We start from the raw sequence: 72,089 nt of genomic DNA, 5'->3' as shown, positions 1-72,089 counted from the left end.
AGGCAGGTAGCTCAATTTCCTCCAGGTCATCCACTTCTTCTTCAGTGTCCGACTGGTGAGGCATTCTGGATAGGGCAGCAGGGCGCCACACCTGCTGTATAATGTTAGGAACCGAAGAAAGTATTCTTTTTACTGTGGATGACACCTGTATAACATAGGAGATATTCTCCAAACTATTTCAAACTGAGATGTCCCTGCTGTACAGTGTTAGGAACCGAACAAAGTATTTTTTGTACTGTGGATGAGGCCTGTATAACATAGGAGATATTTTCCAAACTATTTCAAACTGAGATGTCTCTGCTGTATAGAGATGAGCGAATGTATCAATATTCGATTCAGATTGCGATCGCCGAATTTGCAACATTGGCAGATTTATTTGTCGAATGGCCGTCGAACTTTACCGAACGCTATAGGATTCAATGAGAGGCCAAAAAAAACGCATATACAACAACTTCAAATTTATTCTGTGGCGTTTACATGTCAAAAGGAGTCACCGTCGGTGACTCACAGACTAATACAAGAGGAGAGAGGACTCTGCTCGCGATGGCGCACAAACAACCTACAAAGGATGGGTGAGGATACAGTAGTTCAGGGTACAGCTAGTCGTGCAGCGGTATGCTGGAGAAAGGTTTTTCACAGAATGTACGCTTGTCACAAGAAGTGGGTCTTCCGCTTCCTTTTCAAGGTTTGCATGGTAATGGAGAGTCTGATGCGTCGGGGTACAGCATTACACAGTAGCGGAGATGCACGGAACAAATCTTGTATGCGATCGTGACAAAAAGAGATAAGAGGGAAGTACAGAAGGAGATCTTGGAAGGATGGGAGGTTGCATGCAGGTAACTAGTACAGGGAGACTACTTCACACATGTATGGAGGAGACAGGTTTTCAATGGTTTGCTATGCCAAAGTTAGGCTTTTCAACTGGAGTCTCTGGGCAATAGGGAGCCAGCGCAGGGATTGACAGAGTGGAGAAGCCTGGGAATAGTGGGGTGACAGGTGGATTAATCGACCAGCACAGTTTAGCATAGATTGGAGTGGAGCAAGAGTGGTAAAAGGGAGGCCAGAGAGCAAGAGCTTGTATGAGTCGAGGCAGGAGATGATGAGGGCGTGCACTGTTGTTTTTCTAGATTCATGGTTGAGGAATGTTCAGATCCCGGAGATACTTTTGAGTTGGAGCCAGCAGCAAGTGGAAAGCGCTTGGATGTGACATTTGAAGAACAGATCAGAGTCAAGCTTGCGGGACTAGGGAGAGTGGGCAGCCATTCACTTTGATGGATAGGTCAGTTGGGGGGGTGAACAAGTTGGTGGAAAGATGATGCATTCTATTTGTCAGGGTCTCACAAGATTGAGTAGGGATTCGCAAGCACATGAACCCGATTGCTCACTATGTTGTTATTAGCAAGCGAGCAGAAAGTGCATGGCGTCACACCTCCGGATTCCAAAACATGGAATATGTGTATACGCCCCCGTACGGTGACTGCCAGCTTCACAATAGCCCAATTATTATTATTCGCTGCCACCACCGACCAAGTTTCAACTTTAATACAGGCCTGGCCAGATGCCTGCTTTCTGGAATCGTATATGGCTTTGGGGGAGGGAACTATTACAGAAAAAAGAAACAGAACTATTACATTTTTTCTTTAATCCAAAAGGGAGGCAGAGTTTAGGAAAAATATACAAAGATTTTACAAAAGGAGACAATACAATACCTATGCAGTTACACAAAATAATAAGGATTAAAGAAGAAACTTACTATATGATTGTAGAGACGATTCAATATAGCTGGAGGGAAGCACTCCAGATTTGACCGTTAGCAAACGGGATCCATTGCTTATAATAAATATATACTCCCCGCAATGAATACTGATCCATCTTCAGTGGATTCTTTTATACTGAAGGGAGAGACCTGCCCCCACCCTCCTGTGCTGACATCATGTGGGCTGGTCTCTAGCCTTCCTAATTTTATTAGAATCTCCACTTCTGGAACACTGTTATTTCTTGCTGGTTGACCGCAGCAGCCCGAAAATGATACCCTATTTTCCGTTATGAATTTACCTTCCTTTAGAGACCACACATGACATAGTTGCGGTCTGCTATTTTGTTACTTTTGCGTCACAGCCCCCGGTGGGGCTTACAGTGACGGGAAAATATATATATTGTTCCTTAGCTTACCCTGTCACTAAAACTATGGGCCCCATTATTATCGGAATTGTGGAACTTTAGTTATCCCATATTTCATGTTGGCTCTGGACCGGCTACAGCCCTTTGTTAAATTCCTTTTGACATCCTGGGAATCAAGCTTCCTCAGCTAGATGTAAATTGTCGCAGGTCTGTGTTAGAGGAAAGCTACACTCGCATTTTAATTGGGTTAGTAGCACCTCTCTTGTGCCAGCATTTGTTTAAGCTACTTCTGCTGTGGGTGATAATTTGCAGAGAGATCGCCCTTCAGATTATCAGCTCCTCTCTTGTAACAAATGGAAGATAAGGGAGGGGTGAGAGGGAAGAGGGGTTTGGGAGAAATTGTTAATATTTTATTAATATTTCCCTGACATCTCCCTCCTCTTTGAGGTAGCATAGGGGCTGATATACATATCGCCCCTTAAGCCCATCTCCTGGCCCACCCTTCCTGCTGATCCGACAAGCTGTGGACCCAACTCGCCCACCACTCTGACCCACTAGGGATCCAGCTTTCCCATCACCCTGACCGGTTCAGGATACATTTTCCCCACACCTCTGACAGGCTATGGGTACCTTCCTCCCATACTCCTGACAGACAGGGGGACACACCATTCTTTTACCTTGCCTGGTTGTGGGGCCTATCCTTCTGTCCCTTATGGCAACGTGGGGGGCCGGTCTAGCTATGGGGCAGCTACGACCGGCCATGTCACAGTCCGTCGTGACATTGGTCGGCGACATGGGACCACTTTCTCTATGATCCCGGTGTTTCTACCCGTCCTTTCCTGTTACCCCTGGAGCCGTAGTAGTCATGGGGCTGCTACCACTGACAATGTCACCATCTGGCGTGACACTAGTTACCTGCACAGGACAACCTGTTTCCCTGGTGTCCATGCCTGCTCCCCTTGCCTATAGCACTTATGCTGGCTCATTTTAGGGGATCCTCAGCAGCATCACCGTGCGGGGTGAGGTGGCTGAGTTCCCCTTTACTGCAACACACATTTTTATTACCATCACATTGACAGTATTGACAGTGGCATTACATGACATATCAGATCTGGGAGGGTTGTCAGGAATGTATTGGGCAACCAACCGTCCCAGATCAGTTCCCAATAGCACATTAGTGGGAAGATTCTCTGACACCACCATTTCACTTAACCCCCTCCCCGCACCCCAGTCCAGGAAAACTTTGAGCCATCGGTAAGGGACAGTGAACACCCCCAAACCCTGTGACAGTTAGGGTCTTCCCAGAAATGAGTTCTTTTGGTAACACTAACTCAAGGCGGATGAGGGTAAGTTCTGCACCAGGATTAAAGAAGAAACTTGCTATACGATCGCAGAGACGATTCAATATAGCTGGAGAGAAGCCCTCCAGATTTGACAGTTACCGAACGGGATCCATTGCTTATAATAAATAGATACTCCACGCAATGAATACTGAACCATCCTCATTGGATTCTTTTATGCTGAAGAGAGAGATCTGCCCCCACCTCCCTGCGCTGACATCACGTGAGCTGGTCTCACATGGTGAGCTGGTCCCATATTTTGTGTCGGCTCCGACCAGGCTACAGTACTCTGTTAAATTCCTTTTGATGTCCTGGGAATCAAGCTTCCTCAGCTAGATGGAAATTGTCACAGGTCTGTGTTAGAGGAAAGCTACACTCACATTTTAATTGGGTTGGTAGCACCTCTCTTGTGCCAGCATTTGTTTAAGCTACTTCTGCTGTGGGTGATAACTTGCTGAGAGATCGCCCTTTAGATTGTCAACTCTTCTCTTGTGACAAATGGTAGATAAGGGAGGGGTGAGAGGGAAGAGGGGTTTCGGAGAAATTGTTAATATTTTCTTAATATTACCCTGACACAATTTTATCCATGTTAATTTTTACAAATCTAGCAGAGAAGAAAGATGAAATACAGGACACACATTGTGGGATTCTGGTTAGTAGGAAGGTGATATCAGGTCCAGAGAGGTAGATCTATGTGTCATCAGCATAGAGGTGATACTGAGAGCGTGAGACCATGAGCTGTCCCAGGCCGAAGGTTTAGATGGAGAAAAGCCTGGGTCCTACAACTGAACCTTAGGGGACACCAACACATAGGGGTTGAGATGAGGAGGTGGTGTGTGAGTGGGAGACACTGAATGTCCTGTCGGTTAGGTATGAAAAGATCCAAGACAGGGCCAAGTCTGTGATGCCGAGAGATGAGAGTCTATAGTAAGATGGTATGGTCTATTGTGTCAAAGGCAGATGACAGATCTAGGAGGAGGAAGACAGAGTAGTCTGGCTTGGATTTGGCAGTTAGTAGGCCATTGGTGACTTTAGTCAGGGCAGTTTCAGTGGAATGGTGAAGTTGTAAGTCTGATTGTAAGTGGTCAAAGAGGGAGCAGGAGGAGAGGTGGGAGGACAGTTCAAAATAGACATGTTGATCCAGTAGTTTGAAGGAATAGGGGAGAAGTGAGATGGAGCGATAGCTAAACATAGGATGGGTCAAGAGAGAGCTTTTGGAGGTTGGGTGTGATCGAGGTATGTTTGAATCATGAGGGGAAGATGCCAGTTGTTAGTGACAGTAGAAGAGGAGAGTTTGGCTTGGGATGAAGACTATGGTACAGTTTGGAATGAAGTGGGATGGTATTAAGTAAAGTTCACAGGTGGTGAGATGTGATTTGGAGAGTAAAGATGATCTTCCGTGATGGTGGAGAAGCTGGTTTTGGAGGAGGAGAGGAGTCGTTATGAGAAGGGACTGTTGGGACTTTAAGCAAAAGCTTTGCTCTATGTTGTCAATCTTCTACTTGAAGAATGAGGCTAAGTCTTCAGCTGAGATGAGAAGAGAGTAGAGGGAGGTGGAGCTGGTGGGCAGAGGAGGGACTTGAAAGTACGATATGTACGTATGATATAAGAGATGAGAAGTAGGTTTGTTTTGCTGCAGTGAGCAATTGTGCAGCATTTTGAAAACTTCTGTTACTGGACTTCATGGACTTCACTCCCTTTTTATGGCAGTCACACAGCGGTACGCTTTGTAGATGAGGGGCAGGAAGAACATGTGCTCCAGTAGATGACAAACGCTGCATCAAGTGGCCTCTGCTCCTCTTCCTCCACATCACAGATAGTACAGTCCTCAGAGGTGGCACCCCAATTATCCTTGTTTTCACCCACGTCACAACTCTCCAACCGGCCAACTGACTATGCGGAAGCACAGATGGGTGAGTCTGCAGAGCTGTTCACACATTCTGTTCCGGGGCATCCGGGGTCTGATCCAAAACTTCACAGACTAAGGAGGGGGATAAGCATGTGTGCATGCCCCAATTTTTTTTTCAATTGATCCGGGCCCAGACGAAGTAGGGTCCGAGAAGAATCTAAACCCTCATCACCAGACGTTAACCCCTGGGGGTGGGCATGGATGGGTTGGAGAAAGAAAGAAATACACACCAGAACATGGAGAACTAAACTAATATACAACAGGGATTGGAGAACTAAACTACTAAACAGCTAAGTTTGGAGAATGAAACAAATACACACCAGAACATGGAGAACTAAACTAATAGAAAACAGCGGTTGGAGAACTAAACTAATAAGACAACAAGGGTTGGAAAACTAACCTACTAAACAGCTAGGGTTGGAGAACGAAACCACTACACACCAGGGGATGGAGAACTAAAGCACTAAACACCAAGGTGTTACTAGACAGCAAGTTTTGGAATCCCCAAGGCTTGCGGGACAAACCTCAGTATCTAACACTTCCTCCAGTGCTTCTGCATCCTCCACCTCCTCTAGGGCCTCCACCTTACTGAGACACATATTCCAACAGGGAAAACAAAAACAGTTGGTGCGACAATGGTGAAGAGCCTGAGGTTTGTGGGGGGAGAAGGGGGAGATGTTGTGACCACTCACCTGGTCCTGTTGTGCCAAGAAGCCCCGCACAACAAGGGAAAACGCTTCCAGGTGGGAGTCTGTATGATGACCGCAGTAAGGAATTTCTTCCTGCTTCAGCGGTCACATGACCGAGACCGTGTGATCGAAGTGGGCGTTCCACAATGACATCATGGCAGGTCTACCTGAGGAAGATAGCTTTTGCTAGCGAAACGCTTCGTGGCGTTAGAGAGCGTATTAAGCAATAAAAGGTTTGTGTGTTATAACCTTAATCCCCTCCCTGTCTAGTTGTTCTAGCGCTTCCCTAACACCGCACAATTCTTTCCTTCTTGACATGTTCCAACAGTACAGAGAGAATCCCCCCCACCTCCGTACTGCGCAGCCAGGGCTCACCGCAATCAGAAAGTGTTAAAATTAATTTGCCTTGGAGATCGCAGTCATACAGCTGGAGTTGTGGACAGCTCTCCAGACCGAGTCTGAGCAATGGCTGTCTCCACTGAACCTGGAGCAAGAGAAGGCCATGTGCGATAACAGTGCAAACCCGATGGTGGCCCTACGTCGGGGCAACCTCAGACACGTGCCTAGCATGGCTCGCATCCGCAATCTGATACAGCAATTTCTCCACCACTCTCCTGGCCTGGATGCGCTGCTGCCGAATCCACGGTCTCTGTGTGCTCACTTAACACTGTAAAAATGAGCAGGAACTTTAGTATAAAAGCCAGACTACCAGACAACAAGCAAATGCCTTCATGATCATAGAGGCCACCATCTCCTTAGCTTGCTGGTACTTTTCTGTGGAAGAATATTCAGTGAATGGCACGCCACAGTTTGGTATTAGCACTCAGTACCAGAAGCAAAGCCATCCATAATTTCCGTACCTCAGGAATTTTATTTGGTAGACTGGCTGAGCAAACATTAGTTTCTCACTAAGGAGCTAAAGACACTGAGTGGCAGTAGGTGCAAGTTTCTCCAGCATAACCTGTTTTTTATTGTTAGATAGCAGAGGGAGAACATAGCTGGGATTTGCCAAGGTGCCATATTGCATCTTAATTCTTATAGTGTTAGAGGGACGGTTGCAAACACTTTATTAAATAGGAACGCAACCGACCCCGGGGTCCGCGATGCAGCCTAGAGGACTGCTGCCGAACACTTTCCGGGTGGAAAGGCAAACGACAACTAAATGATGAACCCTTCCGTGTTAACTTCACACCGGACAGGGTATAGCGGTACGCTCTATCTCCGTTTACTGCACGGAGGAGAGAGCGACCGGCGACGCACCTAACAATTATCTTAGCCCTTCGTGTTAACGCACACGGAAGGGTAAGACGGTTCGCACAATCTCCAAGAACCGCAGGGAGACGTGCGAAAGTGGGAACAGCAGTAGCCCTGTCTTTGATACAGGCACTACGCTATGGGAATTGGCGCTAAAGCGGTTCACACAGTCTCCAAGAACTGCAGGGAGACGTGTGACCGGACTATGAGCAGTAGCCCTGTCTTCGGTACAGGCGCTACGCTATAGGAGACGGCGCTAGTGTGCGGGTGTGATTCCCGCCGGGTATTCGAGCATTCAGCCGGCGTGCTACCGGACTGAGCAAACCCGCTCAATTTAGCTCACAGGCAGCTCGGGGTGTAAGGCGAACCCCCTGGTTAGAGCCAGTCAGCGATGCGAAGCTACCTGCCTACTTTTTCTACCTGCCTAGCTAAATCTATGGCTCTTGAGGAGCCCAGAGTAAGTGTGCACACCACAAACAGCTAGCACAAATGATCTGAGCGCGCCGCCATGTTTGTGGGCGGGACTTTTAAAGATTAAGCCCTGCCCCACTGTCGCACCATTGGTGACGACACCCGTGACCAAACAGGCGGTGCCAGGTCACCGGATCAGCTGGTTCCTAAACCACCAATCACGGTCCGCCATGTCACGGACATGCTCAGTGCGGCGCATCTCGAACTTAGGCTGCTGGAGCCCCGACTCCCTCCGCAACCTATACTTCATAGAGCTAGGCACAAACACCCAAGATACAACCCGAGTATCTCGTGCACTAACTAGGCGTTGGGACTGAAGGAAATGCTGTGCAACATCAGCCCTGGCTGGACCTGAATGGGAGACCACAGAATCCTCAGACGGCTCGGAACCCATTTCAGATCCAGCAAACGCCTGATACCTAATGTTATCCCCTCCTCTACTTGACGCTCTACTCAGGCCAAAATTTTAAAAGGACCAGTAGAGCGGGGGGCAAATTTAGCAGATTCACTGAGTACTTTATTTTTGCGAGCCGTGAGCCACACTCTGTCGCCCGGATAGAACACGGGGGGCGGTACGACAAAAAGTGTCAACCGACTCACTATCTGTGGAGTCCGTCACGGATAACGAGTGGCAACGTCCAGCCGGACTTCGACAGAAAGATCTATCTCTCGCACAGATGGCACACGCTAGAATATGTTCCTTAACGTCCTGGCGCCACCGGGGCCACCAATACGACCGTTGAAGGAACTCAGTGGTACGTTTAACCCCAAAATGACCTCCGATCTTAGGGGCATGAGCCAAGGAGAGCACCTCTTTTTGTAAATTAGGAGGAATGAACATCCTCCCAGGGGGAAGAGTAAGACTGGGCCCGTCATCGTCCCTAGCCATATTTATGGACTGGGACAAAAGGTCTATCCGGGGATTCTTTTCGACATAAACTAACGAGACCTGAATCTCGGGGACAGACAAAGAATCTGTGCCAGGGGTCAAATTAGTAGAAGGCTCAGAGGCTACCCTCTGAGAGACTGGTACCATACATTGGGACACACAATTCTTTCCCCAGGAAGAAATCCTCCCCGTACTCCAATCAATGTGTGGAGCATGAGTACGTAGCCATGGAAGACCCAATAGCACCTCATCTAATCCCCTGGGGATAATAAGGAAGGAGATAACCTCCCGGTGACCATGAGGGAACGACATGGTGAGGAGAACTGATTTATGAGTAATCTGTGTGTCCAGCCGAGAACCGTTGACCACCCTGATGTTCATGGGCTTTGGCAGAGACTCCATAGGGATGGCATGCTTCTGGGCAAATGTGAGTGACAAAAAATTGTCGTTGGCACCAGAATCCACCCCGGCTTTGGCAGCAACCGTGGCTGTGCTGAAGGACAATGTCACCTTGCATAATAATTTAGAGGAAAGCGCCCCAGAATCTAACGCACCAACGGTGGTTAAACCCACTTGTTCTCCCTACTGCTTTGAACCATTATTAATGGGGCACTTCAAGAGATGTACAGGTCGGGGACGAGAGGAGCTAGAGACAGTCCGGGATATGTCCATAGCCTCAGGCTCCGAGTCGGAATCAGCGGGTTTGGAAATGGGTCTGAAAAACGATGGTGCCAACCGATACTGAGGTCCAGGGACCTCCAGCTCTAACTTATGTTCTGCATGACGCAAATCTATTCGGTTAGCTAGGGAGATTAACTCCTCCAGGGAGGTTGGAATCTCCCTGGTAGATAGAGCATTTTTGAGGTGATTGTGTGAGGAACAAATAAGTGTGGAAAGAAGGAGTTCTAGGGAGGATCAGAGATTACGGAAGAGAATATATCGGGAGATTAGTTCAGAGATGTATGGAGAAGAAAGGTTAGGGATGGCTTTCTACGTCAGTGTTAGTAGTTTGAACTGGATACGCTGGGCAATTGGGAGCCAGTGAAAGGACCTTATAGATACAATCTTATGGATTGCTGGAGCCAGTCCACAGTAAAAAAGCAGCCATAGAGTGTCTGGGAACCTTCCCACACATTTTTCTTAGCCAGGGATGCTTCTTGGTAGGGTTGGACTGGCCCACCAGAGAACCGGAGAATCCTCCAGTGGGCCCTGGCTTCTCCTTCAGGAGAGTTCATAGTGCCAAGGTTGTGATGATGATAGAGGCCATCATCTCCTTAGGTTGCTGCTGGTACTTTTCTATGGGAATCAGCTCCAACCAGACTGAAATATTTCCAGTGAACTATGGCACAGCCATCCCCAATTTCCTTCTCAGGAACTTTATTTGGTAGACTGAGTGGCTGCCCAAATACATTCATTTCTCACAAAGGAGCTGAAGACTGAGTGGCAGCAGGTGCAAGTTTCTCAAGCATGTTAGATATCAGGGAGAACAAAGAGAGTAGCACAGTGGTTCAGTGGTTAGCTCTGAAGCCTTGCAGCACTGGGGTCCAGGGTTCAAATCCCACCAAGAACAACATCTGCTAGGATTTTGTATGTTCTCCTTGTGTTTGCGCGGGTTTCCCCCTCAATAAAAGCAGCCATAAAGTGTCCAGGAACCTTCCCACACACTTTTCTTAGCCAGGGCTGCCTCTCGGCAGGGTTGGACGAGCCCACCAGAGAACCGGAGAATCCTCCAGTGGGCCCTGGCTTCTCCATCAGGAGAGTTCATTGCACAAACCTTGCAGGTTGTGATGATGATGACAACCTCCTTAGTTTTCTGTTACTTGTAATGCAAGCGCAAGTATACTGCCAGCCACCCACCCACAGGTCGCAATACTAAACTGCCACATTTCTAGACAGCTGCTTGCACTTGAAATGTGGCCTTTTAGGCTCGTGGAGGTGGAAGCTTTTCACAACCTCATGGCAGCAGTGGCCAGGTCTCCATACTCAGTCCCCAGCCGCCACTATTTCTCCCGGTGTCGTCCCCGCCTTCCACAAGCATGGGTGCCAGAACATTACCCGTACCCTCCCCAATGTACTTAGTGAGAAGGACCACCTAACCACAAACACATGGACAAGTGAATGTGGCCAGGGACGGTTCGGAGCCAGTGCTCAAATGGCATGGGAACAGCATGGGGAAGACCCCTGGAAGCATCTCTGACTCCCAGGTCACTGCTGTCAACAACTTTGTCAGAGGCATTATGCCACTTTTAGAGACTCACAATAAAACATACAAAAACTAAATCAAAATGGATTTTCCTGGGAAATATTTTAAGGAACATCCTTTCCAGGGTAATGACTTGTATATAAGGCAAAATAAATATATAAAAACAAAAATACTCCTCCACACCTTGGGCTATGTTCACACGTAGCGTTTTTGATGCTTTTTTGCACTTTTGCATTGCTTTCAACCAAGACGAATGCATTCACCGGGAAATGTCATTTTACCATTAGTGTTGAGCGATACCTTCCGATATCGGGAAATATCGGATCGGATTGGATCGGACCGATACCGAAAAAGTATCGGATATCGCCGATTCCGATACCGGAAACCAATGCAAGTCAATGGGACAGAAATATCGGAATGAAAATAAACCCTTTCTTTCCTTGTAGGTTAATTCTACATGAAGGAAAACAACTAAGAATAATGTAGAATGTATTGGGGGAGGTGGGGGAGACAATAAAGGCATAGAGGTTTAGCCCAATCAAATGGAATAGCAGGAATTAATATTTTTTTTAAGACGTTCTGAGTTACGGAAATATTGACTATGTTAAGTATTTTTATATTTTGTCAGATATTTATGTTTCACTACTTCCATGCTCTTCACCTTCTTTTTTACTTCTCCCACACTTTCTCCTTCACCATCTTCAGCATCTTTTTCATCCACTTCTTCTTCACCTTCTTCATCTTCTTCTTCTTCACCTTCTTCGTATTATTCTTTTTTTTTACATTCTTCATATTCTACTTCTTCATCTTCTTCATCTTCTTCTTCTTCATCATATTCTTATTTGTGGCAGGCATTCCTGTAGTTGTTATCTATAAAAGGTTGGACATTACACCTTTCGTTCTGCCCGTCACAAAAGATTTACAACAGGATTTGTCCGCGTTCAGTTTGGCCTGCAGCAGCAGGTCTTTTCCAGGGGCACCATGAGGAGGAACGGACTCACCCCCATACACTGCTTAGTCATCTTCTGCTTATAATTTAGATATTATCTTTTGCTCTGATTTTTAGTCTTATGCTTAATGTTCTTCCGCTTTTTGTTCTGCAGCTTCTTGTATTTCTGCTTCTTGGTTTTCTGTCTCTTGTTCTTTTGTATCTTGGTGCTTGTCTTCTCTTCTTTGTCCTCTTGGTCAACTTCTTCAGAGTCATCTTCTTGGTCTTCTTCAGGGTGGTCTTCAGGGTCGTCGTCTTCGGGGGTCCTCGTCTTCGGGGTCCTCGTCTTCTTCGGGTTGGTGTTCTGGGTCCTCGTCTTCGAGGTCCTCGTCTTCTTCGGGGTGGTCTTCAGGGTCCTCGTCTTCTTCGGGGTGGTCTTCAGGGTCCTCGTATTCAGGGTCGTCGTCTTCGGGGTCATCGTCTTCTTAGGGTTGGTCTTCAGGGTCCTCGTCTTCAGGTTCCTCGTCAGGGAGATCTAGAGTGATTACCAAGAACCATTTCAAAAAGCTTGAACTTGGAAATGTAGCAGAAGGTACAAGAAAGCTGAGGAACTACCGAGGACCAGCTGACGGTACTGGAACCCAGATGGGTAGCAGAAGGTACAAGAGCCAATGGAACTGCCGAAGACCAGCTGACGGTACTGGAACTCGGTTACTAAGCAGGAGGTACCTGTGCCAGAAAGCACTACCAAGGACCAGCAGACGTTGGTAGAACTTGGATACCGAGAAGGAGGCACCTAATCCAAAGGCACTGCCGAGAACCAGCTGACGGTACTGGAACCCGGATGGGTAGCAGAAGGTACCCATGTAAAAAAAAGTTCAAGGCCGCGAGCCGGCCGCAGTTACCAAAACCCACAGTCCTACAGGGTGTGCTTGTCCTATTGGCACTATGGAACCAGCCTTCATTGCCAGATCCCGCAGCCCACATAGGAGTCACCTAAACTGCAGGCACCATAGAGTCGGCTAACCCGACCGCAACACGACAGGACAACGCATTGGAGGCAAAGTGACGTTGACACTACCCGGAAACAGCTGGCGTGCTGCAACCAGGCTGGGCAGGAGGGAGTACCCGTGCCAAAGTCACTGCCGAGGACCAGCTGACGGTACTGGAACACGGATGGGTAGCAGAAGGTACAAGAGCCAATGGAACTGCCGAAGACCAGCTGACGGTACTGGAACTCGGTTACTAAGCAGGAGGTACCTGTGCCAGAAAGCACTACCAAGGACCAGCAGACGTTGGTGGAACTTGGATACCGAGAAGGAGGCACCTAATCCAAAGGCACTGCCGAGAACCAGCTGACGGTACTGGAACCTGGATGGGTAGCAGAAGGTACCCATGTAAAAAAAAGTTCAAGGCCGCGAGCCGGCCGCAGTTACCAAAACCCACAGTCCTACAGGGGGTGCTTGTCCTATTGGCACTATGGAACCAGCCTTCATTGCCAGATCCCGCAGCCCACATAGGAGTCACCTAAACTGCAGGCACCATAGAGGTGGCTAACCCGACCGCAACACGACAAGACAACACATTGGAGGCAAAGTGACGTTGACACTACCCGGAAACAGCTGGCGTGCTGGAACCAGGCTGGGCAGGAGGGAGTACCCGTGCCAAAGTCACTGCCGAGGACCAGCTGACGGTACTGGAACCCGGATGGGTAGCAGAAGGTACAAGAGCCAATGGAACTGCCGAAGACCAGCTGACGGTACTGGAACTCGGTTACTAAGCAGGAGGTACCTGTGCCAGAAAGCACTACCAAGGACCATCAGACGTTGGTGGAACTTGGATACCGAGAAGGAGGCACCTAATCCAAAGGCACTGCCGAGAACCAGCTGACGGTACTGGAACCCGGATGGGTAGCAGAAGGTACCCATGTAAAAAAAGTTCAAGGCCGTGAGCCGGCCGCAGTTACCAAAACCCACAGTCCTACAGGGGGTGCTTGTCCTATTGGCACTATGGAACCAGCCTTCATTGCCAGATCCCACAGCCCGCATAGGAGTCACCTAAACTGCAGGCACCATAGAGTCGGCTAACCCGACCGCAATACGACAGGACAACGCATTGGAGGCAAAGTGACGTTGACACTATCCGGAAACAGCTGGCGTGCTGGAACCAGGCTGGGCAGGAGGGAGTACCCATGCCAAAGTCACTGCCGAGGACCAGCTGACGGTACTGGAACCCGGATGGGTAGTAGAAGGTACAAGAGCAAATGGAACTACCGAGAACCAGCTGGCGGTGCTGGAACCCAGGGTAAATACTAAAAACAGAGTGGAGCCAGAGGTGTAATTGGAGCAAGTTTTAAATCCGTAGTACAGTGGATGTGGACAAAGCAGGAGAATTTGCCGGACACACAGCTGGGGATCAGTTGACGTTACTGAACCCCAATAACACTGGAGCAAGCGTTGACTGTGCAGACGGCACTTCTGAGCAGCAACTAGCGGTATTGGAGCTCAGGGTAAATACTAAAAACGGAGGAGCCAGAGGTGTATTTGGAGGAGGTTTTAAATCCGTAGTACAGTGGATGTGGACAAAGCAGGAGAATTTGCCGGACACACAGCTGGGGATCAGCTGACGTTACTGAACCCCAATAACACTGGAGCAAGCGTTGACTGTGCAGACGGCACTTCTGAGCAGCAACTAGCGGTATTGGAGCCCAGGGTAAATTCTAAAAACGGAGGAGCCAGAGGTGTATTTGGAGGAGGTTTAAAATCAGTAGTACAGTGGATGTGGACAAAGCAGGAGAATTTGCCGGACACACAGCTGGGGATCAGCTGACGTTACTGAACCCCAATAACACTGGAGCAAGCGTTGACTGTGCAGACGGCACTTTTGAGCAGCAACTAGCGGTATTGGAGCCCAGGGTAAATACTAAAAACGGAGGAGCCAGAGGTGTATTTGGAGGAGGTTTTAAATCCGTAGTACAGTGGATGTGGACAAAGCAGGAGAATTTGCCGGACACACAGCTGGGGATCAGCTGACGTTACTGAACCCCAATAACACTGGAGCAAGCGTTGACTGTGCAGACGGCGAGCGCCAACTGGCGGTGTTGGAGCTCAGGGATAATACTGAAAACAGAGGAGCCAGAGGTGTAATTGGAGCAACTTTAAAATCTGTAGTAGTGAGAATGTGGACAGAGCAGGAGAAATTGCCGTCTGCACAGCAGGGGAACAGCTGACGTTACTGAACCCCAATGACACGGCAGCAAGTGTTGACTGTGCAGACGGCACTTCCGAGCGCCAACTGGCGGTGTTGGAGCTCAGGGATAATACTGAAAACAGAGGAGCCAGAGGTGTAATTGGAGCAACTTTAAAATCTGTAGTAGTGAGAATGTGGACAGAGCAGGAGAAATTGCCGTCCGCACAGCAGGGGAACAGCTGACGTTACTGAACCCCAATAACATGGCAGCAAGTCTTGACTGTGCAGACGGCACTTCCAAGCGCCAACTGGCGGTGTTGGAGCTCAGGGATTACAGTTCAGGTGGTAGAAACATGAACACAACAGGAGACCTGGATACTGTTGCCAACCAATTATTTATTCTGGAAGAGGACTGGCAAATTCATGAGAGATCCAGGCCTTGTTCATTTTGAGAAAAGTAAGCCGGTCAACGTTATCGGAGGATAGTCGCATGCGACGGTCTGTTAGTACACCACCTGCGGCACTAAAGACGCGTTCCGATAATACACTAGCAGCAGGGCAAGCTAGTGACGCGCCCCTGGGCCTGAGTCGCGCAGCGTTGCGCACGCGGGAGCCTACCCGGAGCCGGATCAGATGGGGGTAGTAGTCTCGTGGCGGTGACCCGGTCCGTGCCCAGGGAGTCAGACTAAGTGGCAGTCTATTAGCAGTAGATGGTGGATGACTACGCCACCCATTGAATGCAGCTATGGAGCTGCCGCTGCAGGGCAGACCGCTGAGGCCGGTGGAAGGATGGTGCAGCATGGATGGTATAACCCCCAACGGGAGGGGTATGGCCTCAGGGCAGCCGACGTGGATGATGGGGGTAGCAGGAACCACTCAGAGACGATGCGGTGTAGTTCAGGGTCTTTACTGGTGACAAAGATAGACCCTCCCGGAGTACTTGCTAGCAATCGGGGCCTGGTCAGTCCTTGAGCAGATGGGATCTCCCCTGGCCAGGCGGAGTTGTAGGCCTTCCCAACTAACTGTACTCTTCTGGCTACCTTGCTAGAGGCGGGTAAAAGTAGCCCACGTCCCTGAGTGTACCGTGTGGTGCTCACCCGTATGGCCGGTGACTCGGGGCCTTCTAATGGCTTCCGCTCCACGATGGCGGTGCTGGTCCCACGCGTGTGACCGTGCCTTCGGGTTTCTGGGCCAGAGGACCTGCAATCCCCTGCCGGTCAGTTTCTGCTGCTGGGTAGAGATTAGTCCCCACAGCCTCGGACTCCGGGTCCGGTGATACTTCTCAGTCAGGGCGAGCTCTGCAGCTGCCAGCCCCTGACTCCTTGTAACACTGCTCCCACAGAGCTCCTGATGTTCTGTTCCTATATTTGCTTCTTTTCTCTGTCTCTACTTCTTCTCTACTCCCTAACCCTGCCTCAGCCCTAGGTTTATATAGGGGAAGTTCTTCCCCTCCCAGGACTGGGCAGGAGGTGTGGCATGCATAGGATCCCTGACCAAGAGACCTCCCACCTGCTCTCAGACGTAATATCTCTATCACTGTGGCAACCAGACCCCTGGGGTGTCACATTCCCCCCTAGTGAAATTTAGTACTCCGGGACTAAACATATTTTTGGAAAAACATAACAAGGTATAACAATAACAATACAATAAAGAAACACATAAAGGTGGTCACGGCATGTCCGTAACCGGGTGCAGTCTTTGAAGAAAGCAAGGTGTCCATTTCACCAAAACAGGGAGACGTAACCAGGTAGGGGTCTGTCCTGCCCCGAGTCCTTAACAGTCTTTAGTCCGTCCTGGGTTACGCTCCAACTATGTACAAAGGATTCCCGGTAAATCCACCAAAGACTCCTATAAACAACTAGAAACACATAATTATACACAAGCAACAAGAAAAACAGGTAACCACAAATAAAACAATTTATACATTTCAAATCCTCCAACGTGCGGGTAACTGGCCTCTAGTGGCCCTAGTGGACCTACGGAGCTGACTGTCTAGCCCTGAACTACAGGGTGTAGGAGCTATCAAGGGTAAACTGGGCAGCTGTCTACCGGCTCCTTGGCTCACTAGGGGTATGGCAGGCTCACTATAAGCAGAGGGTTGATCCTCCTGTTCTGCTTGTGTGGAGTCTTCTGCCTCCTGGACCGGCTGCTCTTCCAGCTCTACCTGTCGCTCCGTAGGTGCTTGGGATGCTGGTTGGAGGAAGGTGAGTACGGGTACCACAACTGCGCCATTGACTTGAGTCCAAGACCGAGGGAAGTCTCCGAGCACAGTACTAACCATGTCTTCCCTTTCCTCTACGGGTCGAGGGTCTTCTTGTTCCTCTTCAGGGTTCCGTAGCTGTTCGGGACACTTCTTCAGGTGATCCCGGGATACAATGGTTGTGGTTTCCCCTCCGTCTTTACTGATGGTACAGACCTTTGGGTTGTCGTGGCTTGAGGGCAGTACGGTGTACGGGTCCTTCTCCCACTGGTCGTCCAACTTGTGGAGCCGTCTTTTTCTCTTCAAGACCTGCTCTCCGGGTACCAGGGGAACAGCGGGAGCATACTGGTTGTAAGTTTTCTCTTGTCTTTCCCTAGCCTGACAGAGACTTCGCTCCACGCTCTCCTGTACTCTCCGGTACTGCTGCTGCCTCTCTGTGTCCCAGTCTGCTTCTGGTGAAGTGTCCTCGGGTGTCAGGACTCCCATTTCCAGGTCAACAGGTAACTTACCAGGTCTCGCCCTCATTAGGTAAGCCGGGGTACAGTTGGTGGAACCTACCGGGATGTGGTTGTATAGGTCCACCAGATCGGGCAGCTTCTCAGGCCACAGACCGCGTTCTTCCAGGGGCAACGTTTTCAGAAGATCCATTACCACCTGGTTCATTTTCTCACAAAGTCCATTAGTTTGCGGATGATAGGGTGTCGTCCTTATCTTCCGGCAGCCATACAGAGTGCAGAATTCTTGGAAGACCTCCGCTTCAAAGGCAGGTCCCTGGTCTGTCAACACTTGGTCCGGGTACCCGTGTGGACGGCAGAAATGCTGCTGGAAGGCTCTAGCTGCTGTTCGAGCTGTTAAGTCCTTGACAGGGACGACAACCAAGAACCGGGAGTAGTGATCCACGATGGTTAGTGCGTAGACGTAGCCACTTCTGCTTGGGGTCAGTTTTACATGATCCAAGGCTACCAGTTCCAACGGCTGCCGGGTGACGATGGACTGCAGGGGAGTCTTCTGGCTGGCACGGTCCTTCCTTCTTAGGTTGCACGGGCCACAGTCTCTGCACCACCTCTCGATGGTTCCCCTCAAGCCTACCCAGTGGAACCGCTCGCGCAGCAGGAACTCCAGCTTCTTCCATCCGAAGTGTCCAGCCCCGTCGTGGTATGCCTCCATCACCATGGCTGCGTCTCTTCGTGGCACCACTACTTGCCAGATTAGTTCATGCGTCCGGGAGTTAACCATTCTGCGGCACAACTTCCCCTTGTAAAGGAACAGTCTACTCTTTTCTGCCCACAGTTGCTTGGCTTCCTCCGGAGCGTCTGGGTCAAGGCGAGCCTCTGGCCGAGTCAGCATCTCCTTCACCAGCCGGACGGCAGGGTCACTGTCCTGCGTTTCCGCCCAGTTGTAGTGAGGTAAGGGGTTAAGCGTAGCGCCTTGCTTACTCCTTACCCGATGGGAATACTGGATAGTCCCATGACGGTGAAACGCGGGGAGTTCGACTTCTTCCAGTCCCTCTGGATCTTCTCCTACGTCCGGTAGGTTTGGCATCCTGGATAGGGCGTCCGCGTTGGTATTGGAGCGTCCTGCCCGGTATTTGATGGTGAACTCGTAGTTGGACAGGCGGGCCATCCATCTCTGCTCTAGGGCACCGAGTCTTGCCGTGTCCAGGTGTGTCAACGGGTTGTTATCCGTGTACACGACGAACCGGGAAGAAGCGAGGTAGTGCTTAAAGCGTTCGGTGACTGCCCACACCACTGCCAGGAACTCTAGCTTAAATGAGCTGTAATTCTCAGGGTTTCTTTCGGTGGGTCGCAGTTTTCGGCTGGCGTAAGCGATTACTTGCTCTTTCCCCTGCTGGATCTGGGACAGCACGGCTCCCAGTCCGATGTTACTTGCGTCGGTGTAGAGGATAAAGGGCTGGCTGTAATCCGGGTACGCCAGGATTTCATCCCCCGTGAGGGCCATCTTCAGCTGGCGGAAGGACTCTTCTTCCAACTTCTCCCAGTTGAAGGGCGGCTTCTGGTTCTTGGCCTTCCGGGACTGGCCTATCAGGAGGTCTTGCATAGGCGCTGCCTTTTTGGTGAAACCGGGGATGAACCTGCGGTAGTAGCCTACCAACCCGAGGAACTGCCGCACTTCCTTTACACTGGAGGGACTTGGCCATTCCTTAATTGCAGTGATCTTATCAGGGTCGGGAGCCACTCCGTCAGCGCTCACCACGTGTCCCAGGTACTGCACCTTTGGTTTCAGGAGGTGACACTTGGAGGGTTTCACCTTTAGGCCGTAGCTTGCCAGAGCTTCGAACACTTCCGCCAGGTGTTTCAGGTGGTCCTCATAAGTCTTAGAATATACGATGACATCGTCCAGGTACAACAGGACCGTCTCGAAGTTTCTGTGGCCCAGACAGCACTCCATTAATCGTTGGAAGGTTCCTGGTGCGTTGCAGAGTCCGAACGGCATACAGGTAAACTCGCTAAGTCCCATCGGGGTGGTGAATGCGGTCTTCTCCCGGTCCGCCTCTGCTACAGGAACCTGCCAGTACCCACTAGTGAGATCCAAGGTAGAGAAGAAGTTAGCAGATCTTAAAGCAGCCAAAGACTCCTCTATCCTTGGTAAGGGGTACGCATCCTTGTGTGTGATACGGTTGATTTTCCGGTAATCTACACACATCCTCATGGTGTTGTCTTTCTTTTTGACTAAGACTAGTGGAGCTGCCCAGGGGCTACAGCTATCCCTGATCACCCCAGCCTCCTTCATGTCTCTAAGCATCCCCTTGGCGTGTTGGTAGTGTGCAGGGGGTACGGGTCGATACCTCTCTTTTATGGGAGGATGGTCTCCCGTGGGGATGTGGTGTTCTACCCCCTTGACTCGCCCGAAGTCTAACGGGTGTTTACTAAACACTCTCTCGTACTCTTGAACCACCCGATAGACTCCCTGTTTCTGGTGTGAGGGAGTGGAGTCAGTACCCAAATGTAGTTGCTGACACCAGTCCTCCATTGTTTTCTTAGAGCCGTTACCTTCCTCCGGGTGAGATGGAGGCAAGGGTTCCACAGATTGTATAGCATTTTGGTTGATGGTATATAATTTGGCTAGCGTGGCATACCGGGGCAGGTACACTTCCCTCTTCCCGATATTGATTATGCGAACGGGCACCCTCCCATGGCGTACATTAACCACCCCCCGTGCTGTCAAGATGGTGGGCCTACTGTCTGAGTAAACTGGCTCTACCATTGCCTGGTAATCTCTACCTCTCAGACCAATAGCTGCCCGGCACCAAATCATCATTTCACTTTTTGGGGGCATGGCAATAGGGAAAGGGTCACACATTCTCACGCTACCAATCTCACCGCCGGAGAGTTCCACCTGTTGCCGTCGCATCAGTGCCCGGATCTCTTTTTGGAGCACTCGCTGCTCGCCGGAGCTGGCGTTCTTGGCAACCTGCTGTAAAAGGAAAATCACCTCTGCAAGACAATTTTCAATTACATTAGTTCCTAGAGTTATCTTTGGGTGACTCTCGTGTTTGTCAATGTCTACAATGATCAGTCCCTGTGCTGCCAGTTCAACTCTACCAATTTTAATGGTCACCTCTTTAAATCCGATCTGTGGCACGGGCTGACCATTGCTGGCGATGATACTCAAATCGTCGTCAGGGTAGCGGGTAATATCCGAGTCATTCCAGTACTGCTTGAAGAGCACGTACGTCATGGTGGTGACCTGTGATCTGGTGTCCAGTAGGGCACTCATAGGAATGCCATCCAGTACCACAGGCAAGACTGGACGTCCGCCCACATATTTGTCGCGCCAGTTCGATGGGCCTGATGATCTTTTTCCTAGGGGTTGGCCCTCTACCCTAGGTTGTGCCCGTTTAAAGGACAGTACCTTGCCATATGTCCGGGTTGATTGCAGCGGCGGCAGATGGGTTGTCCGTCCTCGTTGTATCGGTCGCTGGGTCTTCCTCTGGCCGGTGGGGTCCTCCTTGGTCGACGCCACGGGATGTCCTCCGGTCCGGATGCCAGCTGGATCTTCCCTGGAGTGGAAACCTGTAAAGACTGCACAGTTCGGGTTAGCGCAGCAACGCTTTTAGCTAGCTCTTGGACCTGATAGTGCAGGTCTGGAGCCGAGTCATTGTTCAAAGCCTGCGCATCAGCTCCCACAGGCCCTGCCGACAAGGGCGCCGCCTCCTGGTGGTAAGTGGTAGTGGGGCGTCTGTGGGTCACAACGCCACCTGGTGCCGGTTCTCGGAGCACCCGGATGGCTCTGTCCTTGAACTGTGCAAATCCCAGATGAGGGTCCTGTAAGGCCATTGCCCGCAACTGGGTTCGGTGGGCATTGCAATATAAACCCAATTGTTCAGTTAACAGCCTGTCCTCGTCTCCCACGCCGTCAGGGTCGGTCTGCTTAATGGCCCTCAGGGCCTCTTGTAGGTTCAGGGCATAGTCCCTTATACTCTCATGTGCCCGCTGTTTGCACCCGTAGAATCTAAGTTTGATCTCGGCTGAGGTGCGGGTATCAAAGGTGTCCCTCAGCCGGGTTAGTATCCCTGCGACAGTCCTCCCCCCAGGTGGCCAGGACTTTACCTCCCTTTGGGCTGCCCCGGTTAATTGGGCCACCAGGATGCTCACTTTTTGCTCTTCTGTGAGGGGGTACACCTGGAAGAGGCTATCCAGTTTTTCTCTAAAGTCCTGCAGGGTATGTGACTCCCCTGAGTACTGGGGTAGCCAGGCTGCCCCCGGGATATAGGGCATGGTGAAAGGCATGACCACCACAGCGGTGGCGCTGGCGGGGGTTGGAGCCGTGAAGCTCTCCTCCGTATCCGACATCCTTCTCCCCCCTAGTGGACCGTGGCCTACCTTGCGATGATCTTCTTCCGTAGGCCGCGGCTCCACAGTGGATCGTCAGGGTTGAGGACCTTCCGTCGCGCTCCTGTGACGTCGGCGTCTGCTGGGCTCCTTCCAGGACCTTACGCAACGTCCGGACGTGAGGCGGGGCTTCAGTTCTCGCGCGCTTTCGGAGTCCACGCCCCTCTTCTTCCCGCGCGGCGTCTTCAAGATGGCGGCCAACGGCGGGAAAACTCCACGGATGGCGGGAAGAAGGCTGAAGATGGCGCCGGATGGCGGGAAAACCTCACGGATGGCGGGAAGAAGGCTGAAGATGGCGCCGGATGGCGGGAATCTTCACGGATGGCGGGAAGAAGGCTGAAGATGGCGCCGGATGGCGGGAAAACTTCACGGATGGTAAGTTTTAAAAGTCTCTTTTTCAGGCACGCAGTACCCGGTGGTTGCGGGCACGAAATCCTGCCGACTACGCCAAAAGTTGACGCGCCCCTGGGCCTGAGTCGCGCAGCGTTGCGCACGCGGGAGCCTACCCGGAGCCGGATCAGATGGGGGTAGTAGTCTCGTGGCGGTGACCCAGTCCGTGCCCAGGGAGTCAGACTAAGTGGCAGTCTATTAGCAGTAGATGGTGGATGACTACGCCACCCGTTGAATGCAGCTATGGAGCTGCCGCTGCAGGGCAGACCGCTGAGGCCGGTGGAAGGATGGTGCAGCGTGGATGGTATAACCCCCAACGGGAGGGGTATGGCCTCAGGGCAGCCGACGTGGATGATGGGGGTAGCAGGAACCACTCAGAGACGATGCGGTGTAGTTCAGGGTCTTTACTGGTGACAAAGATAGACCCTCCCGGAGTACTTGCTAGCAATCGGGGCCTGGTCAGTCCTTGAGCAGATGGGATCTCCCCTGGCCAGGCGGAGTTGTAGGCCTTCCCAACTAACTGTACTCTTCTGGCTACCTTGCTAGAGGCGGGTAAAAGTAGCCCACGTCCCTGAGTGTACCGTGTGGTGCTCACCCGTATGGCCGGTGACTCGGGGCCTTCTAATGGCTTCCGCTCCACGATGGCGGTGCTGGTCCCACGCGTGTGACCGTGCCTTCGGGTTTCTGGGCCAGAGGACCTGCAATCCCCTGCCGGTCGGTTTCTGCTGCTGGGTAGAGATTAGTCCCCACAGCCTCGGACTCCGGGTCCGGTGATACTTCTCAGTCAGGGCGAGCTCTGCAGCTGCCAGCCCCTGACTCCTTGTAACACTGCTCCCACAGAGCTCCTGATGTTCTGTTCCTATATTTGCTTCTTTTCTCTGTCTCTACTTCTTCTCTAATCCCTAACCCTGCCTCAGCCCTAGGTTTATATAGGGGAAGTTCTTCCCCTCCCAGGACTGGGCAGGAGGTGTGGCATGCATAGGATCCCTGACCAAGAGACCTCCCACCTGCTCTCAGACGTAATATCTCTATCACTGTGGCAACCAGACCCCTGGGGTGTCACACTAGCACCTCCAATGCATACTGACTAAGCTCTGGCCATGTATCCAGCTTACAGACCCAAAGTTTGTAAAGCACTAGCAGCACTGCTCTCGGTTGGAATGGAGAACATGATGGAATGCACCAGTGCGTCTTGGTACTCCCGCATTTTACACTCCCGATTCAACGGTGTTATGAGGCTTTGTAAGTTGTCCCGGTAGCGAGGATCTAGGAGGGTGGACACCCAATAATCAGCCGTGTTGAGAATGTGGGCGATGCGGCGGTCGTTTCTTAGGCACTGCAGCATGAAATCAACCATGTGCTGCAGACTGCCAACTGGCCAAGAAACGCTGTCCCCTGCTTGAGGCGTGATCCCTGCCTGCTCTGCATCACCCCACCCTCGCTCTAGATACTGACTACTAGAGCATTGTGTACCTCCCTCCTCTGGACAGATGTCTTCCTCATCCATTGACTCCTCCTCATCCTCCTCACAAAGTGTCCCCTGCCTAGGCCTTTGTGAGTAACCACGTTGCGCAGACTGTAGAGAAGCAGATGGCATTTGTGACTCCTCATCCTCCACCTCTTCCAAAACCTCGTCCCTTAGTGCTTGCAGTGTTTTTTCAAGCAGGCAGATAAGGGGGATAGTCATGCTGACTAGTGCATCATCTGCACTCGCCATCCGCGTGGAATAATCGAAGGCACACAAAACGTGGCAAATGTCCTTCATAGAGGCCCACTCAGTGGTGGTGAAGTGTGAACGGCGTGCACTGCGACTTGTTTGCGCCTGCTGCAGCTGGTACTCCATTACTGCTGCCTGCTGCTCACACAACCTCTCCAACATATGTAACGTTGAATTCCACCTGGTGGGTAGGTCACATATGATGCGATGTTCCGGAAGACGTAATCGGCGCTGCAGAGCTGCAATGTGTGATCTTGCATTGCTGGAACGCCGCAAGTGAGCGCACTCTATGCGGACCTTGTGAAGCAGTGCATCAAGATCCAGATAGTCCCTCAAAAAACTCTGCACGACCAAGTTGAGCACATGTGCCAGACATGGGATGTGAGTGAGGTTGCCTAGGCCCAGAGCTGCCACCAGATTTCGGCCATTGTCACACACTACCATGCCTGGCTGGAGATTCGCTGGCACAAACCACACGTCGCTCTGCTGCTTGATGGCATTCCAGAGCTCCTGCGCTGTGTGGCTTCGATTCCCCAAAGAAATTAATTTTAATACGGTCTGTTGACGTTTGGCCACGGCTGTGCTCATATCGGTCATCATAACAGGTAATCGTTCACGGGTCGATGTGGAGGTAGACCGTGACGGCTCCTGCAGCGCTGATTCAGAGGAACTGGAGTATGAGGAGGAGTCAATGTGTACAGACTGGATTCCTGCAATCCTTGGAGTTGGCAGAACACGTACAGCGCCACTCTCAAGATTTGTACCCGGCTCCACAACATTTACCCAATGGGCAATGAGGGAAAGGTATCGTCCCTGTCCATGCTTACTGGTCCACGCATCGGTGGTCAGGTGGACCTTGCTACTGACGGCGTTTTGTAGCGCATGTTTAATTTTTCCCTCCACATGATGTTGCAGGGCAGGGACGGCTTGGCTGCTGAAATAAAAGCGGCTGGGCACGTTGTATTGTGGGACTGACAATGTCATAAAGTTACGGAATGTGTCAGTCTCCACCAGCCTGAATGATAGCATTTCAAGGGCCAGTAGTTTAGCAATGCCAGCATTCAGAGCCTGTGCTCGGGGGTGGTTTGCCGAGTATGGGCGCCTTTTCTCCCATGCCTGTGCTAACAATGGCTGTAGACTGGCCTGGGAGTGTGAGGATGACTGGGAAAGTGGTGCTGTGGGTGGAATTACACTGTGTCTCTGTACAACAGTGCCAGAGATTCTTCCATGGCGATCCTGTGAGGAAGCCGAACCAGCAGTGTGTGAGCTGGAGGAAGAGGCTACAACACGAGCTGAAGAGGTGGTAGGTGGCGCTGTAGGTTGGCCTAGGTCTTCAGTGTGTTTTTGTAACTCCACCACGTGCTTGGTCCGCACATGTTTCCACATATTTGTGGTATTGAGGTTGCTGACACTTTTCCCTCTTTTCACCTTCTGATTACACAGCTTGCATTTGACAAAGCAAATGTCATCTGCAACTGTGTCAAAAAAGGACCAGGCACTGCAAGTCTTGGGAGCGCCCGCTTTGGATTTTGGAAGAGCCATGCTCCTAATGGGTGCCGAAGTGGAGGCTACAGGCAACCAAGTCTGCCCCCTCCCTCTCCCTCCTTTTTGGGCCGTTCGGGGAATCTCTTCCTCAGATCTGCTCCCACCACCTTCCTGTCCCTCACGCCATGATGGGTCAAGGACCTCATCATCTACACCACCCTCTTCAAACAACTGCTTCTCCTGGGTAGTCTCGACAGCACAGTACGCACCAGAAAGTGGCACCTGAGTCTCATCATCAGATGCGTACTGAGGTGTGCTGCTGGCCATAGGCACTGGCCCACCCGCCTCTTCAGATTCAGAGAGACAAAACGGTTGCGCATCACTGCATACTACCTCTTCTTCAAATTCTCGAATTCTGCTTGGCTGGCCCCCTCTTTCCAAGCCAAGAGATTCAGAGAACAGAAGTAGAGATGGCTCCTGTCCAGGGCTCTCTGACTGCCTGGGCAATTTGGCAGGTGGTGAAGAGACAGATGGGTGCTCTTCAGTGCTCAGGACCTGAGAGGATCTGGAACTAATTGAAGTCGATGCGTTAGCTGCCATCCATCCGACAACGGCTTCAATTTGGTCCTCGCGCAGCAGTGGGGTACGGCTAGCTCCTACAAAGCTGCACATAAAGGACTGTTCCCTGGTAAAACTGGGGGATGCTGAGTCACTGGTGCCCGCAGCAGGCACAGAATCCCCACGTCCTCTCCCTGCAGGCACAGAATCCTCACATCCTCTCCCTGCAGAAACTCCACGCCCACGCCCACGCCCACGACCACATGCCTTACTCCCTGCCTTCTTCATCTTGGTAGACTGATAAAGATAGGCAGAAAAGTACTAAGGGCTTAGTGTGCTTATTCCTGAACAGCTGCTAACAGGTATAAGAAACACTAATTTTATAAAGTGTGGACTAGACTTTAATATGAGCTAATGTGGCCTACACAACTGTAAAGTGGAGTGTTTGGTGAACTTTATTTAGGTTTTTTTTGTCACAAAAAGACACTGGATGTGCCTAAAGATGTAATAACGATAGTATCACAAACTTTTTGTAGCTATTACAATGTAGGAAGGTAACCTACAATGCAATAGATGAGGCTGCAAAAAATAGGCTAATACTAATCTGGCTGGGGCTGCAGGGCCCAATGCTGCAGAAAGGCTCCTCTAACTACTCCTATATAGTGTGTTTGGAACCAATTTAGCTGAATACGGATGGAACCACCACACTAATAGGAGAAATCAGGAAAAATTATGAATTGGCAAAAAAGGACAATGTATGAGGCAGTGACACACACTGAGTGCACTACAACCAGACGTGGTTGAAGCACACACCACAGGGTGAGCTGCACTCACACACCAGACCTTGCAGACAGCGGTGAACAGTACAGATGCAGAGCACTGTGCACTAGCGCTGCAAGACCAAAAAAATTTCTCTATCTACTCCTATATAGTGTGTTTGGAACCAATTTAGCTGAATACGGATGGAACCACCACACTAATAGGAGAAATCAGGAAAAATTATGAATTGGCAAAAAAGGACAATGTATGAGGCAGTGACACACACTGAGTGCACTACAACCAGACGTGGCTGAAGCATACACTACAGGGTGAGCTGCACTCACACACACAGACCTTGCAGACAGCGGTGAACAGTACAGATGCAGAGCACTGTGCACTAGTACTGCAAGACCAAAAAAGTTTCTCTATCTACTCCTATATAGTGTGTTTGGAACCAATTTAGCTGAATACGGATGGAACCACCACACTAATAGGAGATATCAGGAAAAATTGTGAATTGGCAAAAAAGGACAATGTATGAGGCAGTGACACACACTGAGTGCACTACAACCAGACGTGGTTGAAGCACACACTACAGGGTGAGCTGCACTCACACACAGAGACCTTGCAGAAAGCGGTGAACAGCAGAGAACTGTGCACTAGCACTGCAAGGCACAGCGATTTATAAAGTAGCTTGGGTAAAGCAGAATAGACCAAATAGGTAGCTAAAACTGTCCCTCAGATCAACAGCGTCCTATCCCTAACTGAATTCACAGCAGAGTGAGCTCAAAATGGCGGCGGCTTTTATAGTGCATCATGACATCATTTCAGCAGCCAATCACAGCCATGCCATTAGTTAAGATGCCTACATGCCTAACAGGATGTGCCCACACTTCTTAGGATCCTCATTGGCTGAATAAAATGAAAATGGCTCATTGCATTATGGGAACTTCCGATTCCGGTATACGATATTGCAAAAGTATCAGAATTAAGTATCGGAATTCCGATACCGCGAATATCGGCCGATACCCGATATTTCAGTATCGGAATGCTCAACACTATTTACCAATTTACAACCTTATCTGGCCATGTGGTGTGTAATCTGGGAACAGCATGGGGTAGACCCCTGGAAGCATCTCTTGACTCCCAAGGACACTGCCTAAAACTGTGGTCATCTCATCAGACATGATCCTATATTACTGCGGTAATAATACAGACATTTTTGTCAACGTGACAAATCTTAAACTCCATTTAAAATGGGTGAGGTGTGTGTCAAGGGACGTGGAAGTGGACGTTATGGTGATGGTGATAGTACACGCAGAGGCCGTGGGCAAGATGATACTGTGCTTGCTGAGGGAGCAAAACAAACACCCACATCATGTCTAACTACCTTCCTGTGGCAATTTCTAGGGGGCCGCGGAACACGACTATTGAAGCCAGAGCAGTGTGAAAAGGTTGCTGTTTGGATAGCAGATAAGGTTTCCAGCCAGTTTGCCACCACCATCACCCTGTGTTCCACATGGTCCAGTTGTGGCGCCCCTGAGAGTTCAATCACCACAGAGGTACTGCACCTCACCCAGAGGTGTGGTGTCTCCTTCTCTCAGGTAAGGAGGGAGTGCTGTCCGGAACCCCAACACCTGCATCCAACACTACACTGCTCCAGGCCAGCTGGAAGGGCAAGACGCAATGTATGTTTCCTGCTGAGCCCTGACCCTGGCTGGAGTGGGGGGAACCCAAAGGTAGGGGGAACCAGTAGTGGGTGTGGGTGGAGGAAGTCGTTAGGGGGAGCACCATAGTAGTAGGTATATAAATAGGGAAGCCATCTTAGGGTGGCAGTCGAGTAATAGGGAGAAGTCAGTCAGGGAGCAGAGTCTCTGTGGGAGCTCTGCTCCACAAGCAGGGCCTAGTGTCAGAGGCCCAGGAGGGGAGCAGGGAATAGGCTCTGTTCTAAGAAGGGATCCTAGATGGTACGGCGAGTGCAGGAAGGCACCCGTATGCCCCGCATCTGTCAGAAGACAGAGGGATCGTCGGCCGCAAGAAGGGGACCGGCCCCTGACCCAGTCGTGTACTTCAAGTCCCGGCTGGAAAAACCGGAGGCTTCTGGCTTATATAGTCAGTTGCCGAAGCCTCATTCTAATCCCAGTGAGGGTCAAGCAGGTCTGTGAACTCCGACGGACAGGAGGGACTTCAGAGTACCCGAGCAGGATTGAGAGTGGGAAGCGCAGGGCAGAAGGGAGAAAGACCCAGTGTGAAGATGGTCTAAATAGGAACACGTGAAAGTGGGGTTCTGCCAGGTACCCCTGATCTACCAGAGGAAGTGCTGAACCCCTGCCTGGTGAACGCAGCGCGACGTGGGAGGCTAGCACCTGTACAGTGCACCAGTGGAATCGTCATAAGAACTGTGAGTAAAAGCTCGGATGACTGCACCGCACTTTCTCCGTCCATTCTTTAATCTGCGCCATCGTTCCCTCCCTGCACTACAAATTCTACACCGACCTGGAGTTAGCTCTACCTGTGGAGAGCCACACCATCCCTGCTGCCGTAACACCAGCTCCAGAGGGCTGCTCCTTTTGGCCGCAATGCCCCTTGGAAGAGACGTGGAGGTCGCAGTGGAATAAAAAGACAATATCAATGTCCCTGGGAAAAGTAGTGGAGGTCACAGTAGCTTAACAAGACGGTTTTAATGATCCTTGGTAAAGTGGTGGAGGATGCAGTAGCTTAACAAGACGGTTTTAATGCCCATTGGAAGAGACGTGGAGGTCACAGTGGAATAAAAAGACAATATCAATGCCCCTTGGAAAAGTGGTGGAGGTCGCAGTAGCTTAACAAGATGGTTTTAATGCCCCTTGGAAGAGATGTGGAGGTCGCAGTGGAATAAAAAGACAATATCAATGCCCCTGGGAAAAGTGGTGGAGGTCGCAGGAGCTTAACAAGATGGTTTTAATGCCCCTTGGAAAAGTGGTGGAGGTCGCAGTAGCTTAACAAGATGGTTTTAATGCCCCTTGGAAGAGACGTGGAGGTTGCAGTGGAATAAAAAGACAATATCAATGCCCCTGGGAAAAGTGGTGGAGGTTGCAGTAGCTTAGCAAGACGGTTTTAATGCCCCTTGGAAGAACGGTGGAGGTCGCAGTGGAATAAAAAGACAATATAAATGCCCCTTGGAAAAGTGGTGGAGGTCACAGTAGCTTAACAAGACGGTTTTAATGACCCTTGGAAAAGTGGTGGAGGTTGCAGTAGCTTAACAAGACGGTTTAATGCCCCTTGGAAGAGACGTGGAGGTCGCAGTGGAATAAAAAGACAATATCAATGCCCCTTGGAAAAGTGGTGGAGGTCGCAGTAGCTTAACAAGATGGTTTTAATGCCCATTGGAAGAGACGTGGAGGTCGCAGTGGAATAAAAAGACAATATCAATGCCCCTGGGAAAAGTGGTGGAGGTCGCAGGAGCTTAACAAGATGGTTTTAATGCCCCTTGGAAAAGTGGTGGAGGTCGCAGTAGCTTAACAAGATGGTTTTATTGCCCCTTGGAAGAGACGTGGAGGTCGCAGTGGAATAAAAAGACAATATCAATGCCCCTGGGAAAAGTGGTGGAGGTCGCAGGAGCTTAACAAGATGGTTTTAATGCCCCTTGGAAAAGTGGTGGAGGTCGCAGTAGCTTAACAAGATGGTTTTAATGCCCCTTGGAAGAGACGTGGAGGTTGCAGTGGAATAAAAAGACAATATCAATGCCCCTGGGAAAAGTGGTGGAGGTTGCAGTAGCTTAGCAAGATGGTTTTAATGCCCCTTGGAAGAACGGTGGAGGTCGCAGTGGAATAAAAAGACAATATCAATGCCCCTTGGAAAAGTGGTGGAGGTCACAGTAGCTTAACAAGACGGTTTTAATGACCCTTGGAAAAGTGGTGGAGGTTGCAGTAGCTTAACAAGACGGTTTAATGCCCCTTGGAAGAGACGTGGAGGTCGCAGTGGAATAAAAAGACAATATCAATGCCCCTTGGAAAAGTGGTGGATGTCGCAGTAGCTTAACAAGATGGTTTTAATGCCCATTGGAAGAGACGTGGAGGTCGCAGTGGAATAAAAAGACAATATCAATGCCCCTGGGAAAAGTGGTGGAGGTCGCAGGAGCTTAACAAGATGGTTTTAATGCCCCTTGGAAAAGTGGTGGAGGTCGCAGTAGCTTAACAATACGGTTTTAATGCCCCTTGGAAGAGACGTGGAGGTTGCAGTGGAATAAAAAGTCAATATCAATGCCCCTGGGAAAAGTGGTGGAGGTTGCAGTAGCTTAGCAAGACGGTTTTAATGCCCCTTGGAAGAGACGTGGAGGTTGCAGTGGAATAAAAAGACAATATCAATGCCCCTGGGAAAAGTGGTGGAGGTCGCAGTAGCTTAACAAGACGGTTTTAATGCCCCTTGGATGAGACGTGGAGGTTGCAGTGGAATAAAAAAACAATATCAATGCCCCTGGGAAAAGTGGTAGAGGTTGCAATAGCTTAGCAAGACGGTTTTAATGCCCCTTGGAAGAACGGTGGAGGTCGCAGTGGAATAAAAAGACAATATCAATGCCCCTTGGAAAAGTGGTGGAGGTCGCAGTAGCTTAACAAGATGGTTTTATTTGCCCCTTGGAAAAGACGTGGAGGTTGCAGTGGAATAAAAAGACAATATCAATGCCCCTGGGAAAAGTGGTGGAGGTCGCAGGAGCTTAACAAGATGGTTTTAATGCCCCTTGGAAAAGTGGTGGAGGTTGCAGTAGCTTAACAAGATGGTTTTAATGCCCCTTGGAAGAGACGTGGAGGTTGCAGTGGAATAAAAAGACAATATTAATGCCCCTGGGAAAAGTGGAGAAGGTTGCAGTAGCTTAGCAAGACGGTTTTAATGCCCCTTGGAAGAATGGTGGAGGTCATAGTAGCTTAACAAGACGGTTTTAATGCCCCTTGGAAGAATGGTGGAGGTCGCAGTTGAATAAAAAGACAATATCAATGCCCCTTGAAAAAGTGGTGGAGGTCGCAGTAGCTTAACAAGACGGTTTTAATGCCCCTTGGAAGAATGGTGGAGGTCGCAGTGGAATAAAAAGACAATATCAATGCCCCTTGAAAAAGTGGTGGAGTTAGCAGTAGCTTAACAAGATGGTTTTAAAGCCCTTTGGAAGAATGGTGGAGGTCGCAGTAGCTTAACAAGACTGTTTTAATGCCCGTTGGAAAAGTGGTGGAGTTTGCAGTATCTTAACAAGATGGTTTTAATGCCCCTTGGAAGTGACGTGGAGGTCGCAGTAGCTTAACAAGAAGGTTTTAATGCCCCTTGGAAGAGACGTGGACGTCGTAGTGGAATAAAAAGACAATATCAGTGCCCCTGGAAAAAGTGGTGGAGGACGCAGTAGCTTAACAAGACGGTTTTAATGCCCCTGGGAAAAGTGGTGGAGGTTGCCGTAGGTTAACAAGACAGTTTTAATGCCCCTGGGAAAAGTGGTGGAGGTCGTAGTAGCTTAACAAGACGGTTTTGCTGCCCCTTGGAAGGATGGTGGAGGTCGCAGTGGAATAAAAAGACAATATCAATGCCCCTTGAAAAAGTGGTGGAGGTCGCAATAGCTTAACAAGACAGTTTTAATGCCCCTTGGAAGAATGGTGGAGGTCTCAGTAGCTTAACAAGACGGTTTTAATGCCCCTTGGAAAAGTGGTGGAGGTCTCAGTAGTTTAACAAGACGGTTTTAATGACACTTGGAAGAGACGTGGAGGTCGCAGAAGCTTAACAAGACGGTTTTAATGCCCCTTGGAAGAGACGTGGAGGTTGCAGTGGAATAAAAAGACAATATCAATGCCCCTGGGAAAAGTGGTGGAGGTTGCAGTAGCTTAACAAAACGGTTTTAATGCCCCTTGGAAGAACGGTGGAGGTCGCAGTGGAATAAAAAGAAAAAATCAATGCCCCTTGAAAAAGTGGTGGAGGTCGCAGTAGCTTAACAAGACGGTTTTAATGCCCCTTGGAAGAATGGTGGAGGTCGCAGTTGAATAAAAAGACAATATCAATGCCCCTTGAAAAAGTGGTGGAGGTCGCAGTAGCTTAACAAGAAAGTTTTATTGCTCCTTGGAAGAGACGTGGAGGTCGCAGTGGAATAAAAAGACAATATCAATGCCCCTTGGAAAAGTGGTGGAGGTCGCATTAGCTTAACAAGACGGTTTTAATGCCCCTTGGAAGAATGGTGGAGGTCGCAGTGGAATAAAAAGACAATATCAATGCCCTTTGAAAAAGTGGTGGAGGTCGCAGTAGCTTAACAAGACGGTTTTAATGCCCTTTGGAAGAATGGTGGAGATCGCAGTAGCTTAACAAGACTGTTTTAATGCCCGTTGGAAAAGTGGTGGAGGTTGCAGTAGCTTAACAAGACGGTTTTAATGCCCCTTGGAAGAGACGTGGAGGTCGCAGTAGCTTAACAGGATGCTTTTAATGCCCCTTGGAAGAGACGTGGAGGTCGCAGTGGAATAAAAAGACAATATCAGTGCCCCTGGAAAAAGTGGTGGAGGTCGCCGTAGCTTAACAAGACAGTTTTGGTGCCCCTGGGAAAAGTGGTGGAGGTCGCAGTAGCTTAACAAGACGGTTTTAATGCCCTTTGGAAGAATGGTGGAGGTCGCAGTAGCTTAACAAGACTGTTTTATTGCCCGTTGGAAAAGTGGTGGAGGTTGCAGTAGCTTAACAAGATGGTTTTAATGCCCCTTGAAAGAGACGTGGAGGTCGCAGTAGCTTAACAAGATGGTTTTAATGCCCCTTGGAAGATACGTGGAGGTCGTAGTGGAATAAAAAGACAATATCAGTGCCCCTGGAAAAAGTGGTGGAGGACGCAGTAGCTTAACAAGACGGTTTTAATGCCCCTGGGAAAAGTGGTGGAGGTCGCAGTAGCTTAACAAGACAGTTTTAATGCCCCTGGGAAAAGTGGTAGAGGTCGTAGTAGCTTAACAAGACGGTTTTAATGCCCCTTGGAAGGATGGTGGAGGTCGCAGTGGAATAAAAAGATAATATCAATGCCCCTTGAAAAAGTGGTGGAGGTCGCAATAGCTTAACAAGACGGTTTTAATGCCCCTTGGAAGAATGGTGGAGGTCTCAGTAGCTTAACAAGACGGTTTTAATGCCCCTTCGAAAAGTGGTGGAGGTCGCAGTAGCTTAACAAGACGGTTTTAATGCCATTTGGAAAAGACGTGGATGGCTCAGTAGTTTAACAAGACGGTTTTAATACCACTTGGAAGAGACGTGGAGGTCGCAGTAGCTTAACAAGACGGTTTTAATGCCCCTTGGAAGAGACGTGGAGGTTGCAGTGGAACAAAAAGACAATATCAATGCCCCTGGGAAAAGTGGTGGAGGTTGCAGTAGCTTAACAAGACAGTTTTAATGCCCCTTGGAAGAACGGTGGAGATCGCAGTGGAATAAAAAGAAAAAATCAATGCCCCTTGAAAAAGTGGTGGAGGTCGCAGGAGCTTAACAAGACGGTTTTAATGCCCCTTGAAAGAATGGTGGAGGTCATAGTAGCTTAACAAGACGGTTTTAATGCCCCTTGGAAGGATGGTGGAGGTCGCAGTTGAATAAAAAGACAATATCAATGCCCCTTGAAAAAGTGGTGGAGGTCGCAGTAGCTTAACAAGAAAGTTTTATTGCCCCTTGGAAGAGACGTGGAGGTCGCAGTGGAATAAAAAGACAATATCAATGCCCCTTGGAAAAGTGGTGGAGGTCGCATTAGCTTAACAAGACGGTTTTAATGCCCTTTGGAAGAATGGTGGAGGTCGCAGTGGAATAAAAAGACAATATCAATGCCCTTTAAAAAAGTGGTGGAGGTCGCAGAAGCTTAACAAGACGGTTTTAATGCCCTTTGGAAGAATGGTGGAGGTCGCAGTAGCTTAACAAGACTGTTTTAATGTCCGTTGGAAAAGTGGTGGAGGTTGCAGTAGCTTAACAAGACGGTTTTAATGCCCCTTGGAAGAGACGTGGAGGTCGCAGTAGCTTAACAAGATGGTTTTAATGCCCCTTGGAAGAGACGTGGAAGTCGCAGTGGAATAAAAAGACAATATCAGTGCCCCTGGAAAAAGTGGTGGAGGTCGCAGTAGCTTAACAAGACGGTTTTAGTGCCCCTGGGAAAAGTGGTGGAGGTCACAGTAGCTTAACAAGACAGTTTTAATGCCACTGGGAAAAGTGGTGGAGGTCGTAGTAGCTTAACAAGACGGTTTTAATGCCCCTTGGAAGGATGGTGGAGGTCGCAGTGGAATAAAAAGACAATATCAATGCCCCTTGAAAACGTGGTGGAGGTCGCAATAGCTTAACAAGACAGTTTCAATGCCCTTTGGAAGAATGGTGGAGGTCTCAGTAGCTTAACAAGACGGTTTTAATGCCCCTTGGAAAAGTGGTGGAGGTCGCAGTAGCTTAACAAGACGGTTTTAATGCCGTTTGGAAAAGACGTGGAGGTCTCAGTAGTTTAACAAGATGGTTTTAATGCCCCTTGGAAGAGACGTGGAGGTCGCAGTGGAATAAAAAGACAATATCAGTGCCCCTGGAAAAAGTGGTGGAGGTTGCAGTAGCTTAACAAGACGGTTTTAGTGCCCCTGGGAAAAGTGGTGGAGGTCGCAGTAGCTTAACAAGACAGTTTTAATGCCCCTGGGAAAAGTGGTGGAGGTCGTAGTAGCTTAACAAGACGGTTTTAATGCCCCTTGGAAGGATGGTGGAGGTCGCAGTGGAATAAAAAGACAATATCAATGCCCCTTGAAAAAGTGGTGGAGGTCGCAATAGCTTAACAAGACGGTTTCAATGCCCCTTGGAAGAATGGTGGAGGTCTCAGTAGCTTAACAAGATGGTTTTAATGCCCCTTGGAAAAGTGGTGGAGGTCGCAGTAGCTTAACAAGACGGTTTTAATGCCATTTGGAAAAGACGTGGAGGTCTCAGTAGTTTAACAAGATGGTTTTAATGCCCCTTGGAAGAGACGTGGAGGTCGCAGTAGCTTAACAAGACGGTTTTAATGCCCCTTGGAAGAGACGTGGAGGTTGCAGTGGAATAAAAAGACAATTTCAATGCCCTTTGAAAAGTGGTGGATGTCGCAGTAGCTTAACAAGATGGTTTTAATGCCTCTTGGAAGAGACGTGGAGGTTGCAGTAGCTTTTCAAGACGGTTTTAATGCCCCTTGGAAAAGTGTTGGAGGTTGCAGTAGCTTAACAAGACGGTTTTAATGCCCCTTGGAAGAGACGTGGAGGTCGCAGTAGCTTAACAAGAAGGTTTTAATGCCCCTTGGAAGAGACGTGGAGGTTGCAGTGGAATAAAAAGACAATATCAATGCCTCTGGGAAAAGTGGTGGAGGTCGCAGTAGCTTAACAAAACAGTTTTCATGCCCCTTACAAGAGCCATGCAGTACAGCATATTAAAAACATTATTCCCATTATTGGGAAGTAGGTCTCCCATAGTCTTTGCCTATGACTTCCAAGCAAAAGCTGCCAAAAATTAGGACGGAGGAACTTGCAATGTTGGCAACACGGACCACGGTCACCCTGGTGGAGGCAGAGGATAAGGAGATGAAAAAAATACTGCCGAAATGAGAAAGCGTATACCCATGTGTGGGTGTGAAGCGGTGCATGGGAATACACCTCCCGAAATAACACAGTGGATCTGACTTTATGTTACTCTGCTGTCATTTGGTGGTGATGAGAAGTCTGGCCCAATCCAGCCCTTGTTCATTTTGATAAGGGTCATCTTGTCAGCATTGTCAGTTGACAGGCGAGTGCGCTTATCAGTTATAATTCCCTCAGCGGCACTAAAAACACGCTCCGAAACACGCTAGCGGCAGGGCAGGCCAGGACCTCCAAGGCGTACAGAGCGAGTTCATTCCAAGTGTCCTGCTTGGATACCCAATAATTAAAAGGCAAAGCGGAATCACGGAGGATGCTGGTACGGTCGGCAAGGTACTCCCTCAACATATTTTGAAACTTTCCACTCCTTGGGAGAGTACCCCACGCCTCAGGGCCTGTAAGCTGGGCGGGTCTCAGAAAAATGTCCCAGAATGTTGACAGTGTTCCCCTGCCTCTGCTGGATTTGAGTTGCGTCTCTCTTGCCTGCAAGCCTTGGTTGGTCAACGAACTGTGACCTCTGCCGCTAGCGTGTCCAGATGGGAATTTTTTTAACAGTTCTGCAGCAAGGGCCTTCTTGTCCTGCCCCATTTTTGCAGACCTCTCCACCCCAGGAATAAGAGAGTGAAAGTTCTCCTTGTAGCGGAGGTCTAAAAGTGTCACCAACCAGTAATTACTGTCACCCAACATTTTGACAATGCGAGGGTCACATTTAAGGCAGCGTAACATAAAGTCAGCCATGCGTGCCAGACTGGCAAGACTTCCGTGTCCTCACCAAGATGACGACTGACCATGCTCTCTCCTCCTCCTTCTCCTCCTCCCCCCTGTCCTCAGGCAACTCACGCTGAACCGACTGTATGACAGTTGTACAGGTACTACCGTCTGCAGCGCATGATACCAGCTCCTGTTCTTTCTCCTCTCCCTCATTTTCCCCCAATGCACGTTGGGATGAGATGAGGCTGGGCTGTGTGTAATCGCCCATTATGGGTTCTTGATCCATCTGATCATACTGTGGCTGCAATGCCTCCACTTTAATTCTCTGCAAAGAGCATTGCAAAAGACAGACAAGTGGGATGCTGATGCTAATGATGGCGTCATCACCAATCACCATCTTGGTAGACTCCTCAAAGTTTGTCAGGATGGTACATATGTCAGACATCCAGGTCCACTCCTGAGGTCTTATGTGTGGAGTCTGACCTGAATATCGAAGGCCTTGTTGCAGCTAGTACTCCACAACTGCTCTCTTCTGCTCACAAATTCTTTGCAACATGTGGAGGGTAGAGTTCCAACGTGTGGGGACATCACACACCAATTGGTGTGCTGGAAGCTGCAAATGCTGCTGCAACACAGCAAGGGCGGTGGAAGCTGTAGCCGACTTGCGAAAATGATCTGACAGGCGGCGTACTTTGACGAACAGATCTGGCAACTTGGGGTACGATTTAAGAAACCGCTGAACCACAAGGTTAAGCACATGAGCCAGGCATGGTATGTGTGTGATCTCGCCTTGCCTCAGAGCTGCCACCAGATTACGGCCATTGTCACACATGACCATGCCTGGATGTAGGTTCAGTGGTCTCAGCCACAGATCTGCCTGCTCTTTCACAGCTGTCCACAACTCACAAGCAGTGTGAGGTTTATCACCTAAGCTTATGAGTTTCAGCACAGCATGTTGCCGCTTGGCTGAGGCAGTACTGCAGTGCTTCCAGCTTGTAACTGATGTGGTGATATCTGAGATGGAGGCTTAACATGAGGAAGAGGAGGAGGATGATGCGCAGGAGCTGTACACTGTGGGGGCAACTCTGACTGACATAGGGCCCACAATCCTGTGGGGAGGATGTGTTCCATGCCAAGGTCCGACTGGGTCCCGGCTTCCGCTATGTTTACCCAGTGTGCCGTCAGGGAGATGTACCGTCCCTGGCCACAAGCACTTGTCGACGTGTCCGTTGTCAGGTGGACTCTCCCAGTAACTACGTTGTTGAGGGCACGGCAGATGTTTTGGGACAAGTGCTTGTGTAGTGCGGGGATGGCACACCGGCCAAAATAGTGTCAGCTGGGGACCGAGTACCGAGGGATGGCCACCGCCATAACGTTGTGGAAGGATTCCGTCTCCACCAGCCTAAAAAGCTGCATTTCCAACGCTAGCAGTCGTGAAATGTGCCAATTTAGGACTGTGGCCTGTGGGGCGTTGGCTACAAATTTGCGCTTTCGTTCAAAGCTCTGGGATATGGACAATTGAACGCTGCGGTGGGACGTCGACGTGAACGTTGATGCTGTTTCTTGAGAAACTGCCATAACAAGTGAAGACTGAGAGGAGGGGGCATCTTTGCATGCAGTATGGACAGGGGATTGCCTTGCACGCACAACAGGGGTTTCTATTACATGCACAACAGCGGAAGAAGCAGTGGTGACACCCGCTGACGCTGGTCGTGGACTCTGGGGTCCACCCCACAAAGTCGGGTGCTTTGCTGCCATGTGTCTGATCATGCTGGTGGTGGTTAGGCTGGTAGTTTTGTCACCCCTGCTGATGCTGGCATAGCAGGTGGTACAAATGGCCTTTTCGGGGTTATCAGCAGAGTCTTTAAAAAAATTCCAGACTTTGGAAGTCCTACCGGTTGTACTGGCAGCGTCCCTCGTGTTGGTGTTACGGGGAACTGTTGCCCGCCTTCTGTGTGCGGCCACCACACTGCTTCTTCCTGCCTGTTGGGGTACTCTGCCTCCCTCCCCCTGTCTGTTGCTGGCCTTGCTCTGCGTGTCCTCCTGCCACGTTGGGTCAGTTTTTAGATCATCCACCACCTCCTCCTCTTCCACTTGCGCACCACAATCCTCCTCCTCACTTCATGGCAATTGTGTCTCGTCATCGTCCACCTCTTGTGACAAATTTCCAGCGTCGACTTCCTCTGGCCGTGGCTGTTCAAATATTTGGACATCGCTACATGGAATCTCCTCTTCCACCACTTCAAGCGGAGCAGGCGAGGGGCACAAATCTGGAAATGGACCAGTGAACAGCTCTTCAGAGTGTCCAAGTGTGGTATCAGTTGCTGTCTGACGACACTCGGCATGGTGGGGATAGAGCATCAGGGTGAGGAGGAGTATGCGGTCGAGACTCACGGCTACTAAACCTTGACTGTGTGGAAGACAGTCCGGAGGTGGTGGTGCCCAGGTAACTGGAAGTATTATCTGCTATCCAATTAATAACCTGTTCACACTGATCAGTTCGCAATACTGGTGTTGTAGTGTGCTTCCCTAGTAATTCGGTCAAGAAGTGGAAGTGAGAAGATGTGGCTGTTGGTTGTGGCACATTTTCACCTTGGCCATGGCCCCGTCCTCTGCACGCACCATCACCAGAATGTCCAGTTCCACGTTCCTTGCCACGCGCCTTGCCCATTGGAGATGAAGTAAAATAGCTTACACTCGCACTATCAATGGAAAAAGGGTAATAAAAAGGAGATTAGAACCGTGGAAGAGGAAAACCACAGTTCTATTTTTCTGGCCTACACCAGAATCTTTTAAACAGATATATTTGTGACTGAACAGTCAGGGAGATGCTATTACTGTTATTTTTTAAGTAAAACAGGCCAAAAGCAGGATAATACAGAGATTTGACCAGTGGAACTGCAAAACCACAGTTATAGTTATGTGGCGTACACCAGAATCTTTTAAACAGATATATTGGTGTCTGACCAGTCAGGGAGACACTATTACAGTTTTTTTTACGGCAAAAAATGCAAAAAGCAGGATAATACAGATATTTGACCCGTGGAACTGCAAAACCACAGTTATAGTTATGTTGCGTACACCAGACTCTTTTAAACAGATATATTGGTGTCTGACCAGTCAGGGAGACACTATTACTGTTTTTTTTACGGCAAAAAATGCCAAAAACAGGATAATACAGAGATTTGACCCGTGGAACTGCAAAACCACAGTTCTATTTCTCTAACCTACACCAGACTCTTTTAAACAGATATATTGGTGTCTGACCAGTCAGTGAGACACTATTACAGTTTTTTTTACGGCAAAAAATGCTAAAAGCATGATAATACAGAGATTTGACCCGTGGAACTGCAAAACCACAGTTATAGTTATGTGGCATACACCAGATTCTTTTAAACAGATATATTGGTGTCTGACCAGTCAGGCAGACACTATTACAGTTTTTTTTTTTACGGCAAAAAATGCTAAAAGCATGATAATACAGAGATTTGACCCGTGGAACTGCAAAACCACAGTTATAGTTATGTGGCGTACACCAGAATCTTTTAAACAGATATATTGGTGTCTGACCAGTCAGGGAGACACTATTACAGTTTTTTTTTACGGCAAAAATTGCCTTTGGAAGTTCCTTGAGCTGTAGAGTGCATTGCTGGAAAAGGGTAAAAAAAAAAACTCTTTAAATCTCTTAGTTTGCGAGTGTGAACGAGCTGAGTGTGTCCGGAGTGTAAGTGCGAACGAAAGTAAGTGTGTGACTTGTTTTTCAGTAACTTTGGATTCAGGGAGTTTGGAAGGGAGGACTTTGGACTGAATTGCTGTCTGTATTTTATTAATTCTTTACTTTTTACTTAACATTCTGTCTATTGCAATCCCCATTAGGAAATGAGCTCCATTATTGACAATGCTATCCAGTGTACATCTTGCCACATGTATGCATTCTTTGAACAGCCAGTCGGGGTTGCTTACTGCTGCGCGTGATGTGTGCACGTTGTGCGTTTGGAAGCCCAGGTACTGGATATAAATGAGCAGCTGGCAACACTGAGATCCATTGACAATATGGAAAGGAGTCTGCTCCTCACTCAGCAGCAACTCACTGGGGTAGATGTGGGGGAGGGTGGTAGTCGGGAGTTGCAGGACAGTGAGGCCGCTAGTTGGGTGACAGTTAGAAGGGGGGGTAGAGGGAAGAGTGCCAGGGAGGCTAGTCCTGATCTGACACACACCAATAAGTTTGCAAAGTTGGCAGATGAGGGGAGTGACGGTAGAGAGGTAGCATTGCTGCAGCAAGGCATGTCCCCTGAAAGCCGGAGGAGTGTCAGCTCCAGTAAAGAGGGAAATAGGAGAGCAGGGCAGGTCAGGCAGGTGCTGGTAGTGGGGGACTCAATTATTAGGGGAACAGATAGGGCAATCTGTCACCAAGACAGGGATCGTCGAACAGTGTGCTGCCTACCTGGCGCTCGAGTCCGGAACATCGCTGATCGGGTTGACAGATTACTGGGAGAGGCTGGTGAGGACCCAGCGGTCATGGTGCACATTGGCACAAATTACAAAGTTAGAGGTAGGTGGAAGGTCCTTAAAGATGATTTCAGGGAATTAGGCTGCAAGCTGAAAGCAAGGACCTCCAAGGTGGTATTCTCTGAAATACTACCGGTGCCACGTGCCACGCCAGAGAGGCAACGGGAGATGAGGGAGATAAATAAGTGGCTCAAGAACTGGTGTAGGAAGGAGGGATTTGGGTTCCTGGAGAACTGGGCCGACTTCTGAATTGGCTACAGACTCTATGCTGGGGACCAGCTGCACTTCAATGGGGAGGATGCAGCTGTGCTGGTGGAGAAAATGGCTAGAAGGTTGGAGGAGTGTTTAAACTAGGGATTGGGGGGGTATTCATTTTATAGGTGGGGAATATAGTGCAGATAGTGACCTGGGCACAAATAAAGAAATTGGGGGTGGGGCTAGAACAGTCAATAAAGTAAGAAGGAATAGAGGTACAGAGAGATACATAAAATGCATGTACACTAATGCCAGAAGCCTCACCAACAAAATGGAGGAATTAGAATTAATTTTGTTGGAAAATAATTATGACATGGTAGGGATATCTGAGACATGGCTGGATGAGAGCCATGACTGGGCAGTTAATTTACAGGGCTATAGTCTGTTTAGAAATGACTGTACAAACAAGCGAGGGGGGGGTGTTTATATGTAAAATCATCCTTAAAACCTGTCTTGCGGGAGGATATATGTGAATCTAATGAAAATGTAGAGTCCCTGTGGGTGGAGATAAGGGGAGGGGGAAAAAATAATAAATTACTGATAGGGGTTTGTTTCCAAAAATAATGGAAGTAGCAGAGAATATCCTCGTAAAGCAAATAGATTAAGCAGCGACTCAAGGAGAAGTCATTATTATGGGGGACTTCAACTACCCTGAAATACATTGGGGGACAGAAACATGTAGTTCAAGCAAAAGTAATAGGTTTTTGACAACTATGAGAGACAATTACCTTTCACAACTGGTTCAGGACCCAACAAGAAGGCGGGCACTGCTAGACCTAATATTAACCAACAGGCCAGACCGCATATCAAATATACGAGTTGGGGGTCACTTGGGTAATAGTGATCACAAAATAATACGTTTTCATGTATCCTTTAATAAGATGTGTAGTAGCGGGGTTACAAGGACACTAAACTTCAGGAAGGCAAATTTCCAACGGTTGAGAGATGATCTTAGTGCAATAAACTGGGACGATATCCTGAGACAGAAAACTACACAAAGCAAATGGGAGACATTTATTAACATCATGAATAGGACCTGTGCACAATATATACCCTAGAAATAGGAGGAAACCACTATGGCTAAATAGAGCTGTAAGGGGCGCAATAAGTGACAAAAAGAAAGCATTTAGAGAACTAAAGCTAGTAGGTAGTGATGAGGCATTAAATAAATATAGAAAATTAAATAAATTATGTAAAAAACAAATCAAGGCTGCGAAGATTGAGACAGAGACTCATTGCCAGAGAAAGTAAAAATAATCCCAAAATATTCTTTAACTACATAAATAGTAAAAAACTAAAAAATGATAGTGTTGGCCCCCTTAAAAATAGTCTGGGTGAAATGGTGGATGAGGATGAGGAAAAAGCCAATATGCTAAATGATTTTTTTCAACCGTATTTACACAAGAAAATCGCATGACAGAAAACATGATTAGTGATAACAAAAATTCTTCATTAAATGTCACTTGCTTAACCCAGCAGGAAGTACGGCGGTGTCTAAAAATCACTAAAGGTGACAAATCCCCAGGCCCGTATGGAATACACCCGCGAGTACTGCAGGAATTAAGTAACGTCATAAATAGTGTTGAGCAATACCTTCCGATATCGGGAAATATCGGATCGGATTGGATCGGACCGATACCCAAAAAATATCGGATATCGCCGATTCCGATACCGGAAACTAATGCAAGTCAATGGAACACAAATATCGGAATGAAAATAAACCCTTTCTTTCCTTGTAGATTAATTCTACATGAAGGAAAACAGCTAAGAATAATGTAGAATGTATTACATGAAAAGCCGGCAATTCAGCAGCGGCATACACAGGTACCCGACAATTTATAACAGAAAGAATAGAGCATCACACATAGATTAAATAGATAGAAACATGTCAGTCACATATATAAGAAGTACAGTGACAGTGTTGGTTACTGTACTTGTCATTTAGTGTTAAAGGATTTATTAAAAAAAATATTAGTGTTTTCATGCACCGTCTCTTTAAAAAAGCCGGCCGGCAATTCTGCATCGGTACCCGACAATTTAGAATAGAAAGAATAGAGCATCACACATAGATTAGATACATAGAAACATGTCAGTCAGTCACATATATAAGAAGTACAGTGACAGTGTTGATTACTGTACTTGTCATTTAGTGTTAAAATAAAGGATTTATTAAAAAAAATTGGCGTGGGGTTCCCTGTAATTTTAGTCTATAGCGGAGGTTAAGCAGACGGCTGGGGCTGATGTTTGAAGCCTGGGAAGGGGGTAATACCCACAGAGCTTTCCAGGCTACTAATATAAGCCCACAGCTGAATACCTAGCCTTTACTAGCTATTAAAATGGGGGACCCCAAAAAAAATGACGTGGGGTCCCCCCTATTTTAATAGCTAGCAAAGGCTAGGCAGACAGCTGGGGGCTGATATTAATAGCCCAGGAAGGGTGCCATGAATATTGGCCCCCTCCCAGGCTAGAAACACCAGCTGTCAGCCGTGCCAGAAATGGCACCGGTGGCAGTGGGGTAATAGGGCTGGGGTTGATGTCAGCTTATAATGCCAGCTGACATCAAGCCCAGGTTAGCAATGGAGAGGCGTCTATCAGACACCCCCATTACTAACCCCATAGTCAAAGTTAAAAAAAAAAAAACACAAACACCCAGAATAAAGTCCTTTAATTGAAATAAACACACAATTCTTTATTGTTCTAAATTAAACCATACTTACCATCACGCCCATTCCAGCTGAAGCCAACGATCTCCTGCAATAAAAATAAAATAATAAACCAACCTCATCCTTACCTTTCCATGGTTCCCAGGACGGCTCCAGCTCTGCTACATTCACATGACAGGCTGGATCACAGCCGAAAGCAGCCATCCAGCTTGCCATGCCGCAGGTACTGAGAAGCACAGGCATGCTTGCGCTCCTCAGTGTCTGGCTGTGACGGCATCCAGATGAGCCGAGTTCATGTCCAATGAACTCAGCTCACCTCATGCACGTCACTGACAGCGTGGGAAAATGCTCCTGCGCTTGCAGTGAGTGTGAGAGAATTCTCCTGCTGAAGCGCTGAGCGCAGGAGAATTCTCCCACACTGTCAGCGACGTGCATGAGGTGAGCTGAGTTCATTGGACATGAACTCGGCTCATCTGGATGCCGTCACAGCCAGACACTGAGGAGCGCAAGCAAGCCTGTGCTTCTCAGTGTCTGCGGGATGACAGGCTGGATGGCAGCTTTCAGCTGCGATCCAGCCTGTCATGTGAATGTAGCAGAGCTGGAGCCGTACTGGGAACCATGGAAAGGTAAGGATGAGGTTGCTTTATTATTTTACTTTTATTGCAGGAGATCGTTGGCTTCAGCTGGAATTCGCGTAATGGTAAGTATGGTTTAATTTAGAACATTAAAAAATTGTGTGTTTACTTCAATTAAAGGACTTTATTCTGGGTGTTGTGTTTTTTTAAATACTTTACTAGAAATTCATGGCGGTCATGTCTAATATTGGCGTGACCCCATGAATTTCGAGCTTAGGGCCAACTGATAATGCCAATGTGGCCCTAACCCCTTTATTACCCAGTGAGCCACCGCACCAGGGCCCTGGATGAGTTGGGTACAGCGCCAGAACATGGCGCTTCTAGGAACGCGCCATTTTCTGGGGTTGCTGCGGATTGCAATTTGCAACGGGGGGGGGGGGCAGAAAGCTTGGGCCTCCCTGCGCTGCGGATTCCAGCCCCCAGCTGCCTAGTTGTACCTGGCTGGACACAAAAATAGGACGAAGCCCCATGTATTTTTTTTTAAATTATTTCATGAAATTCATGAAATAATAATAAAAAAAAGGGTTACCTATATTGTTGATTCCTCCCAGGTACAAATAGGCAGCTGGTGGTTGGGGGTAGCCCGTTCCTGGATGCTGTACCTGGCGGGCATACAAAAATATGGCGAAGCCCATGTCAAAATTTTTGGGAAAAATTAATTAAAAAATAATTAAAAAAATAATAATTTAGGGACTGCATCTTTATTAACCCCTCACGTGGAGGGGTTAATAAAGATGCAGTCCCTAAATGTGTTTTTTTTTTTTTTATTTTTATTGAATTTTTCACCAAAAATTTGACGTGGCCTTCGCCATATTTTTGTGTCCAGCCAGGTACAGCAGACAGGAACGGGCTGCCCCCAACCCCCAGATGCTAGAGACTAAAATTACGGGGAACCCCACGCCAATTTTTTTTTTAATAAATCCTTTATTTTAACACTAAATGACAAGTACAGTAATCAACACTGTCACTGTACTTCATATATATGTGATTGACATGTTTCTATCTATATAATCTATGTGTGATTCTCTATTCTGTCTGTTATAAATTGTCGGGTACCGCTGCTGAATTGCCAGCTGGCTTTTTTAAAGAGACGGGTGCATGAAAACACTATTATTTTTTTTAATAAATCCTTTAACACTAAATGACAAGTACAGTAAGCTGAGCGCTGCCATCCAGCTTGTCATCCTTCAGAGACACTGCAGAGCGCAGGCATTATGGGAACTTCCGATTCCGGTATTCGATATTCTAAAAGTATCGGAACTCAGTATCGGAACTCCAATACCGCGAATATCGGTCGATACCCAATATTTCAGTATCGGAATGCTCAACACTAGTCATAAACCATTATTTTTAATCTTTAAAGATTCCATAATAAGGGGGTCTGTACCCCAAGACTGGCAAATGTCCTGCCAATATTCAAAAAGGGGACAAAAACCGAACTTGGAAATTCTAGGCCAGTAAGCTTAACCTCTACTGTGGGTAAAATACTGGAGGGTTTCCTAAGAGATGCTATACTAGAGTATCTGAAGAAGAAGAACCTCATGACCCAATATCTACATGGGTTTACGAGGGACCGTTCCTGTCAGACTAATCTGATCAGCTTTTATGAGGAGGCAAGCTCCAGACTGGACCAAAGAAATGCAGTGGATGTTGTGTATATGGACTTTTCAAAAGCTTTTGATACGGTTCCACACAAAAGGTTGATACATAAAATGAGAACAATGGGGATAGGGGAAAATATGCAAGGGTCAGTCAATAAGTAATGCCTCCTACTTTTTTTCTCCTTAACCGGTTCCCGATGGCCCCTGTAGATAAACGTCGGCGCTTGCTGGGCTCTGTGCAGCGCCGACGTTTAAAAACGGTCGGTGGTCTCGCAGCGCTCAGGACCCCCAGGGTCCAGCAAGCGCTGCGATTCCGGTGCAGAGCGTTAGCTCTGACAGGGAACATCATCGGGACCTGATTGGATCAGGTCCCAGTGATGTTAACCCTCTGCTATGTTCTATATGCCGCGAGAAGGTAGAAGGAGGAGAGGGGGTCGTTTTACTTACCTCTCCGACGACCCCAGGACCTGGGGTTGCTATGGCAGCTGGAGGTCACATGACCGCCTCCAGATCTGCCATATATGGTGTCCTGCCTGGCTCAGCCTGCAGCTGAAGCCAGGCAGGAGACTGACTGTGACTGTTAAACAGTCAGCGAAGATCTCATGTAATGTAATGTAATATATGTCTATTACATTACATGAGATCAGTGATCAGAAAAATAAAAATTAATGTCCCATACAGGGACTAAGTAAAAATGTAAAAAAAAACGTAAAAAAAGAGTTTTTAAACTGTTAAAAAAAAAATCACAAAATAAATAAAAATAAATAAATAAAATATTAAACCAATAAATCCGTATATTTTTACAAAACCAAAAAAAGTACACATATTTGGTATCATCGTGTTCGAAACAACCCGAGCTATAAAACTGTCACACTAATTAACTCCTTCTGTGCACACCGTAATAAAAATAAATAAAAAATGGAGCAAAAAACTATGCTTTTTCATCATATCACCAAACAAAAAGTGGAAAAAAATGCGATCAAAAAACAAAATAGAAATAAAAATGGTACCGCTGAAAACATCATCTTGTTCCGCAAAAAAACAGCCGCCATACAGCTCCATCAGCCGACAAATAAAAAAGTTATAGCGCTCAGAATAAAGCAATGCAAAAAAAATATTTTTTCTATAAAATTGTTTTATTGTGTAAAAGCGGCAAAACATAAAAAAAAATACAGTAAGTGTAGTATCGCTGTAAACGTACTGACCCGAAGAATAAAGCTGCCTTATCACTTTTACCACACGCAGAACGGCATAAAAAAAATCCTCAAAAAACAATTCCTGAATTGTTTGTTTTTGTTAATTTTACCTCCCAAAAAACGGAATAGAAAGCGATCAAAAATGTCACGTACCCAAAAATGGTACCAATAAAAATGTCAACTCGTCCCGCAAAAAACAAGCCATCACATGACTCTGTCGGACGAAATATGGAAAAATTATAGCTCTCAAAATATGGTGATGCAAAAACTAGATTTTGAAAAAAAAAGCGTCTCTTAGTGTGTGACAGCTGTCAGTCATAAAAACCCGATATAAATCTGGTATCTCTGTAATCGCACCGACCCGAAGAATAAAGTAATCTCATCACTTATACCGCACGAGGAGCGGCGTAAAAAATAAATAAAACCAATTCTTCACCTGCTACTGATTTTATGTCTCCCAAAGATCCCAGTAAGGCGCTGCCCACATTTATCCTGCGCTCTGCGCTGAGCACTTACCCCAGAGTTTCCGTGTAAATCTCTGAAATACGTGATTCAGATGGAACCCATGACGGAAGATTCCCTGTAATGAGGCAGATATAGGCCACTGTGGATGCCGTCTGGCCTGGGATCCCACGGTGTCATTTGTTTTAGGCGTGCATAAAAGTGCGGTTGGCCACAGTTTTGTGCACTTCTGAAAAAAAGGACACCGCTAAACAGAGGCCAGATGGAGTCCAGAGTAACTCTGCTGCCTCATTATAGTGAATGGATCCCGCAGGGGTTTCATCTGAATTACATCACTTGGAAATTTAGATGGAAACCCCGATGTAAGTGCTCAGCCTAGAGCGCCGGATAAATGTTACGTAAAATGTTCCCAATAAAAGCTTCAACTCAGTCCTCAAAAAAAGCTAGTCCCCACTCAGGTCCGTCATCTGTTAAAAATATAAGGGACTTCCAAGTTACTGGTAGCAGAAAGGCTCTGGAAAAGCGAAATGGCCCTTGCCCCCCAAAAGAAATTCAGAAAATTTTGTGCTCCCAAATCCAAATGCCTATTCTACAATAATTTGTTCTCCAATTGTCAAATAGCGCTCCTTCCCCCTCAAATCTCACCGTATGGCTAAGTGGTACGATACAGCCACATATGGGGTATTGCCACTTTTAGAAGAAATTGTGTGACACATTTCGGCACCGTTTTTACCCATTGCCCTGTGTGAAAATGTAAAATCTGAGGGTAAAACATTTTTTTGTGGTAAAAATATAATTATGCTTTTTTCACTGTCCAATGGTATAAATTAAAAAATTTAAAAATACTAACTACTTCCCTAGATGAATTCCTTGAGAGGTGTAGTTTACAAAATGGGGTCACTTGTGGGGGTTTCTGCTGTTTCGGCATGTCAGCGACTCTTCAAATGTGACATGGTGTCTGCAACCTATCCCAGCCAACATAGCGCTCCTTTCTCTTCCGAACCCTGCCGTACACCAAAGCAGTGGTTTTCCCCCACATATGGGGTATCGGTGTACTCAGGAGAAATTGTACAACAAATTTCATGGTGCAATTTATCCTGTTACCCTTATGATACTACAAAATTAGGGAATGAAAAACATTTTTTTGTGGGAAAAATGTGAAAATTTTATTTTTACGGCTCAATATTATAAACTTCTGTGAAGCAGCTGGGGGTGCAAGGTGCTCACCACACATCTAGATAAGTTCCCTAAGGGGTCTAGTTTCCAAAATGGTGGCACTTGTGGGGGGTTTCCACTGTTTAGGCACATTAGGGGCTCCCCAAATGCGACATGCCGTCTGCTAATTATTCAAACACATTTTACATTCAAAAAGTCAAATGGCGATCCTTCCATTTCAAACCCTGCCATGCGCCCAAACAGTAATTTGCCTCCACATATAGGGTATCGACATGTTCAGGAGAAATTGCACAACAAATTTCATGGTGCAATTTATCCTATTATCCTTATGATAATGCAAAATTAAGGGATGAAAAACGGTTTTGTGGGAAAAATGTGAAAATTTTATTTTTACAGCTCAATATTATAAACTTCTGTGAAGCACCTTGGGGTTCAAGGTGCTCACCACACATCTAGATAAGTTCCCTAAGGGGTCTAGTTTCCAAAATGGTGTCACTTGTGGGGGGTTTCCACTGTTTAGGCACATCAGGGGCTCCCCAAATGCGACATGGTGTCCGCTAATTATTCAAACAAATTTTACATTCAAAAAGTCAAATGGCGCTCCTTCCCTTTCAAACCCTGCCGTGCGCCCAAACAGTGGTTTGCCTCCACATATGGGGTATCAGCGTGTTCTGGAGAAATTTCAACAAATTTCATGGTGCAACTTTTCCTATTACCCTTATGATAATGCAAAATTAAGGGATGAAAAACGTTTTTGTGGGAAAAATGTGAAAATTTTATTTTTACAGCTCAATATTATAAACTTCTGTGAAGCACCTTGGGGTTCAAGGTGCTCACCACACATCTAGATAAGTTCCCTAAGGGGTCTAGTTTCCAAAATGGTGTCACTTGTGGGGAGATTCCACTGTTTAGGCACATCAGGAGCTCTCCAAACGCAACATGGTGTCTGCTAATTATTCAGACAAATTTTACATTCAAAAAGTCTAATGGCGCTCCTTCCCTTCCGAACCCTGCAGTGCGCCCAAACAGTGGTTTTCCCTCACATATGGGGTATCAGCACGCTCAAGAGAAATTGCACAAAAAAATTTGCGGTCCATTTTTTCCTGTTACCCCTGTGAAAATAAAAAAATATGGGTCTAAAATAACATTTTTGTGAAAAAAATTAAATGTTAATATTTTTCTTCCACATTCCAAAAATTCCTGTGAAGCACCTGAAGGGTTAATAAAGTTCTTGAATGTGGTTTTAAGCACCTTGAGGGGTGCAGTTTTTAGAATGATGTCACTTTTGGGTATTTTCTGTCATAAAGACCCCTCAAAGTGACTTCAAATATGATGTGGTCCCTAAAAAAATGTTTTTGTAAATTTTGTTGGAAAAATGAGAAATTGCTGGTCAACTTTTAACCCTTATAGCTTCCTAACAAAAAAAAATTTTGGTTCCAAAATTGTGCTGATGTAAAGTAGACATGTGGGAAATGTTATTTATTAACTATTTTCTGTGACATATCTCTCTGATGTAAGGGCATGAAAATTCAAAGTTTGAAAATTGCAAAATTTTCAAAATTTTTGCCAAATTTCCAATTTTTTCACAAATAAACGCAAGTGATATCGAAGAAATTTTACCACAATCATGAAGTACAATACGTCATGGAAAAACAATCTCAGAATCAGGGGAATACGTTGAAGCGTTTCAGAGTAATTACTTCATAAAATGACACTGGTCAGAATTGGAAAAATTGGCCCGGTCACGAAGGCAAAAACAGGCTCTGGTGCGAAGTGGTTAAATAAGGTAGTTATGTTAAATATTGGAATTTGGCACAATTCCTCAAACTTTCTTCTCCAATCCACAGCAATTGCAGCTTCCTGCACCCACAGGTGGCAGGACTGTATCCGTCTGCAGAATGGCTGACATCGATGTTGGTATTAGACAGCGTTCTGTGATTGAATTCTTGCAGAAGGTGAAACGTTCATTCAAATTCATGAGAGACTGAACAATGTGTCTGGTGATGCAACAATGGATGTCAGTACTGTTAGATGATGGGTTCGTCGCTGTAACACAGCTGAAGGGCCATCACCGTTGGCTGACAAAATGCGGAGTGGCAGGCCAGTAACCGCAGTGACTCCAAGCAACATACAGCGAGTCGATGGTGACCGCCGGGTGACTGCAGGTGAATTGTCTGCCATTATCTGCCTCAGTAAAGGCAGTGAGATGAAAATTATTGGACAACTGGGATACAGAAAAGTTTGTGCACGGTGGGTCCCAAGAATGCTTTTTACCATGCTGGAATACATGCCCTTGTTAAACGGTGGACCAAGACTGTGGTAATGGATGGAGATTATATTGAAAAGTGACAAATTAATCGTTAATGTTGTGGTTTTCAACCTATGTAATTGCATTTGAATTTCTTGCCAATTAAAAGGAGAAAAAAATAGGAGGCTTTACTTATTGACTGACCCTCGTATGTACAGTATGTGGGTTAAGAATTTGCTCAGTGATAGGAAACAAAGGGTGGTTATTAATGGAAAACACTCAGACTGGGTCTCAGTTAACAGTGGGGTACCACAGGGGTCAGTATTGGGCCCGCTTCTTTTTAACATATTTATTAATGACCTTGTAGGGGGCATACAGAGTAGTATTTCAATATTTGCAGATGACACTAAACTCTGCAGGGTAATCAAGACAGAGGAGGACAATTTTATATTACAGGAGGATCTATGTAAACTAGAAGCTTGGGCTAATAAATGGCAAATGAGCTTTAATGGGGATAAATGTAAGGTAATGCACTTGGGCAGAGGAAATAAAATGTATAATTATATGCTTAATTGGAAAACACTGGGCAAAACTGTCACTGAAAAAGATCTCGGTGTATTGGTGAACGACAAGATCACGTTTAGTGGCCAGTGTCAGGCTGCTGCTGCAAAGGCAAATAAAATAATGGGATGCATTAAAAGAGGCATAGATGCTCATGAGGAGAAGATAATTTTACCTCTATACAAGTCATTAGTGCGACCACACTTAGAATACTGTGTACAGTTCTGGTCTCCGGTGTATAAGAAAGACATAGCTGAACTAGAGCGGGTGCAGCGAAGAGCGACCAAGGTTATTAGAGGACTGGGGGGTCTGCAATATCAAGACAGGTTATTAGAGGACTGGGGGGTCTGCAATACCAAGACAGGTTATTATGTAGCACCCTGAGGATTCGGCTGCTACAGGGGTATTGCACCTCAAGCCAGGGGTGTGATATTCCACTCCCGGGTAAGGATGGAGTGTGGAACTGAGCTCAGTTAGCTGCATACACTACATACATCCCATTTCCGAGGGACAGACCGATGGTACTCCCACTAGGTATATGTGCAGGTACGACAGTGTCTGTCCCTGGCTGGAGTGGGAGGGGGGTGGAACATCCCAGTAGTGTAGGGGCAGATAGGGGGAGCAGTCTGGGTAATGCTAGGAGCTCATTGGGTGCTGGTCACCTGATCTCACACATAGAGGGAGTATATAAGGTGGGAACCATCTTAGATCAGGGTCAGTCTTCTGTAGAGAGTCGGTCGGTCAGTCTTCTGTAGAGAGTCAGTCTTCTGTAGAGAGTCAGTCAGTCCTGAGAGAGGTCCAGGAGCGCCTGCAGAGAGAAGAGAGAGAGGAGAAGAGAAGGACCCAGAGGGGGAGAAGAAGGAACCCCAAGAACCCAGAATTAGACCAGAAGGGTGAAGGGTTGGCACGCAAGGGAACCAGATCCCAAATTAGTGGAGGAGAGAAACAACCCTCGGCTAAGAACCGGAGGCTGCGACATTGCACGTGGAGCAGCCCCTCACCAAGTCCACAAGGAAGGCACACCAGGTATAGGGTCAGGGAACCCCGAAGAGGTGCACCCAATAGGAGACCCGAGGGAGCCGGACATGAGTGGACCCCTGGTGGGAAAGGCCGGTAGAGAGGACAGTCAGAAAGGGAGCTCAGGACCACGCTCCAGAATTGCTTGGGGGTTGGCCGAGTCCAGGACCTGGTGGACGCAGCGCGGCTCGGGCGGTCACTCAAGGCCAGAGTGACCAACAGAACAGCAGTAAGTAAAAACCCTGAACTGCACAGCCCGACTCTGAGTCTTCTTACCATCCACACTGCACCACCACTACCACCATCCTCTACACCTGACCCCCTGAGGCTATACCCCTCCCGTTGGGGGTTATACTATCACAGAAGCTGCACACACACCACCAGCCTCAGCGGACCCTGCTGCAGCGGCGGCCGTATTGACCGCAAATCAACGGGTGGCGTAGTCGACACTAAGAACACTAACAACATCTGTAAAGACTGCCACACACGGAGTTTGACACCCTGGGCACGGACCGGGTCACCGCCACTCGGAGACTACAACCCCCATCTGATCCGGCTCCGGGTATCCCCCAAACAACACTGGCCCAGGGGGCGCGTCAACTTTGGCGTAGTCGGCAGGATAACGTGCCCGCAACAACCGGGTACTGCGTGCCTGAAGAAAAGTTCACCGTTACCTCAAAAAGAAGTCTCCCGCCGGTTCCGGAGGGTCCCCGCCAACGGACCCCATCACAGGTCGTTTCCCGCCGGTTGTCCGCCATTTGCAGCTTTTTCCCGCCATCCATGGAGTTTCCCGCCACTGGGAGACGATTCCCGCCATTTCCAAAGATTTCCCGCCTTGGAAGAGCGGACGCCATTATGGGCGTGCCAGAGGGTGGCAAAAGGCCACCTCCCATCGTGGGCCAGGTCGAAGAATGGCGCCAAAAGCGGAAACCGCGCCCACCAACAGAGACTGTGATGCTGGAAGTGTCCATCAGCGTGAGAGAACTGCCCCTGGAACTGACAATCACTAAGTTGCCCCGGGACCACCCTCAGTGTGGGCGGAGACAGAACAAAAGAACGAAGATGGGTGCAGCCTGGAGGAGTCTGGAGAGAGCGCACCCGGAGACAAGAAGTCTGGAGAGGAGTCCAGAGAGAGCGTACCCGGAGATGGAGGGAGAGACAGGCAGCACCGACCCAGTGGTCAGGAGCCTGCTGCAAGCAACAACCCCACTAGGCTTAGTGGAGATCCTAGCACAGCTCCCCCGAGACCGGGAGTGTGCACAGACCGCGCTGGAGGGCCTCGCACGGAGGATGGCCCAGGTGCAGCAAGAAACACTGACGGAGTGGAGCCGTGAGATGGCCCAGCAGACCGGAACCCGTCAGCGGAGCACGCCACCCGAGACGAGGAGACAGACCGCCTCTGAGGATGGCGCAGGAGGAATGAAGGCAGGAGACGGCGCCGAGAAGGGAGCTGAACGGACGGAGGCAGGTAAAGGGGACGTCTCTACCCCGAGCCGAGAAACCGTGTACCTGTCCCAGCTCCCCGTCGCAGAGCCCGAAATTCCCCCTGCCGTGCCCGTCGCTGCATCGTCACCGTGCCAGACTAGGCCTCAAGCAGAAGCCGCGGCCGCGACCCCTGTGACGTCACGCGCCTCAACTCTGAGCGCGGCGAAGCAGGAAATACCACCGGCCTGGTCGCAAGGTCTAGTACCTCCGGGCGCCGCAATTCCAACAGCGCCCCCTACCTCCGCGGAGCCACTGGCCTGGTCGCAAGGCCGAGTACCCCCGGGCACCGCCGTCCTTACGGTGCCCTTTACCTTTAGGGTGCCCCAAGACTGGTCGCAAGGCCTGGTCGACCCGGGCGCCGCTACCATCAACGTGCCCTCAACATCTTGAGTGCCGCACCTGGGCGAAGATCTATTTGCCCAGCACGCGTGCCCGGATGGGCAGCCCTTTGTATGGCCCCAGGAGTACTACCAACTGGAACTCCAAAGAGCAAGGCCCCTGTGCGAGCCCCTGATTCCGGCTCCGAAGCCCGTCAGGAGAACCCCGCTCCCGCTAGAAGAAGCACAATTCGAGTGGGACCCCACCGGAGGAGACCTCATGGGGTTCACTCAAGAAACGCGGGCAGCCGCAGCAGAGCGAGTGGAGTGCTGCCGCCAGCAGTTGGCAGCCTTCGAGCAAGAGCGGAAAGAGAGGCGGATCCGTGAGCAGCGGCTGCAGGAACAGAGCGCAGGGCAGAAGAGCCGGACCAGGAGGAACCCCCGTGCAGCTCATGGTCCCCGTACCACCGGGACTGTGATTAAATTCAACCTGCAGCATGGGTGGGGCTTCATAAGAGACCATCATACCCCCGGCGACGTCTTTGTAACCCGCAGAAACGTAGAAAGCCATCTGCCAGAGGGACACAGAGGTCGTGACCTGTACGTAGGGGACGAGGTCACGTTCACCCGGCACAAGTGTGCCAAAGGACCCTACGCCCTCCATGTACATCGCCTGACGGAGGAGGAGCTGCGGTGTAAGGAGGAGCAAGAGGACCCGGACGGGTCTGAAGACAAAGAAGGAGCAGGAGGACGCCGTCATTAAAGTACGGTAAAGAGACTCTAAATAGTTACCCGTCGGGGTACAGTGAACTGTTGCTGCTTTAAATATGTCCCCGTTGGGACAAGAGTGAACCGTACCCGTGTGTCCCTATCCCCCAACAGGCTGAGGACTGTGAACAGCCATTCCTCTTCCCCATTGGCCGAGGACTGAGAGCGGCCATATTCCCTTGTATATAGTTGCGCTTTTTAAGGCGCCCCCTACTGGTTTTATAGGAAAGCCGTGTTTTTCTACCAGAGACTGTGGCACTTTACCCGGTCACAAGTCGCACCGTGGCCGGAGGAACAAGAAAAAGTTTATGCTGATGATATATATATAATGTTTTATATGTTTATGTTGTTATAAAAATTTGTATGTTTGTGGATGTTTTGTTTTCTTACAGCACGAGGACGTGCTGTGATTTACCAGGGGGGAATGTAGCACCCTGAGGATTCGGCTGCTACAGGGGTATTGCACCTCAAGCCAGGGGTGTGATATTCCACTCCCGGGTAAGGATGGAGTGTGGAACTGAGCTCAGTTAGCTGCATACACTACATACATCCCATTTCCGAGGGACAGACCGATGGTACTCCCACTAGGTATATGTGCAGGTACGACAGTGTCTGTCCCTGGCTGGAGTGGGAGGGGGGTGGAACATCCCAGTAGTGTAGGGGCAGATAGGGGGAGCAGTCTGGGTAATGCTAGGAGCTCATTGGGTGCTGGTCACCTGAGCTCACACATAGAGGGAGTATATAAGGTGGGAACCATCTTAGATCAGGGTCAGTCTTCTGTAGAGAGTCGGTCGGTCAGTCTTCTGTAGAGAGTCAGTCTTCTGTAGAGAGTCAGTCAGTCCTGAGAGAGGTCCAGGAGCGCCTGCAGAGAGAAGAGAGAGAGGAGAAGAGAAGGACCCAGAGGGGGAGAAGAAGGAACCCCAAGAACCCAGAATTAGACCAGAAGGGTGAAGGGTTGGCACGCAAGGGAACCGGATCCCAAATTAGTGGAGGAGAGAAACAACCCTCGGCTAAGAACCGGAGGCTGCGACATTGCACGTGGAGCAGCCCCTCACCAAGTCCACAAGGAAGGCACACCAGGTATAGGGTCAGGGAACCCCGAAGAGGTGCACCCAATAGGAGACCCGAGGGAGCCGGACATGAGTGGACCCCTGGTGGGAAAGGCCGGTAGAGAGGACAGTCAGAAAGGGAGCTCAGGACCACGCTCCAGAATTGCTTGGGGGTTGGCCGAGTCCAGGACCTGGTGGACGCAGCGCGGCTCGGGCGGTCACTCAAGGCCAGAGTGACCAACAGAACAGCAGTAAGTAAAAACCCTGAACTGCACAGCCCGACTCTGAGTCTTCTTACCATCCACACTGCACCACCACTACCACCATCCCCTACACCTGACCCCCTGAGGCTATACCCCTCCCGTTGGGGGTTATACTATCACAGAAGCTGCACACACACCACCAGCCTCAGCGGACCCTGCTGCAGCGGCGGCCGCATTGACCGCAAATCAACGGGTGGCGTAGTCGACACTAAGAACACTAACAACATCTGTAAAGACTGCCACACACGGAGTTTGACACCCTGGGCACGGACCGGGTCACCGCCACTCGGAGACTACAACCCCCATCTGATCCGGCTCCGGGTATCCCCCAAACAACACTGGCCCAGGGGGCGCGTCAATTACACTTGGGGTTATTTACTGTGGAAAAACGAAGGCTTAGGGGTGATCTTATTACTATTTACAAGTATATGAGGGGACAGTACAAAGACCTTTCTACTGATCTTTTTACCCTGAGGCCTGAGACGGGGACAAGGGGTCGTCTTCTACGTCTGGAGGAAAGAAGGTTTAATCATAATCACAGACGCGGATTCTTTACTGTAAGAGCAGTGAGACTATGGAGCTCTCTGCTGCATGATAGTGTAATGAGTGATTCACTGTTAAAATTTAAGTAGGGCATGGATGCCTTTCCTGAAAAGTATAATATTACAGGTTATATATACTAGATTCCTTGATAGGGCGTTGATCCAGGGAACTAGTCTGATTGTTGTATGGAGTCGGGAAGGAATGTTTTTCCCCAATGTGGAGCTTAGTGTTGCCACATGGTTTTTTTTTGCCTTCCTCTGGATCAACATGTTAGGCTATGGGTTGAACAAGATGGACTTAGTCTTCCTTCAACCTTAAAAACTATGAACTATGAAAAGCAGGATAATACAGAGATTTGACCCGTGGAACTGCAAAACTACAGTTATAGTTATGTGGCCTACACCAGACTCTTTGAAACAGATATATTGGTGTCAGACCAGTCAGGGAGACACTATTATTGTTTATTTTTACGGCACATAATGCCAAAAGCAGGATAATACAGAGATTTGACCAGTGGAACTGCAAAACCACAGTTATAGTTATGTGGCGTACACCAGAATCTTTCAAACAGATATATTGGTGTCTGACCAGTCAGAGAGACACTATTACAGGTTTTTTTTACGGCAAAAAATACCAAAAGCAGGAAAATACAGAGATTTGACCTGTGGAACTGCAAAAGTACAGTTCTATTTCTCTGGCCTACACCAGACTCTTTTAAACAGATATATTGGTGTCTGACCAGTCAGGGAGACACTATTACAGTTTTTTTAACGGCAAAAAATGCCAAAAGCAGGATAATACAGAGATTTGACCCGTGGAACTGCAAAACCACAGTTATAGTTATGTGGCATACACCAGACTCTTTCAAACAGATATATTGGTGTCTGACCAGTCAGGGAGACACTATTACAGTTTTTTTATGGCAAAAAATGCCAAAAGCAGGATAATACAGAGATTTGACCGTGGAACTGCAAAACCACAGTTCTATTTCTCTGGCCTACACCAGACTCTTTTAAACAGATATATTGGTGTCTGATTAGTCAGGGAGACACTATTACAGTTTTTTTTACGGCAAAAAATGCCAAAAGCAGGATAATACAGAGATTTGACCCGTGGAACTGCAAAACCACAGTTATAGTTATGTGGCGTACACCAGGATCTTTTAAACAGATATATTGGTGTGTGACCAGTCAGGGAGACACTATTACTGTTTTTTTTACGGCAAAAAATGCCAAAAGCAGGATAATACAGAGATTTGACCTATGGAACTGCAAAACCACAGTTCTATTTCTCTGGCCTACACCAGACTCTTTTAAACAGATATATTGGTGTCTGACCAGTCAGGGAGACACTATTACAGTTTTTTTTTACGGCAAAAAATGCCAAAAGCAGGATAATACAGAGATTTGACCCATGGAACTGCAAAACCACAATTCTATTTCTCTGGCCTACACCAGACTCTTTTAAACAGATATATTGGTGTCTGACCAGTCAGGGAGACACTATTACAGTTTTTTTTTCGGCAAAAAATGCCAAAAGAAGGATAATACAGAGATGTGACCAGTGGAACTGCAAAACCACAGTTATAGTTATGTGGCGTACACCAGAATCTCTGAAACAGATATATTTGTGTCTGAACTGTCAGAGAGACACTATTACAGGTTTTTTTTACGGCAAAAAATACCAAAAGCAGAAAATACAGAGATTTGACCCGTGGAACTGCAAAAGTACAGATCTATTTCTCTGGCCTACACCAGACGCTTTTAAACAGATATATTGGTGTCTGAACGGTCACAGACACACTCAATTTTTTTTTTCGGGGGGGGGGGGATACCAAAAGGTTAATAAGACGTGTATTTGTACAGTCTGACTGAGGAAAAAAAAAAAAAGGATTTAGATGAAAAAAAAAAGGATTTTTCCTGGCCCCTGAGACCGGGGGATAAGTCTAGCAATTTGACCAACAGGAGCACACAGGACTGTAATGCAGCGTTTGCTGGTATAACCACTGCGTCTCCTATGCAGCCTGCCTGCCTGATATCTGGGATGGATATTAGTCCTGAGAAGGACTGTTTGTTTGATTTGGCAGCCTTTACAGACCCTACACTAACTATTTCGGAGTATAAATCTCTCCCTAGCTGAGCAGCACTGACCATACACTGACTGATCCGGAACGACTGTGTCTAAGATGGCGGCGTCTGGTTTTAAATACTCGAGGTGACGCTGTGCGGCCAGCCAATCACTATAATGCCCACAAACAACATGGCTGTGGCATTACCGTGACTGGCTGGCAATCCCTGCATGTTCATTGGCTCTGTAAAGAGTGCCAAACGTGCACAGCGGAGACCCGAGCTCCCGCCCGAATAACCCGGAAATGCTCGTTGCTCGCAGAACATTCCGAGTAGTGAGATGCTCGGGCAAGTACCGAGCAGTGTCGAGCATGCCCACTCAACACTAGTGACTAGGCATTGGAAATCAACGTTGCAGATGTTTGGAATGTCTTTGAGCAGCAGAGGGTAGTTGTTGAGTATCAGCTTCAACACGTCCGTCGGAATTCAGGTCAGCCTCCACACATAAGAGCTAATGAGTCGGCCTGGATGTCTGACATCTGTGCCCTCCTCCAAAACTCTGAGGACCCTACCAAGATGGTGAGCGACGATGACGCCATAATTAGCATCATCATCCCGCTTCTCTGTCTACTGAAACGCTCTCTGCTCACAATTAAAGAGGAGGCATTGCAGGCGGAGCAAGGACGTGGTACAGGGTGATGCTACCCAGCCCTGCCTCATCTCATCACGGATTGGGTGATAATGAGGAGGAGGAGGAAGAGAACATAGAGTGTAATTATCTTGTTGAGAACAGGAAAGTCTTGGCTGATGGCAGTCTGGCACACAAAGCCGGCTTTATGTTCCCCTACATTTACAGTGACCATCGCGTTGTTCGCATTTTGGGCATTACAGAAAACTGGCTCAGCACAAGAGACTTCTTGGAGACGGAGGTGTGAGGTTCTGATTAAGGAGGATGTCAGTCTTAGATCAGTTTCAGAATGCAGGGCACAGGAGGGTGATACACAGAAATGAGGAAAGAGATATAGGCCGGTGCCGAACTGTGGACAACTTGGAGAGTGAGAGAGATGAGTTTGTATTGTATTCTGTAGTGATTGTTTAACCTAATCAGTGCAATGACTAGCACAGGGTAGAGGCGTCAGTGAAGGGGCTTGATAGAAATACGACCCTGGCTGCTGCATTCAGAAAGGATTGGAGAGGAGACAGTTTGTTTAGAGGGAGACCGATTAGAAGAGAGTTGCAGTAGTCCAGACGAGAGTGAATAAGCGAGACAGTAAGGGCCCCGTCACACTTAGCGACGCTGCAACGATCCCGACAACGATACGACCTGTCAGGGATCGTTGCTGCGTCACTATGTGGTCGCTGGTGATCTGTCAAACAGGCAGGCTCACCAACGATCAGGGGAGCAGCGACATCGTGGAAAGAATCTTTCAACGATGTCCTGCTCCTGGTTACCGGCCTGCTGAAGCAGGAGCAGGCTGGTAACCATGGTAAACATCGGGTTACTAGGGGCACACACGCACCTAGTAACCCGCTGTTTATCATGGTTACCACTCTGCTACAGTGAGCGGGAGGTTACCGCTCACTTTAGTGGGCTCGTAACCATGATCAACAACGGGTTACTAGGTGCGCGTGTGCCCCTAGTAACCTGATGTTTACCATGGTTACCAGCCTGATCGCTGCTCCCGCTGGTCACACACAGCGATGTGTGCTGACCATTGGGAGGGCAACGACCAAAAAATGGTCCAGGACACTTTGCAGCGATCAGCGACCTCACAGCAGGGGCCTGATCGTTGCAAAGTGTCACACATAGCGACATCGCTGGTGAGGTCGCTGTTGCGTCACCAAAACTGTGACACAGCAGCGATCTCGCTAGCGATCTCGCTATGTGAGACGGGGGCTTAAGAATTTTTGCCGTATCAAAGGTGAGAAAAGGTCGAATTCTGGAGATGTTTTTAAGGTGCAGGTAACATGAGCGAGTGAGTGACTGAATATGGGGAATAAAGGAAAGTTGTGGTCAAATATGACTCCAAGACAGCGAGCTTGCTGCTTGGGAGTTATGGTGGCACCACCCAAGGAAATTGAAAAGTCAGTTATTGGTAGTTTAGTAGAGGGAGGAAAAATAAGGAGTTCAGTTTTGGAGAGATTCAGTTTCAGATAGAGGGAGGACATGATGTTAGAGACAGCGGACAGACAATCACTGGTATTTTGTATTAGAGTGGGGGTGATGTCAAGTGAAGAGGTGTATAGTTGAGTGTAGTGATAAGCGAGCATGCTCACTACTGCTTGGTGCTCGCCCGAGCATCACTGTGCTTGAGATACTCGGAGCTCGCCGAGTATTTCTGGGGTTGCTCGTCGGGAGCTCGGGTCTCCTCCCTGCATGTTTGGCGCTCTTTATACAGAGCCAATGAACATGCAGGGATTGTCTGCCACACACTGTAATGCTGCAGCCATGGTGGTTGTGGCATTACAGTGATTGGCTGGCCGCACAGGGTCATCAGGTCTATATCAGACCTGGCGCCGCTATACTCGTCAGTCTATTCCGGAATCAAACAGTGTAGGGAGAGGTGCTGCTGAGTGAGGGAGAGATTTGCTTGTTTCTAGTTAGTATAGGTATTCCACAACATATTCTACACATATCCATCTCAACAAACAGTCCTTCTGAGGGCTAATCCATCTCCATAGATATCAGTGTTAAGCAGGCAGGCAGTATATGTGGCAGACTGCAGTGCACATAGCGCAAGAGGCTCCATTCCAGTTCTGTCTGCTGCTGGTGCTTTTACAGATATTTGTAGAAATATCCCTAGGTATCAGGGGCCAGGAATATTTTTTTGGGATCTTAATCCTGATTATTTGCTTAAAAAGCAATCCAGAGAACACTGTTTTTCTGTGCCGTTTGCTTGTTGGCACTGCAGAATACAGCCAGGTCCTTTCCATATTACAGCGCTAAAAGTCCAGCTGTTACGCACACGCCCGGACTGACTGGCGTGAGCGTGGTTAGTGATCCCACTGGACCATGAACCGAGGAAAGCATGGAGGGGTGTGACTAAGTATCAAGTCGGTCCGACCAAGGTCGCAGGTGCCACTCCAGGTCAAACCCCGGTCACAGCTGTTGACCCACACTGGGGAATGCAGGAACAGGCAGGTTAGGCTGGCATACTGACACGTGGGTACTGGCAGTCATGGCTGGTATGCAGACAGGTGGGCACTGGCAGGTAGGAACGCAGGCAGGATAGGGACCAGTACAGACTGGGATACAAGAACAGAGCTGCAGGTGCGGCAGACAAGCAGAGCAGAGCAAAACCCGCAGGTGCGGTAGACAAGCAGAGCAGAGCGAAACCCGCAGGTGTGGTAGACAAGCAGAGCAGAGCAAAACCCGCAGATGCGGTAGTCAAGCAGAGCAGAGCAAAAGCCGCAGGTGCGGTAAACAAGCAGAGCAGAGCAAAAGCCGCAGGTGCGGTAGACAAGCAGAGCAGAGCAAAAGCCGCAGGTGCGGTAGACAAGCAGAGCATAGGAAAACTCGCAGGTGCGGTAGACAAGCAGAGCAGAGCAAAACCCACAAGTGCGGTAGACAAGCAGAACAGAGCAAAACCCGCAGGTGCGGTAGACAAGCAGAGCAGAGCAAAACCCGCAGGTGCGGTAGACAAGCAGAGCAGAGTGAAACCCGCAGGTGCGGTAGACAAGCAGAGCAAAACCACAGGTGTGGTAGACAAGCTGAGCAGAGCAAAACTCGCAGGTGCGGTGGACAAGCAGAGCAGAGCAAAACCCGCAGGTGCGGAAGACAAGCAGAGCAAAACCGCAGGTGTGGTAGACAAGCTGAGCAGAGCAAAACTCGCAGATGCGGTGGACAAGCAGAGCAGAGCAAAACCCGCAGGTGCGGTAGACAAGCAGAGCAGAGCAAAACCCACAGATGCAGTAGACAAGCAGAGCAGAGCAAAACCCGCAGGTACTGTAGACAAGCAGAGCAGAGCAAAACCCGCAGGTGCGGTGAACGAGCAGAGCAGAGCAAAACCCGCAGGTGTGGTAGACAAGCAGAGCAGAGCAAAACCGCAGGTGCGGTAGACAAGCAGAGCGGAGCAAAACCCGCAGGTGCGGTAGACAAGCAGAGCAGAGCAAAACCCACAGGTGCGGTGGACAAGCAGAGCAAAACCCACAGGTGCGGTAGACAAGCAGAGCAGAGCAAAACAGCAGATGCGGTGTACAAGCAGAGCAGAGCAAAACCCGCAAGTGCGGTGGACAAGCAGAGCAGAGCAGATACTCACAAGGTACTTACAATGAAGTAGCGAGTGGACACTAAACTCACAAACAGAAGTACAGAGACAATGAGTTGGAATTAGGTGCAGGTTCAGACACTGCAGGAAAAGGGAAGCTACAAACATAGAGACAAACAAGTAACGGGCTAGGACACTGTTCAGAAAGGAACTGAACCACGAACAAGATACAGAAACGAGCCTGGGAACTCAGCCCCCAGGGTGGCGGAAACAGACTAGAAGTCACAGATACAGGTAACGGGCCTGGATATACAGCCCCCAGGGTGGCGGAACAGACTAGAAGTCACAGATACAGGTAACAGGCCTGGGTATACAGCCCCCAGGGTGGCGGAAACAGACAAGATAGAGGACAGGACCTGGCAACTCAGTTGCACAGAACACACTGAAAGAAAGTGTTGCTCAGGCACCTCCTACTGGGTGGAGGGGGTTTAAGTATCCAGTGACTCACAACAATAGGCTTGGGACTCATTAGGAGTGCGCACACAGTAACTATAAGAATCAGGCAGTAACCACGCTGCCGCCCTAAGCAATCAGAAAAGAGACATGCACACAGCAGGTACTGGAGCAAAGTGTGCATCCAGGACTGATAGGTAAGATGGAGATCTTGCATGGTGGGAGGTGGTAAGCCATGCCAGCACGCCGCCAGGGATGTGACACCAGCTATTTAAAACTGTGGTTTGTCAGTCACACGGATCACATATAAGTGCGCTGAAAATACTGCCATTTCTGTCCTCCATTGAAATTTAGTTGCAGTGTGTTAGCGAACCTATTGACACCAATTTGCTGTTAAAAATAGCTACCTACAGGCCAGCTATTTAAAACTGTGGTTTTCCACTACACTTATCACATATAAGTTCGCTCCAAATTCATTTGTAGTGAACTTGGAAAATATTGTCCTCCATTTAAAATGGGCAAGGTGCGTGGCAAGGGACAGGAAACTGAACATGATGGTGCATGCAGAGGCCAAGGCCGTGGGCACGCTGAAATTGTGCCACAACAAACACTCACATCTTCTCGCTCGACCTTCCTGTCCCAATTAATAGGGGACCGCAGAACACCGCTATTGAACACAGAGCAGTGTGAAAAGGTTATTGGTTGACTATCAGATAATGCTTCCAGTCACTTAGCCACCACCACCACCACCCTGTTTTCCACACGGTCAAGTCTCAGTAGCTGCGTATTCCTCCTCTTGATCCTCCTTCCTCCCACCATGTCGAGTGCCCAGAGACAACTGATCCCACACTTAGGACACTCCGAAGAGCTGTTCACTTTTCCATTTATAGATTCAGACCTCTCGCAAAGTTCACTTGAAGCGGGACAAGAGGAGATTGCATGTAGTGATGCCCAAATATTTGAGCAGCCACGGTCACGCAAAGGCGACAATTGCAAACTGTCACGAGGTGAACGATGATGAGACACAATTGCCAGAAGGTCAGGAGGAGTATGAGGGTGCGGAAGGGGAAGGCAAGGTGGTGGAAGATATAGTAACTGACCCAACCTGGCAGGCGAACATACAGAGCGAGGACAGCAGCACACAGGGGGAGGGAGGCGTAGCACCACAACAGGCAGGAAGAAGCAGTGTGGTGGCTGCAGACAGAAGGAGGACAACCGTTTCCCATAACACCAACATGACAGAAGTTGCCAGTACAACTGTTAGGTCTTCCCGAGTCTGGTTCTTTTTTAAAGACTCTGCCGATAACCCCAAAAAGGCCATTTGCACCACCTGCCAGACCAGCATAAGCAAGGGTAGCAAAACTACCAGCCTGACCACTACCAGCATGATCAGGCACATGCAACAAAGCACCCGACTAAGTGGGCCGAACCCAAGCGTCCAGGAACAGTGTCTGCGAGTGGCACCACTGCTTCTTCCACTGTTGTGCGTGCAAGCCAATCCCCTGCCCATGGCGCATGCAAAGATGCCTCCTGCCCTGCACGTGTCGTTGCACACTCTCAGCTAGTACCATCAGCAAGCACGTCCACGTCCTTGTCCCAGTGCAGCCTTCAGTTGTCCCTACCCTAGTCCTTGGAACGCAGTCAATGCCCCACAGGCCACACTACTAAATTCACACATTTTGCAACTGCTTGCGCTCGAAATGTTGCCTTTTAGGCTTGTGGAGACAGAAGCTTTCCGCAACCTGATGGTAGCGGCCATCCCTCTGTACTTGGTCCCCAGCCGCCACTATTTCTCCAGGTGTACCTGTAGCACCCCGAGGACTCGGCTGCTACAGGGGTATTGCACCTCGAACCAGAGGTGTGGTATTCCACTCCCGGGTAAGGATGGAGTGTGGAACAGAGCTCAGTAAGCTGCATGCACCACATACACCCCATTTCCGGGGGACAGAACAACGGTACTCCCACCAGATAGTTGTGCAGGTACGACAGCGTCTGTCCCTGGCTGGAGTGGGGGGGGGGGAGGAACATCCCAGTGGTGTAGGAGCAGACAGGGGAGGGACTCTGGGCATAGGTAGGAGCCCATTGGTTGCATTGTCACCAGGGCTCGGGTGTCAGAGGGAGTATAAAAGGTGGGCACCATCTTAAGACAAGGTCTGTCTGTTCAGAGAGGAGCTCAGCCAGAGAGGGCTGACAGGGAGCTGTGGCTCAGTCTGGGCCCAGCTCCAGAGCCAGGCCTGGAGTGGAGGCCTGAAGCTGAGAGAGGGAGAGAGAGAAGGAAGAAGAAGAAGGAACAGAGAAGAGGAGAAACACAAAGAGAGGCCCAGAGACACAAGCCTAGAGGGAACCCTGAGATCCCACGAGTGAACTAAAACGGGTGAAGGGTTGGCAGAGAAGGGTACCGGATCCCAAACTGGTGGAGGTCAATCATCCTTAGCCAGGAACCGGAGGTCGTGGTCAAGCTTTGGCATGACCCCTTGCCACATCCACCAGGAAGGCACGCCACATAGGGTCAGGAAAGCCAGAGAGAGGTTTTGCCCCATAAGGCCTGAGGAAGCCGGACATAGGTGGGTCCCTGGTGAGGACGGCCAGTAGGAAGGAAGAGAGGGGAGCTCTGGACCACGCTCTGGAACTGCCTGGGAGTTGGCCGAGTCCCGTACCTGGTGGACGCAGCACGGCTCGGGTGGTCACTGCTGGCCAAAGTGACCGGAGCAACAACTGTGAGTAAAGCTTTTGAAACTGCACTACCAGACTCCGTGTTTCGTCGTCGCACCTGCACCACCAGTACTGGGACATCCGCACCATCACCCCCATCATCAACTCTACAATAGCTGCCCTGAGGCAATACTCCTCCCGTGGGGAGTCATCCCATCTTCAGCTGCACAAACAACACCAGCCTCAGCGGTCTGCCCTGCAGCGGCGGTTTCATAACCGCAATCCACGGGTGGCGTAGTCGAACATTCTAACATCTACTGCTAAATACTGCCACTCAGTTTGACTCCCTGGGCACGGACCGGGTCACCGCCACGAGACTACTACCCCTATCTGATCCGGCTCCGGGTAAGCCCCCGTGCGCGCGATGCCGCACGACTCAGGCCCAGGGGCGCGTCATACCATCCCTGCATTACACAAGCACGTGTCCCACAACATTAGCCATGCCCTCAACAATTCAGTTACTGGGAAAGTCCACCTAACCATGGACACGTGGACAAGTGCTTGTGGGTAGGGACAGTACATACAGCTCATGGACAGCACACTGGGTTAACATAGTGGAAGTCGGGACCCAGTCGAACCTTAGGACAGAACACGTCCTCCTGTCGCCGAGGATTGCGGGCCCTAGGTCAATCAGGGTTGCCCTCACAGTCTAAAGCTCCTGCACCTCATCCTCCTCCTCCTCTTCATCCTCGATCTCCGAAATGACCACATCAGTCACAAGCTGGAAGCACTGCAGCACTGCCTCAGCCAAGCGGCAACAGGCTGTGCTGAAGCTAATATGCTTAGGTGACAAACTGCACAATGCTGAAGAGTTGTGGACAGCTCTGAAAGAGCAGGCAGATCTGTGGCTCACACCGCTGAACCAACAGCCAGGCATGGTCGTGTGAGACAATTGCCAGAACCTGGTGGCAGCTCTGAGGCGAGGCATGCTCACACACATACCATGCCTGGCCCATGTGCTTAACCTCTTGGTTCAGCGGTTTCTCAAAAAGTACCCGGAGCTGCTGCCGGATCTGCTTGTCACCTGTGTGCCCATTTTAGTTAGTCACCTACAGCTTCCTCCACCCTTGCCGTGTTTTAGCAGCATTTGCAGCTTCCAAGCGTTGGAACTCTACACTGCAGATGTTGGGGAGGATTTGTGAGCAGAAGAGGGCAGTTGTTGAGTACCAGCATCAACAAGGCCATCAGTGTTCAGGTCAGACTCCACACATAAGACCTCAGGAGTGGACATGGATGTCAGACATATGTACCATCCTCCAAAACTTTGAGGACTCCACCAAGATGGTGAAGACTGTGCCCTCACAGAAACCCCCACCTCATCTACATTAAAAGTTCTTTGTTTCTTTGGCCCCACTGCAGAGTACTTACCTTCCTGCCATCTTTACAGCCTCTGCGTCACAGCAGTGATGTCAGCAGTGACCTCATCAAGTCGCTGCATCTCACCTTGACCCTGAGAGACGCTTTGTACCACTGCCAGAGGCGAGATGCTCCTCTCTCGTCATGGCAGAAGTGGCCCTGTCATCCTCTTTAGATTTATTGGCATTAATATGTTTTGAATTTCGGCTGACTGTGTTCTCTCAATCAATTACTATTATAAGGCTGAGTTCACACGATGCGTTTTTCATGCGTTTCCGCGGCGTTTTTGCAGTTGCGTAAACGCCGCGGAAACGCATGAAAAACGCATGGTAGAAGGGCAGCAATGTTCCCCAATGGAAATCCGCATGTGCTGTGTAAACGCTGCGGTCAAAAATCCGCAGCATGTCAATTAATTTTGCGGAAACGCTGCTCTTTTGCCGCCATTGACTTGCATTAGACCGCATGGATTACGCATCACTGTATATGTTGATGCGCTTTTCATGCGGTCTAATGTGCGGATGGTACCCGGGTGTGGATGAGAGGACTCTCATCCAGACCCAGGTACCATTAAAAAAAAAAGAATAAAATAAAAAATATATATATTCTCACCTTCTGACGGCCCGCGCTGCGTCCTGCTGGCTTCCCGGGCACTTCACGGTTGAATGAAGGACCTTCGCTGACGTCAGAGTCATGTGACGGGTCACGTGACGCTGACGTCGGAAGGTCCTAAAGTCTTCACTGCCGGCAGCCGGGACCGATGAAGCAGGACACCGGGGGCCATCGGAGGGTAAAGTATAGATTTATTTTTTATTTTTTGACATACACACTATATAAATCCATGCCGGTTGCATGGATTTATATAGTGTAAAGTTGACAAGCACTTTCCAAGTGATGCTAAAATCGCTTGGGAAGTGCTTGTCAACCCGCATGCGGAAATGAAAGTGAAGAACGATTCACATCCGCATGTCCCTGGCAGGAAACCGCATGTACAATCCGCATGCGTTTTTTCCTGCCAGAGAGATGCAGAAACGCTCAGGAAAAAATCCTGAGCATTTCTGCATCGTGTGCACATACCCTTACATCGTTTTCAGTAATGTAATTTGTTTACTATCATCTAGATAAACCTAAAACAATATTTAGCTAATTTGTTCTACTTTTTTATAATTGAGGCAAATGCTGAACGTTTCACCTTCTGTTTAACTGTTCAAAGAACCAAAAACAGAGCAGCAGATTTATCTTTGTATGTACTAGTATTAATATATTGAAAAATATGTAATTCACAGAAAAAAACTGATTGTGTCTCATTGATGAAGTTTCATTTTACTGTAGAGTGTCAGAAAACAGGGCCGGGTCTGGTCCAGGTCTTCTTTCTGTACATTGCTTTCCACTTCCCTTGGAAGTTCAAGACAAGCAGTAACCCTACAGAGCAAAAGAGATTTCAGAACAAAACAGGCAGAGAAATGAATTCATGAGCGATGAATAAGGTCGCATTATTTCTTTATGTAAAATAGAAAAAAAAATGTGGTTCTGAGGCCAGGATCACAACACGTTTTGCCATACAGTTGCCAAGGGGTGATATTCAAACAGGCTTCCTGTTAGTGTGGCGCCCTGCTGCGCATTGGTGCCACAGATCCCAGAGGGGTGCATGGACGGATTCCTCCACAAGAGGCCCTCATAGCATTCACACGCCTCCACCTTCCACCTCAGACCACCAGAGGGAGCCCGGATAGGGATATAAAAAGGGAAGGGGGAGCTAGGCAGCTCAGTCCAGTCTGGAGTCCACAGAGAGTGAAGTCTGTGAGAAAGTCAGTCCAGCCCAGACTCAGGGAGCTCAGGTTAGTGAGCCTAAGGCGTGCCGACACCATAAGAGCGGTGAAGAGTAGCGAGGCCTACTGCCAGTGTGAAGCCTAGTGAGGGCCCCGAGCGTGGCCGAAGGCAAGTGGCGTAAGCGAGCTACATAGGGGGCAGAGGAGCTTAACCAGCTCACCCCACAACCACTTACCGGACATCGGGTCCGCGTCTGCAGGGATCCCTAAGGCCCAGCAGAAACAACCGGAACCCCTGGCGAACTATATGTCCCAAGAACACCAAAACCTGACTGTCATACCAGGGTCCGGAGTCACTGAGGCCCAAGAGACCAGGGAGTGTGATCTCCAACAGAAGGCCCTACCACCAGGTCAGCCGGTGCAAGACAGAGACCAAGTTAGGCCTAGCTCCAGGCAGGTCACAAACTTATCGGGAAAAGGCAAGAAACAGGAGGCCCATCACCCGCTCACTGAGGAGAGTCCTGATATGCACCCTTCACCCTACAGTGCCCTGGATCGTGCCCGAAACACCACCAGTAAAGGTACTAAAGTGAACTCCGGTGTGCATGCCTATTCTTCTACCCTTCCTCTGACCCAGCTGGGTCCCCTCTGTCCTGCATCCCCTCTCCTACGCTGCCCTGAGGCCCCACTCCACCTGTGGGGAGCCGCACCAACTAAGCTGCCTGAACACCGGCCTCAGAGGACTGTCGCAGCGCTGATGATCCTCACCAGGCACCACAGGTGGCGTCACAAACATTTCCTATCCCATTCCTTCCCTTTTTAAGAGTGACCCCTGGGTACGGCCCCGGGAGCTGGCCACCGCGGCATCCCCCAAAATCAACAACAAGGCCCAGGCGCCGAGTCGTCCCCATCCCCTGGGCGCGTCATTAGCATGTAGGAGATCAGGCTCCCTCTCCAGACCACAGCCAATACCTACTGTACTTACACGCATGTCAGCAAACGTCTGGACACTCTCCTGTGGCACACACACCACTTTACCAGCCTAGTGTACAGCCTAGCTCTCCAACTTTTATAACCACCCTGTGTGCTGCTGTAAGCAGGTGACCGGATGCAACGCAAAGCACAAGCCGGAAGTAACCACTAAGGCCGGTGTCACAACAGCGTATGGCATGCTATGCGAGAGCATCGGATGTGAGATGCTAATGACTCTCTGCCCCTGCTCTGCTGTGCTGCGATTCTCTGGCATGAGAAGATAATTAATAAAGTCATTTCTCCATCTCCTCCATGGCGTCACTTGGTTGTATATTGGACTGCACTGGGCTGACATGCGAGTGCAATCAGATGTTTCACTCGCACCCATGGACTTGTATGGGTGAGAGTGAATCGAGTCTCACTGCAAATCGCAGCATGCTGTGATTGTTCTCTTATGCCGAATCGGGATGAGAAAATAATGGCTGATCTGCACTACCCCATAGAATAACACTGGGCCGAGTGCTATGCAACGTTTTAACGCATAGCACTCGGCTCCGTTATATGGTA

Source organism: Phyllobates terribilis, unplaced genomic scaffold, assembly GCF_046119375.1.
Source record: "Phyllobates terribilis strain yellow unplaced genomic scaffold, ASM4611937v1 Scaffold_7__3_contigs__length_470593459, whole genome shotgun sequence".
NCBI classification, from domain to species: Eukaryota; Metazoa; Chordata; class Amphibia; order Anura; family Dendrobatidae; genus Phyllobates; species Phyllobates terribilis.
Note: the sequence above shows the minus strand (reverse complement) of the source record.